Source organism: Canis lupus, chromosome 22 (genome assembly GCF_011100685.1).
Source record: "Canis lupus familiaris isolate Mischka breed German Shepherd chromosome 22, alternate assembly UU_Cfam_GSD_1.0, whole genome shotgun sequence".
NCBI classification, from domain to species: Eukaryota; Metazoa; Chordata; class Mammalia; order Carnivora; family Canidae; genus Canis; species Canis lupus.
Genome location: NC_049243.1, coordinates 59,210,850 through 59,280,778, shown reverse-complemented (window position 1 = coordinate 59,280,778; position 69,929 = coordinate 59,210,850). Strand labels below are relative to the sequence as shown.

Here is a 69,929-nt window from a genome sequence, read left to right as displayed (position 1 = left end):
ATTTGAAAATCAGCGTCGTCATTGGTTTACTGTTGGAACCCTAGAGCCTACAGACGCCGCTTGCATGCTCTGTGCAGCCTGCGCCGCGGCCCTGCCCGGGGTCCTGGCCCTGCCCTCTCCCCTCTGGTAGCCTAGGGGCTGGACCAGAGGCTGACCTCGACCTCGAGCGGAGGACACGGCCGGACCAGGACACCCTGTTCTGAGCCAGGAGAGCGGGAGGGAGCCCCCGGCTGGCGCTGCTGCGGGGAAACCCGCCCTCAGTAACCGCGCACCGCAGGGTCCCCGGCGAGGCTGTTCGGGGCAGGGAGGCCTGCAAGGCTGGAAGTCAGGTGTCCCGGGATCCCAGAGGTCTGTGGTCTGGCCCGGCCCGCTCACCCGTGGGACTCCACGTCTTACCTGTAGGCAGACCGCCCGGAATCGCTCTGCTTACAAAGGGGAGAGCTGGTGACCGTCTCTCTGGGATCCCCTCCAAGCAGGGAACCCCAACAGGAACAGCAGTCTGCAATCCCCGTTCCCCAAATCCTATCCCTAAGCTTCCGAGGCACTTGCTGTTGGAGCCGGTCAGAAAGGAGGCGGCAGTGTGGTTTTTACAAAAGGACCTGTGCGTCCCTGTGGGTTGGCTGTCCTCGTGCCCAAGAGCGCGATTCCGAGAAACCACCAAGGAGCCGACACCGAGGGCTCGACCTCGAGCGAGCACACGAGGGTTTATTTACAAGCTCGAGCTTGGGTCCAAGTATACTCCACACAGCAGAGCGGGGGCTTGGACCCCGAAGTGGGTTACAGCTGGGTTTTTTATGGGCTGTTCTAGGGCATTTTCAGAAGGGGTGGAGGAAAAAAATTTTTTTTTCTTTCCAATATGGGGAAAGGGTGGGGGAGTTTCTTAAGATCTGATGGGGGATCCTCTGCGGAGGGCATTCCGAGCTTTATTGTCTTTCTGATATGGGATTCCCTGCCTAGGGCATTCTGCAGTTTTTCCTGTAAAGTTCAGCTCTTATTCCCCGGGGCCTAAGATCGCTGTACTTGTGCTAATGCTAAACTTGAGATGGAATGGCCTTAATTTTTCTCGGCCTCCACATCCTCTGAACACTTGCAAGAGCGCCATCCCGTGAGCCAGGATGTTTGCTCCCTTCTGAGGGACAACGGTGCCCGTGACCACTGCCCAAGACGGCAGGAGTCCCAGCACAGGCACGTCAGTCCCTCCAAACACAGCCAAGCTTGCCGGCCACTCTCCAGATGAGAACCGGGGCCTGGAAACCCCCTCCCCAGCAGCAGGCTGGCGGGTGCCGCAAAGCTGAAACTATTTCGAGAAGTCAGTGCAAATCCAATGAATTGTTAAACTAATACGTATTTATTCCCCCCACAGGTCCAAGTACTGTACTGCCACCAAATTTAAGAATTTTGGACGACGATGTGGCTGGAGTATTTGGTAAGGAACCTCCTCACATCAGATATCTGGTCTGTATTTGGAGGAGTGGCTTGCGGTACAAAGTAGAGGGGTGTGTTTTGGTTTGAAGCTAGAATCACCTTCCTGTGGCCCTGCACAGGTGTGCGTTAGACACTCTTAAAAATGCTACATGCAGGTTAGGTAAACCTAACCCCATGCCGGACCTGGCCGGCAACCGCTAGGCAGGTGAACTGGCCCGGCAGGATGGGAGCACCACCAGGTCTAGGAGTGGTGCTGGCGAATACTCCCAAGTTCCTGGCGGGTCTGGCGGTCTCGGTACCTGCAAGATTATGGTCCAACACCAGCACCCACTCCATCCGCGGGCCGGCCACCCAAGGTCCCGACTGCCTGCGTGACAGAAAGGATAGAGTCAAGGAGATTTCTGATGACGTTGTGGGGATCAACTAAAGCCAGAAGGGGAACTGAGGCTCCTGCCCCCCCAACCCCTGTTCTCCTGGGTGGAGAGCAGGAAGCCGTGAAAGTGAGACATCGTGTCTCTGGAGACACGTGAGATCAGCAGAGGCTGTTGATTCAGAGCGTCTTGCAGCTGGGCGTGGGCCAGGCCACTGTCACATGCATGTGGCAGAGACTCAGGCGGGTGGGAGGGAGAGCTCAGGGTGGTGCAGGGACAGCTGGGGGGATGCTGGGGGTGGTGCTGGTGCAGGGACGGCTGGGGGTTCCTGGGGCAGGTGCTGGTGCTGGTGCAGGGATGGCTGAGGGTGTCCTGGGGCAGGTGCTGGGGCAGGGACGGCTGAGGGTGTCCTGGGGCAAGTGCTGGGGCAGGGACGGCTGAGGGTGGCCCTGAGGCAGGTACTGGTGCAGGAACAGCTGAGGGGGGCCCTGGGGCAGGTGCTGGGGCAGGGACGGCTGGGGGGGCACCGGGGGGTAGGGGCTGGCCAGGGAGGGCTCTCGGTGGGGGCTGACCCAGGCACTGGCTGGGACACAGGGACAGCTAACCAGAAGTGGGTTCTGTAGGATGGGAAGTGCAGTTACTGGTCACATCCCGGCCATGAGGGGCAGGTGGCCCTAGAGAGGGGGGCGTGTGGCCCCCAGGATTTGCTGCTGGAGACAGCAGTCACCTTCCTTCAGGGTGACTTCTGGATGGCTGCCTACATGGTGGATCAGTTATATTTTTATGTAGAACTGGTCACCGTCCATTTGTATATTCAATATCTCATTTCTCAGAAAAGAAAATGTAAACCGTCAGAAATTAGACATGGTTCGAAGACCGGGTTTTGCTACAATTAGATGCACAACGTTTCTGGAGGCCTGTTGGAACTTTTGGTTTTGGCCTGCTCACCCTCGAGCGTCCCCCAGCCCCCGGCTCTGAAAGTGCTGTGAAGTCAGTTGGCTTAGGGCTCCTCTTGGCCCTGAGGGCTGTCACCCCCTGCCTTGAGGATCTCTCAAGACATCTGCCACTAACAGTATTTTGTGTCCCCGGGAGGCCACCCTAGCTTCCTTCAGGAGGTGCCAGTCAACCGGGCTCCTGCCCCCTGCCTGTCCCTGCCTGCCTCGGGGGCAATCCTTGATCTCAGTTCCTGGTGGGCGCTCTGGAAGGTGCTGTGCATGACCACACAGGTACAGTCCTATCCCTCTCAAATGGCTGGTTGGCTCAGGGCAGACCAGGGACTGGGGCTGGGCTGTCCTTCACCCCTGGGCACCTGGACAGTTTCTGGTACATAGTAACTGCTCAATATTTGTTATTCACACAAATATCCACTCTTCCCTGTGACTCAAAATCTAACTAAACACCATAATTTTTAGGGACTTAAAATTGGTTCTTCTGCACAATAGCTGTCCCAGAAAAGTGGCCAAGGTCGTCTCAAGGTGGAAGCAGGTATAGCCAGAGCAGTGCACCAGCAAAGAATGCACTTGGCCATGTGAGCAGAGACAGAGTGGCAGCAGCTCAACCAAACAGGGGCTGTGCTCCTGTGTCACCAGCAGCTCCATGATATCCAACTATGTCCCTGAGGTCACCCTGGCCATCCCTTGAGCTCATATCCTGTGGTCAGGGATGGTGTCCACAGCTCCATAATTGTGGCCATTCCCAGGGCAGGAAGAAGGCAGGGTGCAGGCCCCTGCCTCACGGGGATGCACACATGGACGCTGGGTTCAGGTTCCGTGGGGGGAGGAATGCTGCAGAGTTGCCCAAGAGCGTTTCTCCATGCGTGTCGGCAAAATCTTTGTTTCCAGTGACACTTCAGATCTTCTCGCCCTGAACTCATGTACCTCATATGACCTGGAGCCACGGTGGACAGCCACATGCTTTGTCCAGGTCCCCAGGGCTCCTAGGATGTGGCATTTGCCTGCTGAACCAAGAAAGTCTGGGCAAACCAGGGCACCTGCTGGGTGGGCTCCAGTCCCAGCACATGGACCAACTGGTCAGGGTACCCACTGGGCTGCAGAGATGGGGTGACTTGCCACTGTCCTGTTTTCCTTTACATTCAGCCTCCGCCATGATCCCTGACTGTGCAAGTGCTTTCCATGCACACTGCTTTATGTGACCCTCCTAACAAGCCTGAGGAGATAAGCACAGGCCTATTTTACAGATGAGAAGACAGGTCCCAAGAGGAAGTTGCCCGGATCAAGGTCCAGTGAGACCAAACCAGACGTGGGTCCCGTCTGTCCAACACCAAGTCCGGTGCTCTTATGTGTTAAAAGCTTCCTGGGAGGGCAGCCCCCGTGGTGCAGTGGTTTAGTGCCGCCTGTGGCCCAGGGTGTGATCCTGGAGACCCCAGATCGAGTCCCACTTCAGACTCCTTGTATGGAGCCTGCTTCTCCCTCTGCCTGTGTCTCTGCCTCTCTCTCTCTCTCTCTCTCTCTCTCTCTCTGTGTGTGTGTGTGTGTCACTCACGAATAAATAAAATCTTAAAAAAAAAAAAAAAGCTTCCTAGGAGAGGTGGGAAAGATGCAAAGGGAGAAAGCAACACCATCTTATTCAGAAATCAGGAGAGAGGGTGCACTGACACGGGACAGCCTGGGGAAAGTCTCAGAGGGGACGGAACGATGGGGGTCTGCAGCGGGGGCCAGGCTTCTGGTATCGTGTCTTTGGGGACAGTGTTTACCCTGCCGGGGTACCTGGATGGTCTCAGGTTTTCAGAAATTGTGGAGGGGGCAGGCATCACCCACCCCAGACAAGGTTCTTTAGAAGCCAAACAGCATCTGCACAGGGCACCTGGGTCCCTGCTTCTAGTCGCTGCTTCATACGCTGCAGCAGGTCCCCGTGGGGCAAAAGGGTCGTGGTCCATCCTGTATCTCTGGCTTTAACACGTCCTTGTGTGCTTTTCCCAAGATGAAATTCTAGTCCAAGAGATCTTGGATCCAAGCAATTCATCACTGCTTGTAACACAAAGGCTACTATCAAAATCAAGAGCTTTGAAGAAAGAAAGCAAGTATACATTTTTTAAACCTACAACTGCGTGTGTCCCTGGGTCTATGGTGGTGGAGACACAATCCCATCATTCTGCCTTTAGGCAGAATCATTCTTTAGGGGCAACTACATCTGGGACAAAAGCAAATGAAGGGGAAAGAAACAGTTGTCCCAAACCATTTCTAGGACCTCCCCGAGACTGAGGAGTTTGAGCCTGGGCTGGCGGAGACGAGTTCCCTTTATTTTGGGGTGGTCTCTGGGGTGCACACACAAGCAAGGTCTTGTGCTCCAGCTGCAAGTCAGGCTCAGCCACCACAGGCACACGGGGCCCATGAAACAGGCACTTTCCACTGCCAGCACCCTGACGCGGGCCTAAGCCTCCTGAGACGGGCGCGGTGACCAGGACCCCGTTCCACGGGGATAGAACTAAGGTCAGAAGGACTCGCCCAAGGCCCCCCACCAGTAGTGAGCCAAGATAAAGAACGTGCTTTGCTGAAGTGCAGCTCCGTGGTGTTCAGCACCCACCGAGGCCAGTGAACAGCACGCAGAGAACCGAGGCAGAGGGTCTGGGTGACACCTGCTCAGGGGACACAGGGATCACCATCTACATGCGGTGCACACACTGCATCCAGGGCCAGGGAAGTTCAGCCTCGCCCCAGGACGGTGCTTCCGGAGGTCAACTCCAGTTCCTGGGATCAGCATCACCCACGGTCTGCCGCGGCCCACATGGCGGGGTTCGAGGGGGTCAGATGATGCCTGTGCACTTGCCAAAGCCCATTTCCAGTAGGACTCGAAAACTCCAGCAGCATTCCATAAAATACAGGGTGGACCCAAAGGTCCGTGTATGTGTAATCAAAAAATCATTTCCTTATTTTTTCCATGTTCTTCATCAAAGATACCCACACTGAAAAGGAGTTTAAGACGGGTATGAATAAGAAGTATCATGAAAAGGAATTATCTTCTGAGAATGAAGACGCGTCTTCCCTGAATGGTAAATGCACCCTGGTGATCGCCCTCCTGCGCTGAGAACCTAGTGGGGAGGATGGAGGCGCCAGGCAGATGCGGATGGGGACCCCGTTACGGAGGATGCAAGTGTGGCTGGGGAGGGAGGCTGCTTCACTGAACCCAGTTGGGCAGGTTTCCCGTCTCTGTCGAGGAACCGCCAGCCCCACCGCGCGGTGACTCTGACCCTGGAAAAGCAGGGCAAGGCCGGAAGGTCCGCAGGCAGGTGGCCACCTGGGGGGGGGGGGGCTGCCACACTGCCCGCCAGCCAAACTCCAGCTGGGTCAGAGCCCCTCCCGGGGGTGTGCAGGAAGAGCCAGCATCCCCTCAGGGAGGCCCCCAGGAGCGGGGCAGAGCGCCCCTCCAGCAGCAGGGGTTGCGACAGGAATTCCGGTGTGCAAGGCTCCGCGGCGGAGGAGCTAGCACCCCGCGGAAGACAGATATTTTCTTTAAAGATTGTGCGGAAGAAAGGCCGCCCGTGTAGCTCGTGGGATACCTGCCCTGTGAGGCGTCTCTGCGGGCCCTGAGGTGGGACGAGGTCCTGGGTACCAGGCACAGGGGAGGGGGGCCGGCTCACAAACTTATTCCCAGGTCCCATAGAGCATCTCTGCAGGGGGAGGACCCTGGGACCTGCATCTCAGCTCAGCCTTGGGCGCTAGCCTCTGCTGTTTAGAAGGATGGAGAGAGAGAGTAGGATGCTTATTCAAGGACGACATCTAAGCCCTTGGATTTGTCCCACCTCTTGAATTCCGCAAAGTGCCTAATGGTCATAAATTGAATCTAGCCAGACACCTTTTTAGCAGGGGGCCTGCATGAGGAGTCGATAAGGGCGGGTGTGTAGCAGAGGACAGACCATGAGCTTCTGTGGCCTCAGGAATACACTCTACCTGCATCACACCTGTGGCACTTACTGGAGAAGGAGGAGGAGATAGGAACAGGCAGGAAAATATGAAGTGGCCAAGAATGAGAGCCAGGGTGAAGGGATGGAGTCTGGGGCGTGGGATCAGAGAAGCCAGCAGCCTGCCGGGATCCTGGAGCCCAGCCCAGACCTCAGCGGGACCATGAAATCCCACACCTGCAGTGTGTGCGTGGGCAGCTGCAGATGGCACTGCAGACCACCACTGCGCTCCTCCCTGACCTCGGCTGCACCCTGAGGCCCACCCCTCTCTGCAGGCTCCTGAGCTGTGGGCACACATGCCACTCCCCTCTGGGCCCCAAGGCAAACGCCACCATTTAACCTAACAGCCTCCTGCTTACACTGGCAACAGCTTCAGGTGGCAGAAGTGGTCCGTGCCTTGCCTCGCTAGAGAGTACTGTTCAGATGGAGACACTGAGGCACAGCTCAGTTAAGGTACTGCCCATATCATGCGGCAGGCTGGAGGTAGGTTAGGAACCAGCACCCAGGCAGTTTGATCGGGGTGATGAGAGGAGGTAGCTGGAGTTTTTGAGAAGAGAAAAAGCCTTGGCCTTCCAGTCTGGTCTCAATCGAAGCCTGAGTGGGAACTCCTAGTAGGGTGGGGTGGCCCCGGAGGACAGCTGATGAGCCAGTCAGCCCAGGAGGGGCGTGCCACGGGGTACAGAGGCTGTCTCCGAGCTGGCCGTCCTGGGAAGAGCGCCATCCTGTCTTAGGGGTCCAGGCACCATAGCTGTCTCCCCCTCCCTGACCTGAGGCCTCCTGGCTACAGAGGGGCCAGGAGGCAAATCGCTGAGCAGATGAAGTGCCCCGTCCTCAGCAAAGTTGAACATGGTCCACCTCAATAAAGATATCTGTTTGCACACTGGTGCAGATAGGCAGATTGTGTCCGGCTGCTTACGTGTGGAGGTGGGTTGGGACTGCTGTGTATGCGTGTGTGTGTGCACGCTCACGTGCAGATCACACCAAGGGTGCAGGAGCCAGGGCCGGCATGTCTGGTAATTGGAAAGCAATGGGACGGGTAAAACATGGACAATTCGACATTTAAAACAATTCCATGGTGAAATCATTTTAGACTCACAACAAACCTGAGAAAGTAGTACAAAAAGTTTCCTGTGTTCCTTCTGCCCAGCTTTTCCCAGTGGTAACATCTTACGTAACTTGAGTACAGTTACTAAAACCAGGACGTTTACATTGATGCAGCCCTGCCCAGTAACCTACAGACCTGATCCAAATTTTGCCAATTATCTTACCAATGCCTTCTGGGGCGGAGGGGCTCCAGGTTCCATCCAGATGCCACACGGCAGTTACCCATCTGTCTGTATGTTCTCCAGCCTGGTCTGTCTTTGTCATTCATGACCTTGGAGAGTGCTGGCCAGCTACTTCGTTGAATCTCTTTCGATTTCAGATTGTCTGAATTCTCCCCATGACTAGATTCAGGTTACACATTTGGGGCAAGAATGTTAAAGGATCAAGACTATGCCTTCCTCCGTGTGTCCCATGAGGACGTGCATGATGTAGACATAGCTCATTCCTTGGAGTGTCTACTTTGGTCACTTATTCTAGGTACTTATTCCAGCTTTCTCCATAATCGTGTTGATTTTTTTCCACTTGTAAATAATTAGTATTTTGTGGGGAGGTATTTCAGACTGTAAAAATATCCTATTTTCACCACCATATTTTCACCCCTAATTTAGCATCCATTGCTTCTTACCTGCAAAAATTATGACTGTAGTATTTGCCAAAAGGTGATTTTTCTCATTCCTTCCGCATTTGTAAGGAAGAGCTGTACCTTCTTAGGTCTTTATTGACTTTATTCCATTATGTTTAGATCAGTGTAAACGTACAGGGCTATCTATTGGGTTCAATGGGTCATTCACTGTGTTACAAAGCACTAGTATTATGTATTTTGTCTCTCGGATTTTATTGTTTGGAGCTCAACATGTTGCCATTGCTTCTGAGAATGTCTTAACTTTTTACATTGCAAGATGTTCCAGGCCCCTCGCACACTCCTCCTGCCCCAGGCCTGGGAGCAGCCAGGTCTACACGGAGCCCTGGTCCCCCATAACACAGAGAGGGAGTTAGAAGTCAAGGTCAGGGCTAGACATGTTTGCTGTTCTGGTGTGGCATTTGTGTCCAGGCCCTCTCAGTGGACAGAGACGGGAAAGGTGTGTGTGGGCACAGATCTGCGTTTCTATAGCTGCTGGCTCAGATGTTGGGCACCATGAATTCCAACAGATTCCAGTGATCCCAGACCTCAAGGATCATGGTACCTCCTTCCTTTTCTTTATGAGAAACCTGGCTGTCATGTACCACCAGAGTCAACCCATTGGCTCAGTCCCAGGAAACATGGAAGTAGCTGAGGAATTGCTGACGCAGGCCCATCCCATGAAAACCAGATTTTACTAACTAGTAGCAGACCAGATTTGGGGACGACTTTCATCTTCAGCCTTAAAATATACAGTCAGACCCTTGTTTCCCAAGTTCCTTTCTTTGCACCCTCTCTGGTGTGGTTCTATTATTTACTTGTACTGTTGTTTTAGGTCCCTTTTCACCATGGTTGATTTTACTTAGGTATTTTGGAGTATATGAAACATGACTATGATTCTAATACAAAAAGTCACATACCCAAAAGTACTGCCTCCCCTTGTTCCTCTAACATGCTCCCCTCCCCCTACTGTCCTCCTATTGCCTCACCTCCTGCAGGTACTAGCCTCATCCTTTCCTGGCTTTTCCTTCCCATACTTCCTTGGGCATGAATAAGCAGGTCCATGTACATGTTTCTTTTTTTGTACAGGATTACTCTGTTTACTGTTTTGTATCATATGTCTTCCTCTTAAATGTTCTTAACCCACTTCACTGAGGTATGATAGAGTGTATTTTCTTATAACCTGTTTTCCATGCATGAAAGGCAGCCTACTGTAGATATTTTGCACTCTTCTTTCTTAGCCTAACGATATTGTAGTTCTTAGCCTCACAGTATTGTAGATCATTCCAGTTCATAGAAGACTTCCTCATGATTAGTTTTTACAGTTGTATGGTTCTGTCCCACTGTCCTACACGTGGGCATTCATGTCATCTCAAATACTTTGCCAACAGCGCCATAAATGGATGATTCTCACATATGTATTTTCATATTGTTGGATTTGTATCTTCAAGGTAGAAATCCACATGCAGAATGCTGAGTAAAGATGAGTGTGTATGTCATTGCTTTTGAGTTCCCCAATAACCCACAGGAGGTTGTGCCTGTTTTCGCTCCCACCACTGGTGTGTGTAAGAGCCTGCTTCCCTGACGCCTTGATGACAGAATAAGTCATCATACTTTTTCAGCTTTGACAACCCAATAGGTGAGAAATGATATTTCAGAGTTGTTCTCATTCATGTTTCTGTAAATATAAACGAGTTGGAGCATCTTCTCATGTCTACAGGTCATTTTAGTATTTTTTTGTGAATTATCTGTTATCTTTTCCTCGTTTCTCTATTCTTTAATGTTTAAGAGTGTTTTATGTATTAGGGATACTAGTCTCTTGTCTGTGTTATATGTTGCTAATATTTTCTTCCAGTGAGTCAATTGTCTATTGACGTTGCCTGAAAATTTAGAAACACGGGTTCATGGGCACTTAGTCCTTTATGCATGCTGGGCTGAGAAGGAAATTTTTAGGATTCTGGCATTGACACTGCTGAGACGCTTGGTAGAAGCAAATGCAAAAGTGTGATGAAGGAGCATGCCTTTACCCAGGCTCTGCATGGTGTTCTCAGCCAAAAGCCCTGCCAGAGGTGAGCCTATGATTCCCGTGCAGAATGTAAGGGGACAATACACTATGATGAGAGGAAAAGTAGCAAATAACAGAATAACCTCAGAAAAGACAGAATAAGTGTGTTTCAAAACTTTTGATTCTCCTTAGAAGAAAGCTGCTAAGAACATTGTTCCCACTCTAACAATGAAAAAAAGACAAATAACAAGACCATGGCTTCTCTTGAGCTCAGCAGAGAGCTGAAGTCAGAAGGCAACCAGGTAGGTTGAGTTCCCACAAGAGACAAGCATCTCCATGGAGGGATGGGGCACAGGTCCATGTCAGCTTTGACAGAGCCCAGGAAAGACAGGTGGCTACCATGCAAGTGGGTAAAAAGAAATCAGTTAAAGCTTGGCTAATTTTTAAAGGCCAAGTGTGGGCTGGACATCAGTTTGGAATAGCTGGGCCCCAGACTCAGGATCTTGGACCAGTTCTCTACCTCTTTTCCACAGGTGTCTGCTGAGATCAGGGGGCAGGGAAGGGCAGGAGACCAGAGCAAGACCCTTAGCCATGCACAAGATGACTGGCTGCTGCTGCTGGAGCCCACACAGGAAGTCTGCCCACCTCCCAGATTCTTCTAACCTAGCTGCTGGGAGAGGGTGGCATGTCCCTGAACCCTCGGGTACAGGCAAATACTCCCTGAATCTACACTCTGTCTCAGACAGAGGAGTTGCAAAGACTCACACCCTTAGGACTCAAGCAAAGATTCATTGATGTTGGAGGGTCCAAGAATTAAGACCCTCTGCCTTTCAGAAATGAACTAGAAAATGTCTTGGGCGTAACACAGCACATGATGCTATGGAAGTAAGATCTTGAGTAGAAGCAGAGGAAGTGTGCATCCATGGCTCCTTTCAGGCCTCTGTGGAAAGCAGTTGGCCCTTTGTCATTGAGTCTGACCTTGGCTGTAAGTTTCTCATAGACATGCTTCATCAGGCTGGAAGGTTCCTCACTAGTCTTATTCTGCTGGGAGTTTTTGTCAACTGCTTTTTCTGTATATATTGAAATGATTGGACAGTTCCTTTTCTTCATTATGTTAAAATGGTGAATTACATTGACTTTTAGATGCTAAACCAACCTTGCATTCCTGCGATAAGGCCTATCAGATCATGATGTGTCATCCTTGTTAGTTTTGGTTGCTCTATAGTTTTTGTTTTGTTCTACTGAACTTGCAAAGATTTGCTAAGTATTTTTCACCTGTATTCAAATATTGCTAAGGATCTTGCATCTGTATTCATAAGAAATATTGGTCTGTCATTCGTTCACATAATATCGTGGTCACATTTGGTAAGAGGCTTGCCTCACATAATGAGTTGGCCTGTGACGCCTCTTAGTTTCCTCTAAGTTTGAGTAAGGTATGCCTGGAGGGCTCAGTAGTTGAGTGTCTGCCTTTGGCTCAGGTCATGATTCCAAGGTTCTGGGATCAAGTCCCACGGGGAACCTGCTTCTCCTTCTCCTTATGTCTTTGCCTCTCTCTCTGTGTGTCTTTCATGAATAAATAAATAACATATTTAAAAAATAAAAAAATAAAAGTTTGAGTAAGGTTGGTATTATTTCTTCCTCAATAGAAATCGCCAGTAAAAGCATCTGAACCTGAAGCTTCATTTGTTGGAAAAATTCTGATAAGTTAAAATTTTTCAACATCTGTAGAACTATTTGGGTGTTTTTATTTAAATATGTTTTCTGCTCCAGTCTTTTTCTCTTATTCTTCCAGGACACCAATTCCACATATATTATACCTTTAGATACTGTCCCATGAGTCTCTGAGACTCTGCTTCTTCCCATATTTTCCTCTCCTGCTCCATTTGCATAATTTCTGCTGCTTGGTCCTCCATACATGGAGTCTCCACCTGCTGTTGAGCCCATCAGTAAAATTTTCATCTCTGACATTTTTTTCTTAGCTCTGTGATTTCCTTTCAGTTCTGTAGTATATTTATTCCCCTGCTGTTCCCAGAGAATTTTTTTTTTCATTCACTTTTCATGTCTTTCTTTACCTCATGGAGCATATTTGTAATGACTGCTTTCAAGTGTTTGGCAGATAATTCCACACCTGAGTCATGTTGAGGGTGATATTGTCAGCTACATTTCCCCCTGAAATCTGGTGCTATTTCCCTGGTTCTCTCCACGTGGAGGAATTGTGTGTTGAATCCCGGACATTGTAAGTATTAGGTTGTGTTGATTGAACCCTCTGGAGAACACTGATGTTCTGATATTAGCAGCCATTCCACCTGGTTAGGTTTACCCGGTATGTTTGATCTCGCTGGTTGTGAGTGCTGGTTTGAATCTATCACTTCTCGCAGTCTTTTCTCTGCTGGTCTGAGTGTCCTGTGTATACACCAGCTCCAGTGTGAGGCTGGTGGGGTTTCACACACAGAAGCAAGAACTTCATTTCTGCAGTGTCCTCCCCTCCCGAGCCCCACGGTGCACTCTTGGGCTTTCAGGGGCTCCTTTTCCTGTGGCCAGAAAGATGGAGTTTCTGTCAGTTTTGCTGCCCTTGCCACAGTGCTACAGCACAACTGGGCTGATCCTCAGAGCAAAGCCCGGAAGCAAACACACACAGGCACATGAAATCCTTCCCCTTGTGGGCAACGCCTCTGCACCTGCCTGTGTTTGTTCTCTTTCCAGGAGCCTTAGCTGCTTCCTTTGTGAATTCGGTGCAGAGGTTTTAGTCGGAATGGGTGGGAGAGTGGACTCAACCAGCAAGAGGACACCAGGATTCCCACTTGGGGTTTTTAAAAAAGTTCCATGAAATGCTGACTTTCCACCCATGGGAAAATACTAACAAAAACTCAGCCTGGACAAGGATAAAGTGACCTCTCCTCCCCCTGGTGACATTCTACCTGGTGCTTGCTGCTTGAACTCCTCCTCCTTCCTCCTCCGTCCTCATGCCTGAGCCATCTGCTCAATTCAGAAAAGCTGACTGGGAGTGTGAGGCAGCCCCCATCCCAGTCTGGGAGAGCTGAGGTGGAACAGGTGGAGTCAGCTGGTCTCCTGGGGGTGGCCTGTTCACACTCTTGCTAGATGGTCTCAGGGTGTGCCCACCTCCTGACATCTGTCATGGGCTCTGGGATCCATCAACAATGGCCTTAACGTCCATTTCTGTGTGGGTGCCATCCCTTCCTTGCGGCCCACCTTTATACTTTTTCCCAACAATGACCTCATTTGTACTGTTAGATACTTCAAGCCACCTCCTCCTGGGGAAGAAGGAACACTCAGCATGGTTTTGAGTCTGGTCATCAGGTCAGTGGTGTGTCCCAGTTCCTGGGCCTGGGATAGCTGCCATCAACCCCCTAAACTTCAGAGGGATATTCTGCTAGGGGTTATAAGCATTTGAGCAGGAGAAGCTTGACAAGGAAAATATTTCAAAGGAATGGATCTCTAATGGTGGAACTCAAGGCATTTGGGCAGATGGCTGGGGTGGGGCTAGGTTTGAGTGGGGGCTGACTGTCTCAGGTCCTCCAGCCACACTTTGTAGGTGGTTCACCATTCACAGCTACCCCACCTCACAGAAAACAAACCAACCTCTGGGGCCCCTCTACTGTGCCTTGAGACTAACCCGCACACCCAGAGTCCATCCCATGGCCTAGGAGCAGAGTACAGGCCAACTGCCAGCCAGGGAGCAAGTGTCCTCAGTCCCAGGCAAGGCTGTTGCTCTGGGTCCCCGTCTTAGTGGGGGACACCCACGCATCAAAATTCAGTTGATTTTTCTCTCCCACCTTGTAGGAAAGTTTCTTAAGGCATTGGCAGCCAGTGGGATGGAGGGAGGGAAGGAGAGGGACATAGAGTGGCCCCAGGACACTGGTAGGGAAAACTGAAAGTGGAGGTGATGGTAGGTGAGAGGGAAGCCCCCCAGAGAAAGGGGCTACCCAGAAAGCTGCCCCCAGATCCCCATAGCACCAGAGACCAGCTATGGAAGGTTGCTGGGTGCCCCCGCTTCTGCTCAGGGGTGTCACTGGGATGTGCCACAGTGGAAGGGCCAGGAAAGAGGGACCTACCCAGGTGGAGAAGGGGCCTGGGTCAGCCCGGGTGCTACCCTGTGGGGATTGGGCTGAGGATCCCACCCAGGAGGGTGGGGGCATCCCTTATAACTCCCACAGTACAGCATGTGGCAGGTGGCTTCCATGGGCCTGAGGCCCAGGCCCTGGCACACTGGGGAGGCCGGTCCAGGAGCACCTGTTACAGCCTCCTATCAGAACTCCTCCCTGAGGACTAACTTATTGGGCCGAGCCATTAGAAATGACAGCACAGGTCAGAAACGGTCCAATACCCGGTCCCTGGAACCCTCGCAGGGGCCCTCGCGGCTCAGCGTGGCTGGGGCGCCACTCAGGCTCCCTCCTCTCCGTGCTCCCTCTCAGCACCCCTGCTCTGCTGGGAGCAGAGGCGCATCCTGCTCCTGTTGCCTCAGGCAGGGCGTTTCCCCCGCTGGACAGGCTTCCCTGAGCTCCAGCGTCCGCCCCAAGTGGGCACACAGGCTGGCTCCCAGAGGGTCGTTCTTGTGCGCCTTTGTTTCCCAAACAGAGGGACCCAAGTGTCTTGGTCTCGTTGTTCAGGGCAACGCTGAGCTCCACCACTGACCTCCCCAAAGACATAGAAGTATAGTCAACATGACACTGTCCTGAGCCACACCTCGGGATTGTGAGGCAACGAGGGTTTAAAGTAGGGGCCAAGGAATGAATCTCTAATGCGAAATTCTGGCCACCACAGCAGGGCCCCTCTTGCAAACCCACTGGCTCCCTTCCTGCGCTGGAATAGTTCTCTTGGGCTGCTAAGTGGCAGGATGGAACTGACAGAGAAATCTCTCCTTTCCCCCATGGCTGACCACTTTTAGCATGTGTTTGGCTTCTAACTGATCCCTGTCCCATTCTAATGGATGTTGCTTGGCTTGGGGGTGGAAGATGAAGGAGCAGAGACACCCATGCAGCCCTGTTGCATACTTGCTGGTGAACACACAGAGTGTGTGTTGGCAAAGGAAATCCCACTGATGTTCCTGGTGCCTCTCTGAACTGATGGGGGGATGGAAGGTTCGTGGTGAGTCACTGGGCCGCGGGGCCTGGGAACAGTGCAGGGGAGAAGCCGAGAGCCTTGGCAGAGCACCAGACATCCTGGTTGGAAGGAGAGACACGAGTTTGGAATTAAACTACAATTGTATGTCAAAGCTTGATGCTTATGTTTAATTTTTCCCACAGAAGAGGAGGAAGAAACATTTTATCAGATTAAAAGCCTAGCAGCTCTGGAAAAAATCATTTACAGCCTCCGAAGAGCTTTAGGTAAACGGAACTTGGGACCATCTTGGTGACAATAAGTGTGGAGACGCCGGCTCATGCTGGGATGCCCCCCATCGTGAAGAGACAAACCGGCTGCTCCAGGGAACAGCTCTCTGGAGGGGCAGGTGACTCAGGCCCTGGGCAGACCGGCAGGGAGCCCCACACGGTTTCCTGTGTCATCAGACTCTGCCCCCCCCCATCCAAATTCAAGGAGTCCTGGGCATGTGGGGCCACTGTCATACACCCCGGGCCGGGGAGGTCCCCAAACCTCACCGTGGGCGCCTCCCACCCGGGACTGAGTCCCACACCTGCGGTCACCCCCAGCATCCAGCCCCCGGCCCCCTGCCCTTTCAGACAACTCCCTAGTTGCTGAGGTCAGCCCACGACTCCCCTGGAGGCTTCTGCCCAGGCCCCAGGCTTCTCCTTCTCCCTGGAACTTTCCAGAACACCTCTGAGCATCTTCTCCAGGCCGCTCCTCTCCTGTCTTCCCAGCCTCTCCCAGGTAGACTCTAGTCACAGAAATGGTTCAGATGAACACCTCCAGCCTTCTACCTGCCACATACCCATCCACGCACCCTAAGCCCGACTTGTTTTGGGGACGCGTCACACCCTAATTCCCAGCTAGTGTCAACGAAGACTTGCAAGGATCTGTAAATGTGACTGTTAAGCCACAGCAGGGGGCTCCTGGTAGAGCCCGCAGGACCAAACCCACCTGGCCAGCCCCCACCTTCGCCTGCCGTGTACCCAGCTCCTACCGGGGCCAGCACCGCTCAGGGCTCCCGGGACTCCGCCCGGTGGCGGAGCCCACGTTCCAGGGCACAGTTGGGCGGCCTCTCCGTTCCACCTGCTGGGACCCCTCTGGGTCTCCCCTCCCCCCGTCGGCTGCTCCTCCAAGCCCCCGACCAGCCTCCGTGCAGCCAGCCTGCCGTCTTGTACTTTGTGGAAATGCCGGCCAGGGTGGAGTCACAGACGCGTCACTAGAGACCTCCCGGGTGTGCGAGTTGTCACCACGCGCGGCCAGGGCCCCTCCGACTGTGCGGGGCCAGAGCCAGCCCTGGAGCCTCAAACTCCCAGGCCCCGGCCTGCACCTGGCGCCTGCAGGCCCCCCAGTGTAGTCAGAGGCAGAGAGGGACGTTAGGGTTTGCTGCACCTGCTGCGCATCCACCGACCGTTCAGGTCACAAGAGACGTCGCCAAACTCCCGGCCCCCGGGGCCTTGCGAGCTCTGTCGAGAGAACAGTAAAGCCTCCCACGACCCAACGCCTAAGGCAGGGCCTTTCCACCTGCTGGAGCTCCTGCAGGTCGGCTCCGCGTCTGGGGGTCCGGGGGTGGGCGGCGGACGCCCCTCGAGGGCCAGGGCGGGGGGCCAGCAGTGTGTGGGCAGGAGCCGTCCTTGGCGGGGACAAGGGGCCCTGACGTCACAGGAGCTGGTCCACGCGGCCGCCCCTGAGGGCAGGGGACACTGCCCAGCCAGCGGAGCTCAGAGGAGCCCCCGCAAGGTCTGGGGGCGGAAGGCGGCGGCACTAGGCCTCATAGGGTGCGGTCTGGCCCCCCACCCTGGCCTCCTCTCTGTGCCGGCCTCTGCGTGGCTCCTCCCCTCTCTGCGCTGCTCCTCCCTCGGGGTCACGGCCTTCTGCTCCCCAAGACCCTGCCAGTTCTCTCCCCCACCTGACTCACTGCCAACCTCACCCCAACCACACCTTCCCCTGCTCCCTCCTGCAAGGACGCTGCCACGTTAGCCCTGACTCTCCAGGTGCCGTCTTGTCCCCACCATCCTCTGCGCACCTGCAGGGTGGTGTCTGTTGTGCAAGCTCACCTCCCCCCCACCCCCCGACCCGGGACTCTCTCTTCTCGAGGCTCCTTTGGGAAACTGAGAGGTTGCCATTAGGTGAGCTGCTCACCCCTGCATAGCCCAACGGATCAGCTCACTGCCAAGGGGCTGGGTGGTGCCCTGACCTGTGTTCAGATCCCATCTGACTCCCGATGAGCTGTGTCACTTGGGGTGACCCTGGGCAGATGACAGCACATCTTAAGCCTCAGTTTTTCATCCTCAAAGTGGGATACTCAGAGCATGTGGCTCACGGGGGTGTAGGGGGCTGGAGGAGGTATCTGCACACATACCCACCCTCCTGGACCTGTGGGAAGGCCACACCCCAGCTGCCCCCAGAAAGGTGTTTGTCGACATGGTGCAGAGTCCTGCAGCCGTCCCCGTCACTCTCAGGCCAAGGCTGGGCCCGGTACATCCAGATGTAAGCAAACCACAGAAGGGTGTGAAACCAGCCTCCTAAGGAACACCTAGGATTTCTCAAGAAAATCTCCTCTTTCCAAACAGGCAAAACTCTCCAGCAAAAAATAAAGAAGCACAAACATTTGTTTAGAGGAGCCAAAAACCACAAGGGGAGACAGAGACTGAACTGAGAAGCCAAGACTGCCTGAGGGGACATCCACTCATTCCCACCAGTGGGAAGAATAAAATAGAACCACTATTTTGTATAAGGAAAAATCACTTTATTCAAGTAGTGCCAAATAAAATGAACATACTTAAATATTAGAGGCAGTGTGGTTTTTTCCCCGTAAACAACAACAACAACAAAATGAAAATCTAGTTGAGCTTCCTATTGTAGAAAGAACAGAACCTCAGAGCCTATTTAGCCATCAGGATTCCCCAGGGAAACAGCATCAACAGGACATATATACACTATGGAAAGAAATTCATTGTAAAGAATTGGCTCAAGCAGTTACACAGGCTGAGAAGCCTCAGGATCTACAGCCAGCGAGCGGGAGACCCAGGAGAGCTAACGATGCCATTCCCGTCTGAATCTCAATTCTGACAGGCTGGAGACCCAGGAAAAGCCAACGTTTCCCATTTGCAGGAAAACAAAGGCAGGAAAAGACAGAGGTTCCAATTGGAAGGACATCTGTGAGGAGGAATCCCCCTCAGTCAGGGGAGGGTCAGCTTTTTGGTCTAGTCAAGCCTTTGACTGATCGGACGTGGCCCACCCACCTCAGGGAGGGCAATCTGCTTTACTCAGTCTACTCATTTAAATGTTAATCTCATCCAAAACTAAGAAACACGCAGAATAATCTTTGACCACACAAATCATGTGACCATACAAAGATGTTTCTAATCTACACGACAGCATCCAAAACACTGGAGTCAACGTGCTGGGTCCCTGGCAGAGAGCTGAGCTTCCATTCCCTAGAGATGTGTCATACAACGTACATACTTTATGTCTCCCACTGACTCACAGAAGGCCAGGACTAACATCCCAACACAGCATGGCGAGGCTATTCACAGCCAGTGTCCAACCTCAACAGTGGTTAAATATTTTAAATATCACCCCTGACGGAAGCCAACATATCTACAGAGAAAAAAGTTTTCAATCCTCAGGAAATCACCCAGTTTCAAGATTTTCAATGTATTAAAATTTTGCTTTCTCAAAATGGAGTAGGTGTGGCTCAGAAGGCATGGCAGTACTTTGGGAGCTGCCTGGCCTTTGTGCAAGTATTTTAGGTGCAAAGGATTTGCCCTAGCAGCGTGTCCTGGGAGGTGAGCAGACCTCCCAGCAAAGGGAGTCTCTTCCAAGGTTTTATGTCTCAAAGTCTCTTCCAAGGTTTTATGTCCAAACTGGTTCTGGCTGCAGGCAAGCCCTCCCCCGTGCAGCACACTGCAGTGACAAGGCAGGAAACTGTTTCTTGGGTTACAGTGTCAGATTGCCCCTCTGCTCCAAAAAGGCAGGTTTGGCGGCATTTGTGATTCTGGAGAGAGAACTTTCACTTCCTTTGTCCAGTCTTAACGACGGATTGGGATGCCTCCTAAAGCAGCATTTTTAAAGGCAGCAGAGATAGAACCATTTTATTTGTAACTGCTGGCTGGGTCCTCTCTGTTCCTGACGTCCAGGGGGCCACAGCATGGAGGCCCAGGGGATTGGAGTCAGAGCATGTGTGTGCCAGAGAGGCTCTTTGAGAGCTTTTGTCCAACCCCACGACCCCAGGAACCTGGGGCAGAGAGAGGACATGCGACTCCCTAGCCGCCAAGTGAGTTGGTGGCAGAGCGGGATGCAGGTATGCCTGACTCCTGAGCATTTCCCTCCTCTGCACCAGCCACCTCTCTGCTGCCGTCCATCAGTACACGGGTATCTCAGTGCTGTTGCTTTCTAGGTTTGAGTCCTGCTCGACTCTTGCACTAGATTGCTTAGTCTACCTGCCATAGGGAGGCTTGAACCTCAGAAACTCCTTGTCTCACCATCTGGAGTCTGGAAGTCCAGGCTCCATGGCAGGGCTACTCTCTCCCAAGGCCCGTCCCCTGGGCGAGCTGATGGCCACCTTCTCCCTCTGTCCTCACGTCATCTCTCCTCTGCAGCGGCATCCCTATCTGCTCCTCTTAGAGGACACCCGTCAGAATGGATGAGGTTCACCCCCATGGCCTAATTTTAGCTTAATCACATCTTTAAGACTCTGCAAATACAGGGATGTCTGGGTAGCTCAGTGATTGAGCTTCTGCCTTTGGCTCAGGGCATGATCCCGAGGTCCTGGGATCGAGTCCTGCATCAGGCTCCCCATGGGGAGCCTGCTTATCCCTCTGCCTGTGTCTCTGCCTCTCTCCTTGTGTCTCTCATGAATACATAAAATATTTTTTTAAAAAGAGAATCTCTGCAAATACAGTCTTGTTCTAAGGACCTGGAGGTCGGTGCCTCAACTTAGAGATTTTGAGGAGACACAGTTCAGCCCAGCGTGCCTCTCAAGCATTCTTAGAGGTCTGTGTGGTGTGTACAGTGTCCACACACACTATGCCAGCGCACCATACCTTTTAAGGGGACGTCACCTCCTCTTGTCCCTCCTCAGAGTGTTGGATGGCTTTCCCAATGCACACGGTCATGTGGCCCTTGGTGGAGCCAGTTCTTGGCAGGCCTTCTAATCCAGAGCTAGATGCTTCCCACCACCACTAACTGCCAACTCGGATACAGTGATATGCTTGATCTACATAGCAGAACTGCCCCCAGACAGGACAAAATGTTTAAAAATCCCTTTCACTGCATTGCTGTAGGTTGAACAGATATGCTTGAACGTTACCTCCCCTGTTCCACCTCTAAACTCCATAACATCTCTCATTACAGCAGTCTTCAATACCTGAAAGTGTAATGATTTGCTATTGTGACCACACAAAAATGTTTTCAATCTAAGTAATGGCACCCAAAGCAGCAAAGTCAACGTGCTGGTCCCAGGTCATTCCCTAGAGATGTGTCATACAGCAAAGTAAATATGCTTAACACGGTTGAATCATACATTACAGATGGTTACGACAGTAAATTCAATGTTACAGTTTTTTTTTAACCATGATAAAGATAAAAAATACCTTTAAAAATATATCTACAGCTACATCATGAAAAATATGAAAAGAGAACCCACAAAATAAGAGAAATTCTTGGCAGTCTTGTGCCAGATAAGGAACTTGTATCCAGAATATAAGATCTATTACAATTCAATAATAGAAAGACAATCCAATAAAAATAGGCAGAGGATCTGAAGAGATGGTTCTTCAAGTAAGATATAGAAACAGCCAATAACCATGTGAAAAGATGCTGAACGTGAGGACCCATCAGAAAAATGCAAATCCAAATCACAAGATAGCACTTGCCACCCGCTAGGATGGCCATCGTTGAGAGACAGATACCAGGTGGTAGCAAGTATTGGCGAGCACAAGGGGAACCCAGGCCCTCAGGCGCCGCAGGTGGAATGTGAGACGGTGCCTCTGCTGGGAACACAGCCTGGCTGGTCATGCAACCGCCAAACACAGCCTTAGGGTAGGATCCAGCAATCCCACTGCCAGGTTTATAACCAGGAGCAGTGAGAACTATATCCACATAAACATTAACACTATTAACCCTTCTGCTAATAGTGGCCTTATTCTTAATAACCAAAAAGTAGAAAGAACCCCAATGTCCATCAGCTGAAGATGGATAAACAGATGTGCCACATGCACAGGATGGAATGTCAGTCAGCCAGGAGGGAAAGGGGGCACTGGTGCGCCACTGCATGGACGCCCCATGTAAAGTGAGCCAGACACAGAAGGCTCCATGTTATATGATTTCATTGATACAAAATGTGTAGAAGAGGCAAATCCACGGAGACTGTCAGAGGCTGCCTGGAGTTGGGGTGCTGGGGCTTTGAGGAGTAGCAGCCAAGCCACATGGTATTTCTCTTGGGGGGTCATTGAAATGTCCTAAAATTGTTTGTGGTGATGGTTGCACATCTCTGTGGATACAGTAAAAGTCACTGCACTGTGCACTTTACGTGGGTGATTGTATAGTGTGTGAATTATCTCAACAATGTGGTTTCTTAAAACCGAACACTATAGCTGATGTCGTAGTAGATGTTGAAAGACCAAATACGGTCCCCTGGGATTGGGAGGCTCCCACCACCTAGAGTGTGTGGTGTTCCTGGAGGGGTTGGTGTACACAGAAGTGGAACAGAAGAGGGAGCCCAGATACAGACTCACAGAAATCCCTTCCAACAACCACACAAGCAACCCAGCGCAGGAAGGAAGGCCTTTCAAACACACGGCACTGAGACAATGGCACTACCGTGCCCAACCGTGACCTGCATCGCCCGTGGGCCGACACATGGCTTCACAGTGAGGGATGGATTTCATTGTAGAATGGAAAACTATAAATCTTTCATAAGAGAACACTGAAGAAAACTCCCAAGCCGTAAAGGTGAGTGGAGGGCTCTGATGCACCACCAAAGCCAGGGAAGGGCTCAGGGGAGCTGCAGCAAGACATTCTCCACGAAATCCAGAACTTTGGGCTGTGATGCCCCCTGGGACAATGAGGGAGGGAAAAGCTATAGACCAGGATGAAACCTTTGCCAACCACATATTTGGAAAAAGCCATATCTTGCAGCTGTACATTCTCTTAATGTTCTTCAGTGGTTACTCAGTGCTCGTGGCTTGCCTCCCTGACAGGATCTCAGGATGCTCCTACATCCATCTCTACACTCTCCATCCTTCTTTCCCTGAGGGCTCTCATCTGGAGGTGGATGGGGTGGCGGACTTGAGAAAGGACTCCCTCCCCTCGCCCAGGTGCACAGGGCCACCAGCCACGTCCTAGGACAGGTCTCCCCCCAGACGTGTATCACCCAAGATCAAGAGCCCATTGAGGACTGGTTTGTCCTGGCCAGGAGGGCAAGACATGCCATCTTCTGAGGAACTGAGTAATCAGTGAAGGCAAACAGAAGGAAGATATAGGACTCCCGAGAAGGACAGTGCAGGTGCAATGTAGAATGCCAGGGACTGGGCCTCTGCTCCTCGCCCCTCCATGGGAGACGCCCCTATTGTTCCAAATCAGTCTTGGTGGATTTTATGGTTTGAAGCTGCATGTGTACATCAGTTCTGCAAATTAAAATACATGATTGTCCTGTATTGCTGGGTACGAGAGTCATGGTTTGGGAAGATGCACGGCCCTTCACAGGTTTTCTACAGCAGGCTCCCAGTGATAATCCCTATCTACAGCACAACTTCACTTACTCCTTTCTGCTTCTGGGAAAAGTTGGAATCCGCAGTTTCCAAGATGGCAGTCTTTTCTATCGCTGCTTTAAAATGTTATCATGGACATAGATCATCCAGTATTTGGAGGAAAGGGAGTTAGTGGTAGTGATCATTGAGATTTCCTCTTAGAACACAAACATGAAAGGGAGTCTGGCAAATGATATATTACGAAGCTGCAGGGCATGAGATAGTGTGGCTCAAGAGCACACAGAGCCTCTGGGAATGGAGTGAGGTACCCAGAAATCCAGAGAGTCATGGTGTTGAGCACGTGACACATGGTCTGTGCAGAGCTACAGAGGAGCTCTGGGAACTGTGCATGAACCTACTGGGAAAACACGAAGTCAGAGCCTCAACATAGAGCACACAGGAAAAAACAACAGACCTGAGTTAGAGACATAATTATCAGTGATGCCAGCATCATGATGCCTGAAATAAAAATATAAGGGAACTGGGCCAATCTGGGTCCAGTCAGTAATGTAAACCGAGGAAATACTGGCACTAAGGAGAGCACTTGATGGGATGAGTGCTGGGTGTTATACTATATGTTGGCAAATTGAATTTAAATTTTAAAAAATTAATTTAAAAAAAAGGAATCTGAACATAAAGAGCAAGTATGTGTGGTCGGGGAGTAAGGATGAGGATGGAGAAGGAACAGTAATGGGGCCCCAGGATTGAGGGAGGTGCCCAGGAACAAACTCAGCGGGGCCTGACCCTGAGACGAGGGCAGTCAGAGCTGGCCCCCAGGTGCAGGGTAACAGGAAACAGCCCCTGGAAAGATGGTCTCAGGTGGGGCTGTGAGGGGCTGTGAGGCCACCAGTTCTCCTGCCCCCATGTCCCCACCACCCTGCCACCACAGACCCCGCAGAGGGAGGAGGAAGGAGCAACACAGCACTGCCAGCCCAGGAAGGGAAGGTGTCCTCCTCCATGCCCTCCAGCATCCCCTACACTGACACTCAGGCCGTGTCTACTATAACAGAAACGTCAGAACATCCCGTCCATCGTAGCAGAGAGCGCGCCAGAGCAGCAGCTCAGACACAATAAATTGATGACCAGCACAGAAGTTTTATAATCTCAGCTGTTTCTGAGCATGACTCCCAAGGACAGAAGTTGTGAAGAAAAATATGATGTCAGACTTGACTACGTAAAACAAATCTGGAGGTATTAAAACAGCTAAGACAACCTGGAACGTAGCAGAGCCGGTATTGTTAAATATAAAAGGTTCTTATAAATTAGCAACACATTTACAAATAACCCAAGCATACCAACTGGCAACTCAGCAGGAATGCTAGCATATGGACTCCTAAAACACATAGACCCTCGGCAGCAATCTCACTAATAATTTCAGAATTGCAAGTTAACAAGAGCACATGGCAGGTGCTTGGTACATATTTGCTGAATGAGTCATTTATGCATATCAGATTTCCTAAATTTTAAAATATGATTAATTCTAATTAATAATATTGGCCAAAGTGTGAGGAAAAAGGTAGTCTCCAAACATCATTGGTGGGAGTGTAAATTAGCCCAGATTTTCTGAATGGTTACTTGGAAATGTATGTAAAGCCATTCAACTGTGCAGAAAATTGACCCAGAGATTCCATCTCAGGAAACTGGGTAAGTGTGCCAAGAACTGTACGTAAATATGTTCACTGCAACATTGCTTCTAATTACCAAAAAAGGCACAATCCTCTATAAAGGATGGGAAGACAAATCATGCCCCAGGCACACACTGGCAAACCAGAAGGGAGATGCCCACTGCCAGCCTGGAAGCTGCCTAAGATTTACCAACCTCTCAGGTGTGTCTGCGTGTCCCTGTGAGTAGTATACTTCCACTTTACCTGAAACATCATGGGGAGATTAATGTGTAACTGTACTTAGATCTGTGTGTGTGTGTGTGTGTGTGTGTGTGTGTGTGTGTGTGAGTGTAAACATCCCTGGGGCTTTCATCTCACTTTCCACATTACGTTTTTCTATAAGGTCTGGACTTTGTTATAAGAACCATTACTTTTATCCCCCACCCCTGAAAAAAAAATGCTCGTTTAAAAAGTCAAGGACTACAGAAATATTTTTTAAAAATACGTGTCTCATCCCCTAGAAACTCACAGAAAAACCATTTCCCAAACCTATGGGGGATAAAAACATAAACAAGTATAAGAATACATTATAGTTATTTTAAACTGAAAGTTGTCTTTGTGGAGACGTAGCCTATGCATATTTAACTTACTTGCCTTTAGTTTATATAATTCCAACTGGTCATACTCAGCGAAGAGAAAGGGAGGGAGGGCGGGAGGGAGGAAGAGAGAAAGAAAAGCAGAGTGAGCAGCCCGGGACGGGACGCTGCCCTGCCACCTCGGGGAGGGGAGCGTGTGCCTGCAGTGGACGACAGAACTCCCAGCTCGCCTGTTTGTTCAGGTGCTCTCGTCCTGAGTCTCTCAGAGCATTTCACTACCTGCCAGTGATTCCACTCTTCAGAGATACACTCATTCCTTTCTTCAAAATGGGCCTTAGGTCAAGCCCAGCACTCAACCAAAGAAACTACTGGTATTCCCCTAGGAGGGAGAAAAAAAAAACAACAACCAACTAACTACTTGTGTTGATGTATGGATAGATAATACATTAGTTTCCAACATGCCAGGCTGACCAATAGAAATAAAATTCAAGAATTACATATATAATTAATATTTTTCCACTAGCCTCACTAAAAAAAAATAATAATAAAAAATAAAAAATAAACAGGTGAAGTTAATTTGAATAATACATTTTATTTAACCTAACATATCTAAAATACTACAAATCCAATATGTGTTCCATATTAAAAATCATTCATGAGATACTCTGCGTTCTTTTATTCTTACAAAATCTTGGCAATCTGGGGTCCGTTTTACTCACAGGGCGCTTCGCAGTTGCAGCACTAGATTTTCCCTGGGAATATTTCAGCCGCATTTACATTCCACAGCAGTTTACAGCTGAAAGAGCAGCTGCCCACACCCAAGTTGTTTTTAAGTTGTTTATAGGCACTTAAGACTTTGCCAATAATTGAGTCAATTTTGTCTTTAAATCCAAATCTAAATAAGTTAAAATTAAACAAAGTGTGAAATTCAGTTCCGCAATCTTACCAACCACATTCAAATTCGTGCCACTTGGAATTTCTTTAACCGTCAGTGAAAAGGTATTGGCAGGTTCTAAGCCAGTGCTACTGTTGGATTCACATCTTAGAAGATCCTCTAGCTGCTGGACAGAAATCGCTGACAGGCAGTCACACTGGTTTGAGTAGGAGAACAAAGGAGCGCGAGCACCAGAAGCATATTTGTGGTAGAGCCACTGGGATCCTCCTGGGGAGCGAATACCGCGTTGGCCTCTGGGTGCTGGACCTGAGCCCCTGGGTAGGACACTCCTGGGTCCTTCGCAGAGACGGAGAGCAGGCAGTGGCAGTGAGCAGGAGTAACAGTTGCGGACAGTGACTCAGGAATTTTATTTGGAGTAAATGGAGCTGCCTAGCAGAGATCCTAACAGAGATGAGGACTAAGCCACTGGGCTTATGAGTCTGGACTGCAGGAGAGGTCAGGGGCAGAGACATGAATTCAGGAATCATCAGCATATAAATAGTATTTGAAGGCATGAGACTTGACACGATTGCCAAGGAGGAAAGTACAGAGAGCAGAGGGTCTAGGACCCAGGCCTGGGGCCTTCGAGCATTGGGAGGTGGCACTGGAGAGCTGCAGAACCACAGAAGCCAGAACAGTGTGTTCCAGAGAGAAGCCAGCAGCCCAACCACTGCACACCCGAAACACAAGACCAATGGAGACTGTGGGTTGGCAGATGTGTGACAAGTCCACAGGAGTGCTAGGGACTGATGACAACTACTACAGACCCTCGGACACCACCGCCAGGGTCACACCAGTGCGTGGGCATGTGGGTCTTTTATGACACAGCACTGTAAATGTATTTCCTCTTCCTTATGATCTTCTTAGTCACATTTTCTTCTCTCCAGCTTCCTTTATTGAAAGAATAAAGTACATAATACATAAAACATACAAAATCCCTGGTAATTGACTGTTCATGCTACTGGTTAAGCTCCCAATCAACAGTGATCTTTTGAGGGGAGCCAACGTTATACGTGGATTTCTGACCATGGTAGTCAGCATCCCAGACCCCCTGCATCATTCAAGGGTTGACCATACATACATTCTTTGATGTTAGGCCATGAAGGAATCAGGGAGATGTGCAGAAGCCAGAAAGACATGTAAAGTAAAGAGAGCTGTTGTCCTCAGACAGAGCATCCCTGCAAACTTTTGCCCATTGGCAGGATTAATCCATTCAGTAGAACAGGAGAAATCACTGGTTACTGAGCATCTTGCTTGTTGGATATTTACTTTTCCTGCCAGTGAATTGCCTGTTCATATCTTGGCCCATTTTTTGTTGTCAGCTCTTTCTGGTTGATTTGTAGAAGTTCTTTGTATGTGCTGAATATGAATCTTTCATTTGTGAAATGACTGACAGACTATTTCCTTTGGTCTGTAGCTTATCCTTCACTTTATTTCTGGTGCTTTTTTTTTTTTTTTTTGGTCCAAATGAAGATATTAGTTATATCAAACCTGTCCTATTGTTTTCTTTTACAGTTGGGCTTCCTGCGTCTTGTTCAGAAATCTTTCACTGCTCTAAGGTCATAAAGATGGTCTATGGTCCCTTCTAAATCTTTTTCACTTTTGTTTTCATGTTTATGTCCAATCCACACAGAACAGATTTTTGAGTGTGGTATGAGCTAAAGCTCTGACTTAACCTCTTTCTCACCCTTGCTCCAGGAAGTGGGCAGGAAGTGGAGTGACCACAACAGCCCTTGGTCTCAGCGCCCTATGCTGGCTTCTGTATCCTCTGCAGGGTAACAAGTCCTTGCCCATATACCCAAACCTTTGGTAAAGTGACAGCCTGCTCTGAGCCGCGCCGTGAGGAATTAACAGGGAGGGGCCATCCTACTTTTGGGATGAAGGGGCCGACAACAGTGTCTCCCGGCCACAGGTCAGCATTCCATCAGTCCAACAACTGTGTGGCCTGCAGGGCCAGGGAGGGGTGATTTCCTGAGGGTCCAGGGGCCCCAGCACAGGACTAGCTCCTGGGGATACTCATAGCTGCTGGCGTGTAACCTGAGTGGCCACTTTTCAACAAGCCTGGAGGCTCTCACCGCTGTAATTAAGACTTTGAGAGAAATAAAACACCTCGCAGCCATACCTCATTCCAGGAAGAATTGGCAACTGAAATTTTTACGAATTGCTGGGGGTGGGGGATAAATAATAAAAGTACTTTGGAGAACACTTAATAACCTCCATCTTCAAAATCTACATTGCAAATCTCCTCTGACCTCAATGATGACCCTTTTGCTGAGCCAAGGTAACGTTGTCTTCCTTTAATGAATGAGGAGCTGAGGCCAGAGACGGAGAAACGGCCCCGCCAGCAAGGGAGACCCTAATACCTCGTCCAGTCCCCAGAGATGGAGTAGGGGAAACGTGGTACAGTGCCACAGCACCTGGGCCTCCAGCACAGGGGCTGCACTGTGTGCCTCAGCTTCTGTCCCCTTCCCCGAAGGCCCCACTGCCACCAGACATGTTGCTCCCACATTAGAGAGGACTGGCATCAGGACGCAGAGTTCCAGCAAGAGGAACCAAAGAAGGCGCTCACGCACCTATCTCCCAAGCAGAGACATTGGGCCCCAAGCCAAGGGATCTTTGTGCCCCAGCTCACCTCCTGGTAGGCCTGCCCGTTCCCGGCCCACGGCTTGGCCTTTCCAGAAGGTTCCGGCGCTCTGAGAGTACCTCACCCAGGGTCTTGTCTGTTAGACAGTGATGGACAACAGGAGTTTTAATTTGACAACGAATTCCTGTCATTCCATCCGATGGTTAGGATTATATTACCCTGTCAGAAAAAAAGCACTTGCTTCTGGAACATTCTTAAGGAATAAGCTGGACAGCAAGAATTTCAGGAAGGGTGAGGAAGACGTGATAGATCCCAATCGCATGCACCAGGCACCTGGGTCTGGGCTGGTGAGCAGAGGCAAGCTGCCCTAGAGGGCAGTTGGCTTCAGGGTGACAGTGGGGGTGTCCTGCCTGCTCCTTGGGAGGGGGATCACCAACCCCACCGGGGGGGCCCCAGAAGCACAGTTAGTAATAATCATGGCTCTCTAGGGACTTTTCTCTCTGATAATAACATTGGGAGATTAAGGAGTGGGCTAAAACATTTTAAAGGACTGCACAGTTCCTAAGTTACAGGTAGAGGGTGAGGAAGCCACCTGGGGTCATCGTTCAGGGGTTGGCAGGACCCTCCTGAGGAGCAGCTCAGCCCTGGGTCATCCTGAGGGTGGCCGCCACCGGACCAGCCTGCGAATTCCTTCTCCTTCTTCGGACCTCCGGGCTCCATCCCCAGTGAGCTGCTCTTACATGTCTGTTTCTGAGCACAACTCGAGATTTGCCTGTATTTTATTCTAAAGGTAGCAGTGGTTGTGAAATGATAAGGATATATATATGTATATTGGTCTCTGCCCCCAGTTCCCAGCACAGAGCTCCTAAAGCCTTGTCATTTCCTAGGTGCTAAGAGCTGGAGGAGCACCTCTTGATCTAATGGGGTGACTCTGAGCGGGCTCCTGCCTGGGCTGGTCACCAGGAAGACCCTCCACAGCGCGAGGCCTGCACCTCCTGGACACCCCCACCCTCCAGAGACGGTGTGAAGCATGGCTCAGGCCCATAAGGCCCCTGCAGGAGCTTCCAGGCTGCACCACACGACATCCCGGGAGGGTGACGCACCCCAGCCCCACGGGGACAGGAGCTCCTGCACTTGGGACCCTCCTGGACCTTGTCCTGTCACCTCTTCATTGATGAGATGGTCTTTGTCAAGTCCTTTGAGAAACTGGTTAAGTGCTTCCTTGAGTTCTGCGAGCCGCTCTAGCAGATTAACACAACGAGGGCATCGTGGGAGCCCCCGTCTGCAGCCGGCCAGTCCGGAGCTCGGGGACAGCAGGGCATGTGCCTGGTGTCTGAAGGGGAAGTGGGACAGTCTTGTGGGACCGAGTCCTTAACCTGTGGGGCCTGGTTTGGTCCCCGAGGGGGCTGCGTCAGAGTCAAGGTGAACCATAGGACCCCAGCTGGTGTCGCAGAGATTTGCGAGGGCAGAAACCTTCACACGTTTGGTGGCCACACGCATCAGAGGTGATGTGTTCTGTGAAGGCAAAGAAGACATCCAGGGAAGAAACACAGTGGAGGAAGAACTGGGGTTCTTTCTACGAAAAAACTGATTTTTTCACCGTTTTTTTCAAGGCATAAGTAAGATACAGGACAATTGGTAAGATTCCAGAATCTTGGTGCTCTTTGTAGCTGAGATCCTTGGTCCAGAGCAGGTCTCCCCTTTTTTCTTTTTTTTCTTTCTTTCTTTATTTATTCATGAAAGACACAGAGAGAGGCAGAGACACAGGTAGAGGTAGAAGCAGGCTCCCTGCAGGGAGCCCGATGTGGGACCCTGGGATCATGCCCTGAGCCAAAGGCAGACGCTCAACCACTGAGCCACCCAGGGGTCCCAGGTCTCCCCTTTCTGAAAAGGGGCTGTCAACTCATGAGTCTCAGCCTCCAGTCTCGGGTGGCTCAACAAATTATTGTAGGCTCAGAATGGGTAGGGCATGTCCTCCTGCGAGAGATACAGGGGCAATGAGACTGAGAGGAATAGAGGTGGAGATATGGAGACACAGGCATAGAGACAGGGACAGAGGTGGAGATGGGAGAGAAGGGCTCCTGTGCAGTACTTTATCCAAGAGATCACCTGTTTGCAGAGCAAGCTGTGGGTCCCACCTGGAGGCTCCTTTCAGATCAGAGATAGCCGCCTCTGAAGACAGAGGTCTGCTTTCCCCCTGGGGCCCCCAGAAGCCTGTGTGGGGCATGTTGCTGCTGGTCATGAGGTCTGCTGGACGTGGAGAGGCCACCTCAGGGCAAGCCGCTTCACAATCCAGGTTTTATGATTAAAAATGCGTAACACTGACTTGCTGGGCTCTTTAAATGTTTCATCTAAGAGTGAAAAAGAGACTCAAAAGCTACAAAGGCAGGACCTCATGGAGTAGAGGGAAGGAAGCTCCTGCTGCCCCAGGGCGGTGGCTCTGGGAAGGAGAAACACAGAGTCGGGGACATGTCCAGCGGCTGGGGCTGGGGAGCCTTGGAGCCCAGGGGGGCGCTTGTCCTGGGATGGCTATAACCAAGCGCAGCAAACAGGGCTTGGGGAACTGGAATCTATGGTCTCTTGCTCTGTGGGGCCAGGCAGAGGCAGGGCTGGACCTCCTAAAGCCTCAAGTGAGGACCTGCTCCAGCCTCCGCCCCGCCCGGCCTCTGCTGTTGCCGGCTGTCCTCCCTGCGCCAGCCCTGCGCCAGCCCAGCTCTGCCTTCATGCTCCCGGGGGGTTGTCCCCATGTACACACCTGCCTCCACATGTCCCTTTTTAGAAGGACAGCAGTCACATTGGGTTAGGGCCTGTCTACCTAGTCACCATGACCTCATCTTAAATAGTTACATCCCCTAATTCCTAATGACTCCATATCCAAATAAGGTCACATTCTGAAGTGGGGGGAGGGGTGGTAAGTGCTGGGGACAGGGTGGGAGAAGCCTCCAGCAGAAGCACCCATGGTTTCAAGGGCTAACTGTAGGGAGGCCCTGGCTGAAGGGGGCGGTCAACATACGGATTTGGGACTTTGCTCCCGGGCAGGAATTTCCAGAGTGCTCGCTGTGTAACTACCAGCTCTAGGAACTGATTTGGGAAGCACTTGGTTGTTTTGCTGTGGACTTGTTTAAATGGGTAGGGAGAAGATGTAATTGGCACCATAAACTCATTGATGCTTTATTAATGAAAAGAACATCAATAAAGTCAGTAATTTAAAAAGTAAACTTATTTTAAGAGAATTATGAATAGCACAGATTCTCTGCGGATATGAAAGCGCATGTCAATGTGGTGACAATCCACGCTGGGGTCATATCTCAATGACAGAAGTCTGGGAAGTTGTCTGCTATGGACTGAATGTCTGTGTCTCCCCGAAAGTCACGCCAATGTGATGCTATCTGGAGGTCGGGCCTTTGGGAGGACATCAGGGTTGGATGAGGTCATGGGGGTGGAGCCCCCATGATGGGACTGGTGACCATGAGAGAAGAGACACCAGACACATGGCTCCCTCCACACCAGGTCGTGGCAAGAAGTTGCTGTGTGAGCCAGGAAGAGGGTCCCGCAGAACCAACCACACTGGCTCCCCAATCTCAGACTTCCCATTTCCGGAACTGTGAGAAATTTATTCTTGTTGTCTAAATATCCCCCCCCCCCACCCTGTAGCCTGTAGCACTTTATTATGGAGACCGGAACAGACCAAGACACTGCTCCTATGTCCAATTTAGATGATCTGGCCACATGGAGGGAGGTGGATGGTGGGGAGAGGTGCAGGTAAGAGAACAGTCAGGCTAAGGACCCCATTGGTATGGGCTGCCCAGGCAGAGCCAGCTGCAGGTGCGATGTGGGTGTTCCTCAGTGCCCTCACCCCTCACCTGGCATCACAGCAAAGCCTCTCATCTGTCTCACATGGTTCCTTAGCGTGGCGCTATAGCCTGGGTCCTACCTTCTTCTCCAACCTCATCTCTGGTGACACAGCGTTGACTGTGTCCTGTTTCAAGTGTAAAAACAGGCCTACTGATGTCTACACAATGTGTGGGCACTTCTGTTCATCCCCGACTGGGATGTGCCTACATCTGAGCCCTGCCCCATTTGATGCAATCCTAAATGCAGAGGGGTTTTGTTTTATTTTGTTTTGATATATTGAGTTTTGAGTCTTCCTGCTTTCTTCCATTATCTGAATCATATCTTCTAACACCAAAGTTTGCTTATGTTACAGAAAAAGGTTATTATTCAAAAACATTGTTCATTGTGGCTCATTAAAGCCTAATAAGGTGGACTGTACCCAGAAACTCTGGCAGTGGGACCGGGAACCTCACTTTTCCTTGCAGGGAGGAGAGAGGTCAGACTCGGTTTGGGGCACCTCCTTACCCTGGGTAGGTGACCCAGGCTGTAATATAACTAAGACAAAATACCAGGGCCAGCTCACAAGCTGGTTCTGGCTAACCCAACCCAGCAGGATTCTTGCTGAAGGCAGGCCAGAGTGAGCTGACATTACCTGGGGGAGCCAGGCGGTGACGAACCTGATCAGATATGGGGGATGGGAACTGTAGCTAAACCAACTTAGCAGGAGTCTTGCTAAAACTGGACAACGCAAAGACAAACACCCAAGTCCAAAAGTCTAAGCCTAGTTGAAATTCGGGGGAGCCTGAGTAGACTTTGGTCAAGGAGAGAATGTTTTGTCACATATTTATGGTTGTTTTGTCAAATACATCAAAGCATGTGAGTGATGAATGGTTTTTTTTCCCCTTGCCCCCCGAGCTCTTTAGAAACAAGAATCCCAAAGAAAATCTATAATTGGTAATAATAATGAGTTGGGAAGAACTTGGGACTAACCAACTAGAGCAGTGGCATTTGGAAGCACTCATAGACAGCCCTTGTAATCCTCATATCCACAGTCATCATGCAGGCTATCTTAGGGACTCATCATCGTATCTGTGTTGACCTATTTCAGCTACTTAAAAATGTATATCAATATAAATCAATAAACAGATATGTGCATTGTCTTAATAACTCTGAAAACCAGAAAGTCGTCTTAATGGAGGAAGGATGGCATTCTACCTATGGTGCCACTATAACCTACTTTCTTTTCCTAGGCCTTACAGCTCTTAACACAAAATAAATTCCAAGGTTAAAAAAATCTAACTGGATTGGAAACTAGGTCTGGCAATTATTCTCAGCTCTGCCCCAGGCACACTGATTGTCCTTGTGCAAGTTCTGAGCTTATCTGTGTCTCAGCCTCCTCAACTGCAGGGGGCACAGTAAAGAGGAGTAAGCCCTCCCTCCAATATTACAGACGATGAGGCATGCTCACATCCTTTTGTAAAACGGAATGCCTCTTTCCCAGGAAGGATGGAAGTCATTATCAGGGTACCACCTTACAGAGCTCATTAGGTTAAAGTCAGCAGGGCCTGTGCACAGAAAAACAGCTGGCTTCTGGAGTGGACCAGGCTGGCAATGAGTTTACAAGCAGCATTCTACCTTTCTGGTCCAAATAAAAGCAGGATTGCTCCAACCATGGAAACATCCTTTCTTGCCTCCTCTGATATAAATCCCGGAGAGAAGACGGTCTCATTCACGTTTCCCATGCAATGGTAATGGCTCCCTGATTGAAGGACCTACTGCTTCTCCTCACTTACTGTACCTGGAGCACCTCCCCAAGCGCTGCAGCAGCGGCATCAACCCCTGGTATGAACAGAGGACGGTGCTGCACGCTGCACCAGACATTAACAATTTCTTTTTGCTCCGCATTGGGCGCCCACTCTCTCTTGCCAGCTAGTGCTGCCAGCTGGTATCCAAAGCACCATTGTCTCCCCAGACACCTGCTTACCTACTTAAAGTTGAATTACTGTGGTTCCTGATTCCAAATTTTGTGAAAAGAAAAAGGATACCTACAAATGAAACTATATGGTAAGAAAAGTACTATAAGGAAACCCCCATAAACGTTGATGATGGTTATTTCTCGATGGTAAATTATTGGTTTTCACATACTACTCATAATCAGAAGAAAATCTGTTAAGACTCTGTCGGTCATTGACGGGGAATTTTCCAGCGTTTTGCCAACTCCTCCCGCAGCTCGCCCGACAGCAGGGACCTTGAGAGGTCAGAGCCGGGCCGGTGGGGACACTGCGGGGTTGCGGTCTGCGCGGACACGCGGCCGACAGCCGACCCCACCCGCTGGGCTAGGGGTCTCGGGGCCCCCGGGCTCCGCCCCACCTCCAGCCCCGGCCCCGGCCCCAGCCCCAGCCCCAGCCCCCAAGTCCCGCCCCCAGCGCATGGCCCCACCTCCCGGCCCTGGCGTCCTTCGATCCCCGCCGCGCTAGTCCCCACCCCGGGCCCGCCAGGCCCCGCCCCCGACGCTTCAGGCCCCGCCCCCAGCCCCGCCAGGCCCCGCCCCCGACGCCCCGGCCCCGCCCCCAGCCCCGCCAGGCCCCGCCCCCTGCTCGCCGCCTCCTCGCCGACGCCCCAGGCCCAGGCTCCGCCCCCGACGCTCCAGGCCCCGCCCCCAGCCCCGCCAGGCCCCGCCCCCGACGGCCCGGCCCCGCCCCCAGCCCCGCCAGGCCCCGCCCCCTGCTCGCCGCCTCCTCGCCGACGCCCCAGGCCCAGGCTCCGCCCCCGACGCTCTAGGCCCCGCCCAGCGCCGGCGTCCGCCCGCCTCAGCCCGGCCCGCGCCAGGCCCCGCCCCGCCCCGCCCCCTCTGCGCGCTCAGCTCGGCACGGCTCCGCAGCCGGCGGGACGCGGCGGCGGCGGCGGCGCTCGCGCTCCTTTGTGCTCGGTCGGCGGCCTCTCGGGTCCTCTCCGCGCGTCCTCTCGGCAGGCTATCCCTAGCTCTCCGGTGACGGACCATGTCGACGGCAGGAACGGGCGCAGGCGTGGAGGCGGGCTTCTCCAGCGAGGAGCTGCTGTCGCTCCGCTTCCCGCTGCACCGCGCCTGCCGCGACGGGGACCTGGCCGCGCTCTGCTCGCTGTTGCAGCAGACGCCGCGCGCCCACCTGGCCGCCGAAGACTCCTTCTACGGCTGGACGCCGGTGCACTGGGCCGCGCACTTCGGCAAGGTGGGCGCGGGCGCTTTAAGGCGCCATCTTCCGCGGCTTCCCTGTGGGGCCCGAGGCGCTGGGCGCGGGGCGTGCCGGGAGCGCGGGGCGGAAGCCGGGTGGGCGGCCTGGGCGGCGGGGTCCTGGCGGGGGCCGCGGGGCGTGCCGGGAGCTCGGGGCGGAAGCGGGGTGGGCGGCCTGGGCGCCCCGAGCGAGGGGCCTGGGGCGCATGTGCGGCGGCACGGGCGGCGGGGTCCTGGCGGGGGCCGCGGGGCGTGCCGGGAGCGGAGCGCGGGGCGGAAGCGGGGTGGGCGCCCCGAGCGAGGAGAGGCCTGGGGCGCATGTGCGGCGGCACGGGCGGCGGGGTCCTGGCGGGGTCCTGGCGGGGGCCGCGGCGACGGCCCACGAGGGGCCCCGGGCGCGTGTGCGGCGGCGCAAGTTTCAAACGGGCTGGCTTCGCGGGCGCGCCGCCCCTAGCGGAGGCCGCTGGCGACTGCCCGCCGCGGGCCGGGCTCCCGGGTGGAGGCCAGGGCGCGGGCGGGGGTGGGGCGAGCGGTGGGGGCGCGTGTCCGCGGCGGACCTCCGGGGTTAGGGTAGGGCGCGTCCTCGGGAGCTCCGCTCACTCCCCAGGGATTCGGTCCCAGGACGAGGGCCCAGCTGCATCTCCCAGCGGACACTGGTTCTCGTTTACGGACGTTGAGCAGCGCTCTCCCCGTGAAACGGTGCGGCCGGGGCGGAGGAAAGAAGGGGCCTCGCAGAGCCGGATGCCCTTGCTGCTGTGCATCTAGCTCAGTCGGTGCTGTCGTCTCGGGAAGCCGCGCGCGGCGCCGCCTCTAGTGGGAGAGTCCGGTTCGTGCCTGCGGGGCTGCGAGCGCCCCCACCTCCCGCCCCGCCCCCAGGACTGGGTCTGGCTCCGCGGCTCCCCGGCTCCCCGGCCCTGCGCGCCTGGCCCCCGGGTGCTGGCACGGTCATGTGGGTAACTCAGAGCGTGAGTCCTCCACATGTTGGCTCTCGTGTGCTTTGGGGACGGGCAGCCCCGCCACAGGTGAGGACAGCTGGTCTTGAAAAGGCTCCCCTGTTGACCTATCGTCCAGTTGAGCATAACAGTATCGTGGGACAGTCTGGCACGTGCTGTCGAACGCTTAAGACCTCATTACAGTGCTCATTCAGAGTATTTAGCGGACCCGGCTGCCTCCAGGTGCCTCCAGGTACCCAGGTACCTCTAGGGATTAGAGCCATAACCGGCTTCAGCACGCTTACCATGGGAGGTTTCAGGTTGTTTGATTTTACCTACAGTGAGGTGTAAAGCCCCTGAATTCACTTTTTGGAAGCCTCTTGTTTCTGTGGCACCGAGATGGTAGGTCAGCCTTGGACACCAGATGTACCTGGAGGAAGCCTGCCCTGTGCAAGGGCCAACTGGGCAGTTAGCGTGTTACCAACCATTCCCACCTTTCAAGCTAGTGTTCTTCGAAATGTGCCAACTGTGCACGTTTCCTGACCTTCCGTGAGGTTCATTTTTCCTTGAGAGCTAAACATTATTTAAAATTTTCATTACGCTTTGCTTTTTACAAGCTGTGTATGGAGCAGTACTTTTCCCAGTTTCCTAAAGCAAACCCATAGGTAACAGATTTATTAAGTCTACATAGCTCATACTTGGTCTTAATAAGTAACAGGTTTTGGTATGCCCACTGATATTTATCCTTGTTTTTCTTTTTTCTTTTGATTCAAAACCTGTTTGACTTATCACTAGTATTGGCACTTTCAGTTTTCATCCAGTCTGTTAATAACGGCGTATGTAAATGCGCACCAAAGGTGTGTCTCTCTCTTTTTATTTTTTTTTATTTTTATTTTTTTTGTGTGTCTCTTTATCAGCTGTCACTCCCAGATTGTAGTTCCTGGAAGACCTGACACCGTGTGAAATCTGTGTATTCCCAAGTGTGAGAGCTCATTTCCCACAAATGTGGATTGCATGACCTCCTATGCAAGGAAGGCTTAAATTGCTGACCAGAGGCTAAGAGACCTAGGGTGAGACTAGGGTGTGGCCATTTGTTCATCATTTGAGCTCTGTCCTCTGGAAGAGAATTGTTGGCACTTGGAGCTTTTCCACTAACAGCTGTGAGCCTCGAGAGGGGAAACGAGGCCAAGTGAGGTCTGTGGACAGCGCCTGGCTCTGTGGGCACTTGGAGAATGTAAGTGGAGTGTGCCGAGCTCCTCCAGCCAGGTTAGGATAATTGCAGTGCCTGGCTGCAGAGTGTAGTCTTGCTGCCCCACCTATGTGCCCCAGGAGTCCAGAGCTTAGATGCCCTGTAGGCCTCCCCCGGTGGTGGTGGGGGTGGGGGGGAGCACGCAGAGTGTCAACACTTGAGTGCTGCCACTCACTCTGCATATGTGGTCCCTAAAACCAGGATCTGGAGAATGGGCCTCGACTAAGTTTTCTTGGAACGCTGTGTGTGTAAAGGTGCGCAGAGCACAGTTGTGTAGACTGCACAAAATAGTCTCTGAAGAGCGTACTATAGCTACACAGACTTTTTAAACTACCAATCACTTAGGTTTTGTTCTGTAGAGGTGCTTGAAAGTGGCAAGACGCAGTTTTGAGAGAAGTCTTTGAATATTGCAGTCTTTACTGATTCTGATTTTTCAGTTGTAGGAAAACAATATTTAAATTTGTGTGGTGTCAGTTTTTTTGACTTGCTGTGTACCAACTTTTTTTTTTTTACCAGGGCAAGGAAAGTACTCCTTTGAATACCTATTTAAAATTTGTACCACGAAGGAATGACTTCTAACTGTTCCCTTAGAAAAAAGCTTGGTCACAAAAAATGCTACTTACCTGCATCATAGCATTGGAATTGTTTATGTAGTGTATAAAAGTATATGACATTTACACGTGTCATTCCCTCCTGCCGTTTTCAAAGCTGGAGTGCCTAATCCAGTTGGTGAGAGCTGGGGCCACTTTGGACGTCTCCACTACACGCTATGCACAGACCCCGGCCCACATCGCGGCATTTGGGGGACACCCCCAGTGTCTCATCTGGTTGATTCAAGCAGGAGCCAGCATTAACAAACCGGTAAGGGAGTGCTGATGATTAACTTGGTCTTTATTTTCTTTTTTCCGTTATAATTACATGGTGTTGTTTTAAATTGAGGCCTTAATTAGAGTTTGATACTTTCACCTTTCGGCTGACTGAGGTTTACGTTTATTTAGTTGTGGATAATGGGCCCTTCACAGAGCCGTGCTTTCACCTGTTCCATGACTTCCCAAGCTCCTCGGCCATCCAAGGTGATGTGCCCGCAGTCACAGCTGGTAGCTGAAGGAGGCTGGCCTGGAGCCCAGGTTTCTTGGCTCCCCTGCCCACAGTGGCCTCCGCGTCATCTCCACACATAACCGTGGAGCACGTCCATGCTAGCGAGAGATTGGCTGTTCAATCATCTGCATGGTTCGGTTAGCATTAGGCTGACCAGTATGAGTTAGTGACGCTCCAGAGATGACCTGGGCCTGTTGGCCAGACACAGATAAAGAGCAGGGGTTCTGTGTGGAAGGGGATAGGAGTGCGAGTGTGGGCGTGCCAGTTTCTCAGTGTGTTTTCTGTATGCCTTTCACTTCCTCAAAAAAAAAAAAAAAAAACCTCCAGGAGAAAGTTTCGCTTACTGAGGACTCCTGTGTGGGTGTAGATGACTCTGGACAGTCTGACCCTGGGGTCCGGGGCGGAGACCCTGCCCTGAGGGTGGATCTGTCTAGGGGCTTGTGCCTAGGGCTTTGTAGGGATGCCTTTATGCTTTCTCCGTTCTGTTCTTTCTCTCTATTCTGTTTTTATATGCTTTTTCTTGCAATAATCTTCAAGGGCATACCATGTGCAAAACAATTCTGATTTCCTCTCTGCTTTGCTGTCTTTCCCAAGACTCCTCCGTTGCTGATAAGTAGGTATAACAACTTGTGAGCCCCTCTCACAGGTAGCTCAACTTTGCACGCACAAGGCTGGAATTGGCGGACAGGTGTTTGTAGCAGCAGTTTAGAACAGAGCTCAGGGGAACAGTGAATGACAGTGCGTGTTGCTTTTATCTGTGTGTTCAGAGGTTTCAGCCCCATACCATTGTTGCATCAGGCATGCCTGTCTCCACCTGTCCGTTCCTGGTGCTGCCTTCTCTGCTCCAGGTCTCCTAGCAGGACACCTGGGGGTGATGGGGGGGGGCCATGCTCTACCTCCTTTCCCTGGCCTGGGGCTTGTGCTTTCAGTCAATCTCCTTATTAATGAAAAATGGATAATCCTTGAGTGGGAGTGATTAATAATTAATATGGAACTTCAGGGACATCTGGGTGGCCCAGCAGTTGAGCATCTGCCTTTGGCTCAGGTCGTGACCTGAGGGGTCCTGGGATGGAGTCCTGCATCAGGCTCCCTGTGGGAAGCCTGCATCTCCTCTGCCTGTCTCTGCATCTTTCGTGAATAAATAAATAAAATCTTCAAAAAAATATACGAAACTTTAGAATATTGATTTTCTTTTTTAAGGTTTGATTTATTTGAGAGAGAGCAGATGAGCACAAGTGGGAGGAGGGGCAGAGGGAGAAGCAGACTCCCCACTGAGCAGGGAGCTGGATGGGATGATCCCGGGACCCTGAGATCATGCCCTGAATCGAAGGCAGACATTCACTGACTGAGCTCCCCAGGCACCCCTCTGTTGGTTTTCATTCAGCTTTTATGTAGCCCCTAATTTGTAGAGGTCCAAAGAAATCCTGTAGCACTGCCTCTCAGACCGTTTAATTCTAGGAGCTCTTTTTCATTGTAGCAGTCCTGTCTGGCCTGGATGAGGGGCTGCTGCTCTAGAGAGTACTGTGTGGGGACCCTCTGCACTCTGCTCCCAGGGCAGGAGTCCCCCAGGCCCCCACCTTCTCATGCCCGAGACTGTCACCTGAGGTCACTGGGTGTCCCAGCATGGTTCCTGAAAGGGTCTCTGCTATGCTATCATGGGTGGGGCTATGGTCTGAGTATCAGCTGTCACCATGTAGGGGACAGGCACCAGTGGCCTCAGAGGTCATAGCAGCCTCCCAACTGTTGACTCATCCTGAGCTGGAGCGTGTCTCGTCTCCCACATAAACTGTTAGAGACCCAGAACCAGGATTTCCTAAGTCCGGCCATGCTCCCAGAGCTGCCATGACATTTCTTCTTTCTCCTGTCTTGTTCATGTCCATTTTCTGGCACCTTAGTTATCGGCTGTCGGGATCCTCCTCAAACCTCACGGAGACTGTGTTTGCGCCTACAGACCGGCGCCAGGGGGTGATTCATGTGTGGTGCAGAGGCTCCATGTCCCTAGGGACAGGGGCATTCCGACTCCAGGGGATTTCTTCTAGATCCACCTATGACGACGACATGGGCATCACGTTGTGTAAGGATCTGTAGGCTATCTATTCACTGCTGTTCTAGAATTTCATTAGCATTCAGTACCATCCTTGATGTCTCGTAACTGGATCAGAACTGGACTTTTCTTTATTTGCAATTCAAGGTGACTCGTAGTCTCCGGCTCCCACTTCCCCTCATTACTCACTTTGCCCACAATAGTTCTGGAATCATACTCCAGAATATTTGATATTTTTGGAATGTGACTTGTCTGAGCCTGAGGCCTAAGGAACTTATGATGGTTGCTCCTCGAACTGTCTGGGCTGAGTGTTTTTGTTTTTTGTTTTTTAAGATTTATTTATTCATGAGAGACAGAGAAGCAGAGACACAGGCAGAGAGAGAAGCAGCCTCCATGCAGGGAGCCCGATGTGGGCCTCAACCCCAGGACTCCAGGATCACGCCCTGGGCTGAAGGCAGGCACTAAACCACTGAGCCACCCAGGGATCCCAGGGGCTGAGTGTTTTTGACTGTTCTTCCCTTCCTGGCTTGGGGGTATCCTGGGGGAAGCAGTTCTGGAGCTAGTTTGCTTCATCCTCTGTCCCACCATCTTCTTGGAGTAATAGAGCAAACTTTACTTGTCCTTGCTCCAAAAACCTCTTTTGTTTTCCTAGTGGGGGGGGGGGGAGTTCAGAGCGGGACCACCTCCCCTAAGTCTTCATGCCATCCTCCTGGAAGTACTTACCTGCAGTTGTACCTACTTCCTGTCTCCCTCTCCCCATCTTTTTGGGAGTTTGGGGGTAGGTTTTGTTAAGAATCTGAGGGGCACCTGGGTGGCTCCGTGGGTGAAGTGTCTAACTTCAGCTCGGGTCATGATCCACAGTCCTGGGATCGAGTCCCAGATCCCAGTCCCAGGATCCAGTTTTGGTTCAGGCTCCCTGCTCAGCGGGGAGCCTGCTTCTCCCTCTGGCCTCCACCCTCCTCATGCTTGCGCCCCCTCTCCCCAAATAAAATACCCTTTTAAAAAAAAATCTGACTTCACTTAATGGCTCCCTGGGTAGCCACATGGAATTCTGTGTTTCTTTCTTTGGAAATAGGCTTATTCTGTGTAGAACTTTCCATCACCTTTGAGCTCACTTTAAATCAGTGTTTATACTTTTCTCTCCGTGACACACTGGAGTCTCTCAGGTTACATTTGGTTGTAGAAGCTAGCACTCTTCACTTTGGGCTGCACCCCAGGATTCCTGTGGAAGTACAGGCCAGGAGCAGTGGGGAGGGAGCTCGGCTGTGTCCCAGTTTCTGAATGAGCTTGTCTCTGGGTGCCACGCCCAGAACACAGCCACTCCTCCCTCAGTTACGGGTAGTGGTCTGCTGCCAGGTTTGGCTTCCAGGGATGGTAAAGTGTGAGGACTCCGTAGCTGTGCTGCTTGGTCAGGCAGGAGGCCCTGCATCATTGTTTCTAGCAGAAACCGCATCCTTCTCTTGATTACTGTATCTGTCTTTCCGTCTTGCGAACCAGAGAGCCTGTGAATGAAATCATATTTCAGGTTCTTCCCCATTCATACAGTGCAAACTCATTCATCTCCTTCACTGTCACTCCCAGAGTTGGCTCACTTTCTCTGCTTTCTCAGCATTATTCTGAAGCACAAGCCCCACTCAGACGGAGGCAGCCTTTCTCGGGGTCTTTGGACGAAGTAGGCTGTGTGTGGTCCCGGGTCCTCTTCCTCATCATTCCTGACCCTTTTACCATAACCCTCCTTGTCTAAAGTATAGTTGTAATTGGGGCGCAGGGGGCCACTGGTGCTGTCCCAGCTCAGGCTAGCCCTGTGGCGGATGTGGACACATGTAGGTAGACCAGACCAGGTGTGTGATGGTGTGTGCTGTTCCTTGGCCTTGCTTGCTTTTTTCTTTTTATCCTGTTAGAGGATAATTGTTTTGGGTTTTAAGTACAACACATTTGTGCTGAGATCAGCATAAAGTGATTTCTTGACTTCCATGTGGAGTGTGCATGCTATCCCTGCTGGAGAGGCCCCACAACTCTTTGTTCTTGACCTAGGAATTCAGGAAAACATGCCCTTTTTGTGGCCTGCTTTTATTTTCCCTCCAGCATCTCTCTAGCTATATTTCTGTGTGGTGTTCTTTAAATTTGACTTGCTGTGTTGTTTTGTCTCAAGGAAGAACGAGGTGCATGGTCCGTGTCAATTGTTTACCTTGAAAATGTCAGTCTTGTTAGATCTGATATGCTGTGTGTGCCTTCTGTTGTTGCAGGACTGTGAGGGCGAGACCCCCATTCACAAGGCGGCTCGCTCTGGGAGCCTGGACTGCGTCAGTGCCCTGGTGGCCAATGGGGCTCACATCGAGTAAGTGCCTTCACTTATTCCTCCACCAGAGAGCTAGTCAGGGCACTGTGCTTATTATAGACAGCATGTACTGAGAGCAAGTAGCAGTCCTCAAGTTTGTGTTTCTAGTAGCAGTGTAACTTTGCTTTTTATAGATCAGTTGGCATTAGTGGGCAAGGTTTTGCTAGCGGAGGGAGCTTCATCCTGGCAGCAACAGGATTGTTGCCATGACAGCAGGTGAGGATAGAAAGAGCAGTTAAACTAATTGAGCTTGGAACCTGGCATTTGTTGACTTTGCCACTAACTAGTTGTGTCACCATGGGCAAGTCCTCAGACTTATTTTGCCAGTGTTAACTTTAAAATGAGGCCCTTGGATTGGGTTAGAACATCTTTTCAGGCCTCTCTGGTCCCCAAATTCTTGCAAACACTTAGCTTTTCTAAGTGGTGATTTTCTCATTTTCCAGCAGATGTGAGAACAGTGTGCAGTAAAGCCTATTTTACTTTTAATTTATAACTTCTTGTAAAGTGGAACCATATACATTAAAGACTTCAGACTCAGAGCTCTTCATACTGGTGACATTTTTGTAATCTTATCTAGTTTATTGGTGGTTTGATAGAACAGTATTAGTATCTAAGTGTATTAATTTAAAGATGTGGTCTTAATGCAAAAGTCATTAGCTAGCCTTGGCAGTAAACGTTTATTTTAGGTGTTAAATTCATTTGTATTAACTTTCTCTTAAAGATTTATATTATAAACATTTTTCTTCTGCAGTTCACAGCATTAACAAAATGGATGCGGTTTTCACCCTTAAATGTTGAGTGTAAGCTATAGAGCTGTAATAACCAAAATAACTACAATGTCAGCTTTTTTGTTTTAAGTGTCGTGACTATTTCATAAAAATTAATTACAAAGCACTTTATTCTAATTGGAATTGTGAAAATCTAGACTTTGGGAGAAATAAACCCACAAAACTAACTTAGTTTAACCCTTTGGTTTCCACTTCATTGTTTTGACTCTGTGTTATAATAAGTCTATTGAAAATAGATCCTGGATAGCAAAACCATATAGGTTAATTAATGCAAGGCCTAATACCAGGGGCTGTCATTTGGCTCCTAGGATCTTAGCTTCTGTTTCATTAAGTGTTATATTGTTAAGTCATTGGTTTGGGCTTGGATCTTTTACTTCCATAGAAATTTAGTATTGTAAGTATGCCCTGTATTAACTGTTACATTGCAGGGCACTTTGTGACTTCATATGTAGTTATGACTTCAGGTAATGTAAAAACAATGGATAATGCAAATATATGTTACACAATTTGAGTTGATTCTCAATGGATTGCTTCAAACTGAAGTTCTATATGCAGTTTTCTTAGCTGTGTTTAGATTAAAAACTCCAATCTTTGATTTTCATAACAGAAGCTTTGATTATGAAATACAGAGTCATATTAAAATCAATGATCAAATTGCTTGTCATTTATTGAAATAATAATTAGAAGTTGACCTTTTTAATGACTTTTCTAAGCAATAGTCTAATTGGTCCTGAACATTTTATTACTAAGATGTTAGTTCTCTTCATTTCAATGAATAGCTTAATCCTTTGAGCCAATAAATATTGACCTCTATGTCCTTTTTTTAATAGGTGTCTTTCTAAAATGAGAACCTTTTATTTACAATTCTGTCCTTGGTTACAGGGCCCTCAAGTGTCTTTTTCCCACCAAGTGTGACTGAGCTAGGCCTCGAGTGCCAGTCTGTTTTTCCTCAGTATAAGAGCCACCCCCTCGAGACCCTGCATTATGGTGATTTCCCTGGCCTGAACCTTCAGATGTTTTTTTAGAAGAAGTGTTCACCCTGAGCCACCTACCCAAAAGTGGTTCTTAAAATTCTAGGTCTTTGGCCTGGAGACAGAGCATTGAGAATCAATTGTATATGTGGTTATTTAGTTTTCGCATCTGGAGAAATTGCCAGTTTTGCTGAGAAGCTAATTTATAAATTACTTTTTGATATCTATTTGTTCTGCACATTTTTATAGTTTAACACTTTTAGCCTACAAACAGATAATAGTTTGAGTCCCCCAAATTAATGGTACATAGATCTCCCTTGTTTGCTGTAACACTGCTCATATGGTAAAGGGTAGTCCTAGCAAGTAACCTGCCTTCCTGTTGTTTTGTTTTTTTAAGAGGTTCAAGGGTCACGGTATAAATTTACTTACCCAAAGTGATTTATGTTTTTTCCAGTTCAGAATGGGCCAGATTACTGATTCTTCATATTACATGCAATAATATAAACTTTTCCTTTTCCTGTGAAGAGATTGCAAGCTGTCTTGTATCAGTATTTTGTCACACTTGGTGGTGGTGATTAATTTTGTTATTAATTCCTACCTTTTTTTTTTTTTTGTATCAGCTGCATAAAATGACCAAAATCTTAAGTTGCTGCTTTTTTGGTCACTGGGTAGATAATGATGAGGGCAAGTGTACCCCGCATCTGTGGCTAGAATGGTTTGTTGTGTAACTCACTTGTCAATATAGGCCGCGTCTGTACGATAACGCATGTCAGCCGCTGGGCACCGTGTATAACATTTTCTAGCACCACACGTGAGTATGTTGATGGAGTTTTTTTTTTTTTTTTTTTTTTTCCTTCCCTTTTACATCTTGAGTCTTGGTGCCAAGTTTTCTTTTTCTCATGAGGTTTTTGTTTCTGGCTTATAACAGTGGTCATCATTTGCCATTGTTTACATCCAAAAGTAAAAATACATAGGATTAAGTACTAATTCTGTGACCAAGTTAAATGTTTGCATACTTTAAATTCCCTGAACTTCTGCAGACTCTTCTCAAGTATGGCAGGTGTGGAGTTCTCTTAAGTGAGGTATTGCTTGTATGACAATTCTTCCGTTGTAGCCACTCCCTGAGTACTGCTCGCCCTGAAGGGTTTTCATCCGAGAGGCACGTACTAACATGTAAACCACCACTGCCTCTTTTCTTTCTGATAATGGAATCAGTAGCAATGTAAGATCAAGTCTTCCTGTGATTTTGAAGAAAGACTTGAGCACTGAACTACCTGCTGATAATTAAGACCCTTTGATTACTGAAGTTGTAAACCAGGTTTTGAGCCTTTAATTACTACTCTCTTCACTTTCAGTATTTTGGCACCAGTTAACCTTGGTTACTTTGTTTTCTTGAGAGGCAAAGTGGGGGACGTTACTGTGTCAACCAGATATTGAAATATAGCCTTTTTTTCTGCCTCTGAGTAGAAAGGAACGGATTTGGCGGGATTGAGAGTGAAACTAGAATTGCTTGGACTTTGGGCAGATTTGCTGGCCCATTCTGTGCCACGTCACACGGGTGCTAGCATTTAATTAGGTCACGACAGAGTGTCCTCGCTTCCGAGAGCAGAGCATTTCTGTAGAAGCCCCTAATTCCGTGGTGACCAGATCTTCACATGGGCAACATATTCTAGCTTCATCATTCTGATCCCAAGAACTGTGGTCATCAGATACCCAGAGAAGCATCACTAGCCTTATGTAAGCAAGTTCGGTGAGTCACTCAAGAAAAATCCTTCTTGCCTAATTTAGAAAATAGGCATAGTTGGCTGAAGTCACAAAAGTCTAAAATGTTATCTTAATAGATTTTGTTTTAATGCTGCAAAACCATATAGACTACTGAACTTTTAGACATTCTTAATTGAAATTGAGTTCATTTTAGTTTGATTTGTAATGGGGGATCACATTTATGTCCCAGCCTCGTGTGCTCGCCCAGAGAGCCCTGTCTGGAAGCGGAATTCCTGTTAGGGCACATACGTGCCATGAGCATATTTCATGTTTGTGTCAGAGGTTTGATTGTAACTGCTGCCTGGGGCAAAATCTAGCCCAGGCTTACATAGTTGGCTGTTCATTCATATTTGAAATTTGTGGTTTCTTTTCATTGGTTCACCTGTTTGCCCTGAATAGTAGGAGTCTATGAATTTATTAGAATCATAACTCTGAATTAGTTTCTGATTTGGGGTCCTCTGCCTCCTGCCCTCCTCCCTGCCTAGTCTCCCTCCCTTACCACATTGTCACTCTGGCTGACTTGTCTGATCCTGCTGTTGGCTGACTCTTTCTCCCTTTCATTGAAGAGCTGCCGGCCTGGTGGAGGAACTACTTACTTTCTGAGATGGCTCTGAAGGTCCTTCTGCCTGCCAGACAAGGAGCAGGGGTGGAGTGACGGTCCTCTAAAGTTGTTGACATACTTCGTTTAGAATTTTTATTTGTTTCACAACACCTTGAATAACCTAGATTCTGATAATTGTTTAATGACTGCTTTCAAATAGCCAATGATTTCCAGATCCAAATATCTTTTTCCTTTGCTAAATTATAGTGGGAACACATGAAGCATTTTACTGGACTCTATGAATGATGCTCTTATATTTTAATGTATGCAAACATAATTGAGGTTCAGTTACAGTGTAAAACTATCCTCAGTAATGTTGACCTTGAAATGAAAACTTGGCACCAAATTTATTCAGGTAAATACTTGAAAAAATAGTTTCTTCCTCTTGTTACCTGAAGACTGTATTTAAGAAAGTCTTCATAATTAAAGAGTTTGGATACCAAAGGGTTAAAAATACACGTTTTTCTTTTACTGAAGAAATTTTAGATGTTTGCTAATGTTGTCTGTACAAATGGACATTTAGTGATTTTTTTTTATCTTTTTTTTTTTTTTTAACGATTCCATGTATTTGCTTATTTCCATCTAGGAATAGTTACTAATGTATTTGAGATACAGCATACCAAATTTTAAAGTAACCAGAATCGTGAGTGAATGGTTTTTAGTCCATACTGTTAAAGTTTTGATGAAAAATTGGCATATTTCGATTGGCTTCATGCTGAAAGTGGCTGGAGGTGATTGGAAAAGGCAGTGTTGTGGAGCTTCAGCTCCCGGTCAGGGCAGTCATGTGACAGTCGCTCACACTCAGTGACTGTGCCTTGCAGCCCACGTGTGTATATGTATTTGTAATCCAAATGTTGCCTGCGAATATGTGATCCCTTATTATTTCAGTGTCCTGTGTTCTGAACCATTGCCCGTTTTAAATCACAGAGAAGATTCTGAATCTGTAAAACCTACACGTGTCAATGTCTTACAGCTACGTAATTCGAATTGACTTGATTTTTTCAAGTAATCCTAGAAAGGGGGAGCATTCCATATAGAAACTGCTGAGACTGCCACAGGTGCTTCTCCGAAAACCTTACGGTTGTGGCATTGAATGCTCAGTATGGCTTCCTTTCTTCACACGAGGCATACTGTTGAGGTATTTGTTGCGGTGATTGGTTTTAATGCTAATCTAGGAATTCAGATATAGATTCTTTAGATTTGCATGCTTTGCTTACCCTAATTTAAGATATCTACCTTTTATTGTAACTAACAATAGTTAAGTTGAGATCAGAATTTTAACAGAACTATTATTTATATAAAAATTGTGGTTATCTCTTTATTGTCACATGGCATTAACAAAAAAGAAAACATCTGAAGGTGATGTGACAACTCAGATTCTAAACATTGTCTCAGTTATTTCCTGATCCGTGGTTTTTCAAATTAAAGAAAAAACTGTTCCTACTAGAACGGCTTCTCATCTGTTGCAGGGACGTGACACTGTAAGTGGAAAAATAGATGGAGGACTAGGTGGCCACAGAGTAGGCTTTTGTCTTCAAGTGCTTTTCAGTACAAGACACTTTAATACCTTCTTCAGAACTTTATGACAGATAATACGGTAACCCGGTGTTTACACTTTAGCTTCAGTGAAGCTTAAAAACAAAGTTTCTTTGCCATTTATTGAGCAGAAAAAATAATTCACAGTGAGATTATTAGAAGTCTTCTGTATTTCCATATTCCTCTTTGGAAAGAATATTGGGGTCCCCCAGGAAGACATGGGTGGCCTGCTCGAGATCACTTTCACAGTCACCCTGAGTGTTATAGAAACTAGAATCCACAGGTGCCAGCACCAGCAGCAGTCTCAGCAGCCTAAAAATCTGATCCTGTCAGCTTTTTTTTTTTGAAGACTGTTTTTTTTTTTTTGAAAGTTCAACAAACTAGACCCAATTTTGAACATCCTGTTGATTGATGTCTAATTTTTAAGTCCTGCCCAGTTTCAAAGATTATTTTCAGCTGGATATCAGAGCCAGTGAACGGAGAGCTTTTAGAAATGACCTCATAGCACATCCACAGGGTTCTCATCTTCCGAAATGGACAGAGGTGAATTTTGGGTCATGCATAGTCTGCATTCACCAATGTACATCACACTGAAGATGCTAAGTTTAAAAGTATACTTTTTTTTTAATTAGGCTAAACATATATGCTGTCATTACTGCCCCAGTTTTCATGCAAAATACGTTTTCAGAGTACTTTTGAATAATTTCTTTCAGATACTTTAAAACTTGGACTTTGGCCTAGTGTGTGGAGACTGCAGCTAAGATCGACATTTGTGCTGACACTATACCTAAGCTTGATGGGAGCACTGAGCATAGTGATCAAGGCCACGGACCAAAGGGTGAAACCTTGGCTCTTTAGAAAGTACTGTGCCAGGGGCGCCTGGGTGGTGTAGCCCGCTGAGTGACCCAACTCTTGCTTTCAGCTCAGGTTGTGACTCATGGGTCCTGAGATCAAGCCCCACATTGGGCTCTGCTCAGCAGGGGTTCTCTCCTTCTGCCCCTTCCTGCACACTCTAAGATAAGTAAATCTTTACAAATAAATAAATAAACAGAAAAAGTGCCATGGCAGACCCAGAGCACCACTGGAATGGGGAGCTGCCCTGCCCCCTGCCAGCCTGCGGTCACACCCCTGAGCTACTGCCACTGACAGGAAGGTAAGGGGGAGCTTAGTGTTAATATCTATTTCAACTTGGAACACAAAACTTTAAGGCTTAATAAGTTGATGGTATATTTTCACCAGGATTACTGTGTCAGCTCTTCAAACATCAAAATTGAAGCACACTCGAACAAGTAGGAAAAGCATGTGTGAAAAAAGGATTAAAAGACCTCAACCCCCTTTTGTCAGAAGTTCAGGTTTTAAACCGAGTCCACGTAATGATTCTTTATTCTAGTCTTTGACTTGGAAACCCACATGAGTTTGAGCTGCTCTGATACGCTTGCAAGTCTCCTCTGCTTATTAAACTATAAGGGGCTTGAGGAATCCAGACTTCTACAGGTCATATTCACCTTGATCTCAGTAAACATTCCCTGCTTGTGGGACCCAGGACATTCAGCAGAAAACACCCAAGTGGAGCGGAGACCACCACCATCTGTCTCACTCATTTCCACGTGCTTTCGGGGCTAAAGTTCACTATAGATGGTTGTCTTGGTATGTAATATTCTATGACGTAGTGGGTTTGGTGACTTGTTAAAAGTTGTTTTTTTGAATTAAGTAGTAAGTAAAGTTTCTGGAAAAACAGCTTTGAGGAACCTATGGACAGATAAGTTTCATAAAAATTGAGGACGAGGGACGCCTGGGTGTCTCAGTGGTTGAGCATGTGCTTTTTGGCTCAGGTCATGATCCCGGAGTTCTGGGATCGAATCCTGCATCAGGCTCCCTTCACCTATGTCTCTGCCTCTCTCTATGTGTCTCTCTCATGAATAAATAAAATCTTTTTAAAAATAAAATAAATAAAAAATAAAAATTGAGTTAGTACCATCTACTGGTTACGTGTTATTCAGCAGACCCAATCTGCTGCTTGGTTTTTTATGACCCGTAAACTAAGAATGATGGTTACCCCCTTAAAGGGGTTGAACAAAAATCAAAAGAATAATTATTTTGTGACAAGCTAAAATTATATAAAATTCTCATTTTAGTGTCCACGAATGAAATTTCACCGTAACGTAGCCATGCTGTAGTGTTTACATGTTGTCCGAGATTGCTCTCAGGCTGAGAGGACTGACCTGAGTAGTTGTGAGCGGAAGTGTGACCTGGAGAGTCTGCAGTCCTTAGCGTCCAGCCATTCATAGGGAAAGTGCCTGCTCTGGGATAAGTACGCCCCATTGCACCCTTCCAGCCAGTTTCTGCATTGAACAGTTTTTGCATTGAGCATTCTGCTCCAGAGCAGCCACTTAGCCATTCTCTAGTGTATGCAGAGGAGAATTAGGGAGTGGATGTTTGGCAGGGTAGACGATGAAGGTACATAAGTGGGGGGTCTTGTTGGTGAGTGCCAGAATCAGGTATTAAGAGATCTTCTGCTTGAGAGGAGGATAAATGCTGTTAAACTATGTTGTGTACATTCAGTCTTTAGTGACAAGAGAAGGAATGTATGGTTGACCCTTTAACAATGGGGGTCTGAACTGTGTACCTCTATCCATACGTGGATTTTTTTATATATGTATATAAATATAGTACATACTATAGATGTGATTTTTCTTTTCTCTAGCTGACTTTATTGTAAGCATAGAGTATATAATACACATAGCACACAGAATGTATGTTACTCTTTGTATTACCAGTAAAGCTGCTTCTGGATGATAGTAGGCTCTCAGTACTTAAGTTTTGGGGAGTGAGCAGTTACATGTGGGTTTGTGACTGCACAGGGGTTTGTACCCCCAGCCCATCATTGTTCAAGGGTCTGCTCAAGTCAAAATCTCCCATAGCTTCCTGGGGGCAGAGATAGTGTGTGTCCCCATTTCTGGTAACACCGTAGGAACAATGCCACAGTTATTAGCTCCCAGTTAATTCTTCCACAGCCACCATGTGTCCCAGATTCTGCCCCTACACCTTCTAGAATGTTTTGATCTCCCTTTTTGATCACTCTCACTTCTTGGCTTGTCCCGTCCTGCAAATGTATGTGCAGAACCAGCACCTATTCAGCCTGGCCCGTGACCGTCCATCCTTGCTTGGGCTGTACTGGGGAGCAAGGGGTATGAGTTGAGGTCCTTCTCTTGTTTAGGTTCGAAGATGATACTTGATGCTCTATGGAAACATATCGTGCAGTTGTGTGTGTACATGGGTGGGGGAGCCCTCACTTGGCCTGTCTCTGGTTTCAGCACGCAGCCCAGGTCAGCCCTGTAGTCTCCACAGAGTCTCCAGATGTTGGCACTGGTTTGTTGCTTATTTTTCTTTAAGATCTCTTTCCTTGGGAAAACAGTAAACTTGTTAGTCTAATCCGAGTCCAGGGGATCCCTGGGTGGCGCAGCGGTTTAGCGCCTGCCTTTGGCCCAGGGCATGATCCTGGAGACCCGGGATCGAATCCCACGTCGGGCTACCTGTGCATGGAGCCTGCTTCTCCCTCTGCCTGTGTCTCTGCCTCTCTCTCTCTCTCTCTCTCTCTGTGTGCCTATCATAAATAAATTTTAAAAAAAATTAAAAAAAATAATCCGAGTCCAGTCTGGCATGCTGTTTCTGGATGGAAAGTGAAGCATTGAGGGTGTTTTGGAAATTCTCATCTTCCACGACTTGAGAATATTGGCTGCTCCTTAAACTTCTCTGTTGTCCTCGGTGACCTTTATGACCGCGGATGCCGTTTAAACCGTGTGTGCTGCTCATCATCCTTCTCTGATCTACCAAAGACTTCTGTTCCCTGTCAGCTTAGTTCTGTGTCCTCTGCTTTTGGAGACCAACTCTGTATTTCTGTATGAAGTGATCATTTTATAAACTGTGTGTGTGTTCCAGGTCTTCATGTTTCCAAATTTTGAAGAATTAGATTTTTTTTTTTTTCATGTGGCTACCTATTATCCCGTCCACATTCTTGATAGAGTAGATCATTCTGGACAACTACCCTTGCGGTAGCCCCTGAAGATGAAATACACCATTTAAAAAGCTCATCCAGTCAAAAACTTAGTTTAGTGTTGGCATATCAATAGCATGATGATTTCAGAAACTGTAAGTGTATGATCATTTTAAATGTATGTAATTAATATAATTCACTCTGCCCAAACGTTGACATTTCCTTTCCATTTGATGTATACAGCACAATAAAAATAAGGCCCAGTTGTAGAAGAATACTCCGAATTCATAGCCGTGAAATCAGAATGTCCTCATTAGTTCTGCACACAATTGCCTTATATTTTTTTAAAAAAATATTGTTGATTTCTGGGATTCTCAAGTCTGGTTTCTTTTATATCTGCTCAAACTGAGTTTGGGCTTTCACCTTTCTTTCTTTGGAATATATAATATTTATTTGTCTCACGCTTTAAAGAGAAGAGACAAGTTTAGCAATTATCCACAAATAACACAGATTTTTCATTTCTGAGGATAGAGCTTTATGAGTGTGTGGGCTAGAGATGGGAGTATAGGGCTTACTGTTGTCTTCACAGGAAATCCCTGTGTCCCCCTAATGTGTGGTTTTTACTCTGAAGTGGCTTTTGCATTAACATCAGCCTGGGAAGCAAGCGTCACACGTTGTGCATTGGTTATCGGTGACGCTGTAAGGCCTGTGTTGGTTGTGCCTGTGGCCTCGTGGCAGCGCAGGCACAAGAGCCAGCCCCTGTCTGGTGCTTGCGTTCTCAGTGTATCAGCCTGTCTGTCTCTTTCACTGGTTTGCAGACTGACTTCAGGGCAGGCTATTTTTTCTTGTCTTTCAGGGGAATTTCAACAGGGAGTCACTTGTGTTCCTTTATTATTTCCTAATTGAGTTGTACGATGGTTCTTTCATATTCGTGTGGTCGGAATACTTCACGTTCTGCTGGCACTTCCTGCCGTAGGAGACCCCAACCATCACCTGTTAGAGTGGCCGGCCATCATGGGGTACTGGGCCCCCAGGGCCCTGTCAGGAGGCTCTGCTCAAGTAACATCTGTGCAGATGCTCTAAAAAGCCAGGGTGTCCGACCACTGCAGGCTTTCCTGAGGGCCAGCACACAACATAACATAGACACACACACACACACACACACACACACACACACACACACACAGACTGAGTTGCTCAGCCTTCCAGTCCGATGATCCAGTTATCTTCATGTCAGGGCATCCTAAACTTCCACTTACAGTGTCACGTGTTAGCACAAATCTGGCTTATCGGTGCGCTGCTTCTAGGAAGCCGATTGTCATGAATGCCATGGACAATTTCAGTACATGTTTGTTTGTTATGATTTTACTCAAGCTAAAGGAATGGATTATTACAATTATGCAGATAATATAGACCTCAGTTTCGGGTTAAGTCTGAAGTTGGCGTAAACTTAAGTTCTTCAGACTCACCTAAAAAATGATTTTGAGAAGTTAAACAGGAAGATTCCTTTTTTAAAGTTTAGTGTGTTGATTTTAAATGCCTATCTCCCGAATCTTGCTTAGTAATGAGATGTGCGTAAGAGCACAGTTAGTTATGCAGCCAGGATGAGGAGCTCCCCTGTAAGGGAGACCTGCTGTAAATCTGTATTCTCTTGCCATCCCCTTGAGATAGTCAGTCAGGTCTGCAGGAGCAGAGAGCAGGCGAGGATGCCGGCGGGGTGTAATTCTGTGTTTTTGTGTCACACAGCCTGAGAAATGCCAGTGGCCTGACGGCAGCAGACATTGCTCAAACCCAGGGTTTCCAAGAGTGCACCCAGTTTCTCTTGAACCTGCAGAATTGTCACCTGAGCCGTTTCTATGATAATGGCACCATAAATGGGGGCCATCAGAATATATTCCCTAATCACACTAGTGTTGGCGCAAATCGCAAGAGATGCTTGGAAGATCCAGAGCCCTTTGGAGTAAAGAAGGCTAGAACTGAAGGTGAGACACCTTTGTGGGCAGGAGGGGGGCGGACTCTGCTCCTTTCTGTAACGTGTGCTCTCTTTTACGGCTGGAGGCGCCTTCGAGATGAGACCGTCATTTGGGTACTGTGCCGGAGGATCCTGGTGCAGTGGTGGTGGCACTTTCCCCGTATGGCCACTTGGAAGATGGGCCCTTTAACAAAAGGGGAGCGGCCAGGAGGGCCGTGTTGACAGCTCAGATGGAAATGTGTGTATATAACTGCACACCCAGGTTTTTCTGCCATGAAGTAGGAAGATTTTTCTCATTTTCTTGTACCTGCTTGAAATATAACTATTAAAAAATTCTGCCACTGTGCCTGATTTTTGTTTGTTTCCTGTGAATGTTCCTGAGCTTATGAATAATAACATTGCTGGTCTGGTAGCAAAACACAGTTTCACGTCTGGGCAGGGAGAGGTTGGCCAACGCTGCTCCACATGCACTGTGCTCTGGCCTCAGCTGGTCTCCACACCCCCAGTATAGCGTGTGTGTCACAGCGAGACCTGGGGTGTCCGTGTGACGTGAGGATAAGTCTCGAAGGTAAGTTATTGATAAGTATTTTCCCACCTTATCTTCAGATAACTTCGGAGTTTGCAAACAGGGTCACCTAGTCACTCTCAGATGAAAACACACGTCCCCTTTGTGTAGAGAAAAAATACACCTGCATGTAAGATACCTCCTGAGACGAAGTAATCCCTTCATGAGAACACGGAGCAAACGTAGACTGGGGCACTGAGAGGTGGGAGTGAGATCACAAGCGCAGACAGGATTTGCTGAGCATAAGTACAAAGTTGTGCCCTCGGCTACACAAGGATAGTATGAGGAAAAGCTGAGCAGCTGGAGGTTTTAGGTGACCACACTTCATGGGGGTTGGTACATACTTCATGGGGGTCAGCATTATCCTCTTTCCAGTGCTGTACCTTTTCAGTTTAACATTTGCATCCGGATGAAAATGGGTTCTTGTTACTATAAAGGTGATAGAATTGTGTTACCTACTTTTTAAAATACTTTGTCACTATAAAAACTCGTGACTTTTTTGTAGGAATGAATGTATGAAGTCCAATATAGTATAGTTTACCAAATTTATACCTTTATAAATCGTATAATGGTGTGTGCTAGAATGATCATAAGCACAAACAGCGTGAAGGTATGTCTGTCCTTCAGAAGGGGTGTCCTTGATGGTGAAGTACTGTTCAGCATCGTCAGTTATTCATACCATGTTCCAATATATTTCTTTCTAATGTGTTTTAAAAGCCCTTTAAGAGCATCTACTTTTTAAAAATAGTGTCTTTTCGTCCATTTGGCACCTGGTTTAATCTGGAATCTTCCCTGTGCCTTCGTGTAGGAATCCTGCATGTGACCATGTCCACATGTGTTATAGCATAGATCTTAAATTCTTACCTGGTAGTGTAGGAAGGACTCAGAAGTGTACCAAAGAAGTTTTAAAACCAGTCTCTAAGGTTTCAGTTCAGTGGGGTTGACCATATCTCAGTGTTGAAGTGTCCAAAAAAGACTTTCCAAGGATTCCTCAAACTTGAATTTAAGTTTCTCAACCTTATTACTACACAGATTGGGCTTGAAGAATCCTACAGGTAGGTAGGGGTTGAGGGGATTTTACTCCCTCCAGACAAGGACTCCTTTTGGTTGACCAGCATATGAGAGATGGATGTTTTGCCCATGAAACTTCTGTGCAGCTTTCCCAAATGGCCTGTTCCCACTGCTCAGCCTGGTGCCAGGTCAGAAGAGGAGGCAGCCAGAGCCTGGTGTTAAAGTCCTGCAGTCCCAAGGCTCACTCGCTCTGTCCACATGCAGAGCCTGTGAGAAATCCGGGCTCCTCACTGGAGGTGGTGACCGCACGGTCCCTGGAGCATGCGTGCGTGTGTGTCAGTTAATATTTGTGAGCACAGACAGGTGCCCACCGCTGCCCGCTCCTTCCCTCTGGTGGAAAGCAAGTGTTTTCCATTTTACCATTACATACTTAGGCCATGAGTGGGGGTTGGGGCAGTCACCTCTTACTCAGGATTTTCCCCAGCTGCCTTGAGTTTTCTGAAGGAAGCTGTGTTTGCCTGTTACTTGCATTCTTGGATAGGGTTCTAGTATGCATTTCAAGACCTACTGCTGTAGTGCACCTTCACTTAATTTCTGGCATCTCATTTTGATTTGCTATTTAAATGTGTGAGTCCAAGATTTTGCTAATTCTGAATTACTCATTTTGTAGGTAAGTTTTTGGTTCTCATGCCAGAGTATTTTTTTTCCTGATAACATGCATATAAAATACTTTTGAATAACTTCACACATGAAAGTACTTAAAAGAGTTTAAAATTGTCTCTCCCTTCCTCCCCAGTACAAGGGGTCAGGAATCCTGTCTGGGCTGTATCAATGCATGGCTTGGACCTTAATAATGAAAATGTAGCCTGTCTCTGTACAACTTAAAATGTCACACTAGTGTTTTTAGTGTGCAATTTATGTTCACAAAAGCAGTTCTTTCCAGAAGTTTTTCTGGCTAAGCCAACTTTTTAAAGTGTGTCTTGTGAAATTTATTTTTTAACTTTTTTTACATTGGAATCCCGAGTCTGAAAGTTTTCTGCTCTTCACAGAAAGTAGCCTCTGTCTCTGCTTTCAGTAAACTATTTTCAAATATTTTAAGATAATTGGCATGATTTTCCCTTGGAAAAGAGCTCAGCTTCACTCTGTACTGCTGGGCTGGAGGCTGCCCTGTGGGAGAAGGCTGTACCACAAGTGTGGTCCTGCTTGAAAGGCCCTTGTGCCACCATTCACAACAGTGTCCTATCCGCTCCTGCCAGAGCAGACTAGTCTGTGTGGCCGTGAACTCAAGCATCAAGTAAAATCCAGATGTTACTTAAGCGGTTGATTTTGATTAAAGATGATTTGGCATAAGATGGGGTTTTGTTCATCTGGCCCCCTCTCCACCCCACATATCAACCGTTTGCTCGAATCGGAATGACTTGTCTCTGGGTGATGGCTGTCCTGTGACGGTTCAGGTGTGAGTCACAGTGCAGTTACTGTATGTCTGTGGTCCTTGGAAACTCGTCCAAATTACCAGGGAGGATGAGGGAGGAACGCCGGTCCCATCCGTGAGATAGAGCTCACTCGTGTAATCAGGAATTGTCTCGGGGGCAGCCCCTGAGTCTTGAGTGGGGAGAGGTAGTGTGAGCTACAGGCTGAGCCAGAAACCTAGTTTGTCATTGGAAACAGTTGCTGTAGGGAAGCAGGCTGTGTCGACACCAGGGCTCTTGTTAGATTGATGTCACGGTTTTCTTATTCAAGTAGGTGTATTAGTGATATTAGAGACTCATACATATTGCATAGGTATTTAATTCCTAAAAACACCTTTTAGGAAAGCTGTCTGCAGCATGACTCAGTTTGAAATTAGCAGTGAGGCGTTTCTCAGCACACTTTTCCCTAGAATGAACTTCTTGTTAAAGAATCTCCACTTTCTGTATGTATTGCACTATCGGTCCTGACCACCCTTGACCTAGGAGGAGGGAGACTCCTGTTAACTGATACATCGAAGTAGAGAATGAGATTCAGGAAATCCAGGGCCTCCCAGCAGTAAGTGTCTAATTTAGTTCCTTCTAGTTTAATTCCGTGTGTTACACACACGTGACTTTGACTTTGGGTACAGTAAATGGTTTTAACTATTTGTCCGGATTAAGAGGACACTGCATGGGAATAACATTGCTTTGTCTCAGTCCCTGAAGATTTAGCACCATGTCACTCTGAATCTGAATGAATCACACTTAAGAACCAAGCACTTTCTTCAATTTCCACTGTTGGCTTGGTTTCAAACTTGAGTCCTCAGCAGTGTCACAGCTGTGGTGGGAGTCAGCCATCGTATGCCCCTCCCCTCTTGTGTCTCCAGAACAGAACAGCTGCTGCTCTGTGCCCTTGGCATCCCCAGTGCCCCACCCACAGGCCTGCTGCACTTGGGCCGTGGCCTGAGTTCAAGTCCTATGAAAGGTCACCTCATGGTAGAAACCGCCTTCACTCTGGCCTTAGGTACTGCTTTGATTTTAATAGAATCTTTAAAAAGTGATTTGGGTAAAATGTGCTTTATAAGTGGAGTAAAGAATAGTTCTGACTAATTAAGTCCAGTGGGAAGCCACCAGGAGGCATTTCCTTCCCGGCTCTTCTGGAGGGGAACTGAGGACTTCTTCAGTGGTCAGCATACTTGGGGCCCCTGGCCACCTCCCTCCAGGGTTGTGGTCAGCACTTGCGACCCTCCCCCTCCCCCCCACCACACTGGCACACTAAAGATGAACAAAGGAAGGGGATGACTAATCCATGTCAGGAGCCCAGCCCCGCTGAAGTCCATCATGTGAACCTGCTGGCAGTGTGTGCGCATCAGATGGCTTCTGTGCACAATGTGTGGGGGTTAGCACCGTGCTAGCCAGCTGGCCCACTTACATCTTACACGTATGTGACCGGATAGATTGATTTTTGCCTTTTAAGAGAGTTCTCTGCCTTTAAAGTTAAGCCCGATGAAGCATTTTTCATAGGCACTAGGTAAAATTTTAGGTGTCCTTGGCAATTTGAAATCTTGTTTTGGGAGCACCTGGCTGGCTCAGTCGGCAGAGCCTACAACCCTTCATCACCAGTTCGTGAGTTCAAGCCCCACGTTGGGTGTAAGATTCACTTTTAAAAAGTAAATGTTTTTGTATACATGTTCTGTATGTCAGCACAAGTGGCATGCCCATTGTACAGTAAGTGTGTACCTTCCTGATGGCACAGCCTCTGTAATGTGTCATCTGGTTTCCAGAAGTGAAGTCCTACCTCTCCCATGTCTTTGGACTACTTGGTCTTAAAATAAAATATGCAGTTTTAGAATCTTTCTAAAAATTGGTTTTAAGGATCTTAGATGAAAGTACAAATGCAGATTTCTGTGTTCAGACAGTGGTCACACTTGGTTGCAACATTGCCTCTGTAGGAAGGAAGCTGGGAGGGTTTATTTTGAGCCAGTCCCAGGCAGTTTTCTGTCATACATATTCAGCATCTAATGTGTTCTAGAATCTCATCTCCTCAACAAATGCCTGCTTTGGCCAAGTAAAAGGTAAGCACATTTTTTAACAAAATGTTCTGTGATTTTTCGTTTTAGCTAAAATAAGTTTTCGTTTTAACAATAGGAAGATGGGAAGGGAAGGTGCTTCTTTTCCAAAGTGTAAATGGTATCAAAATTGGTAACTTGGAAAGAAGACATTTTGTTTTTCTGGACTGTGAGATCACCTTTCTCAGATGCAGTGTGGAATATTTCAGTGGTTCCTATGGCAAAGATGTATGGGTATGTGTGGGAGAAAGGTTGGATCCAATGTTCTTAAAATTCTCAGAGGCCAATATTAATCTCATGGTTTATAAAATACAGTTTTAAAAAGTAAATTGGCACCTTTAATACCTCCATCTGGATAATTAAGCACTCCCTATATACAGGTGCTGAAATTACACAAGGTTCTGGGGCTGCCAGATTATGGCCAAGGAGTCAAAAACTTCTACAGATATCTTTTTTTTTTTTTTTAAGATTTTTATTTTATTTTATTCATGAGAGACACAGAGAGAAGCAGAGACACAGAGGGAGAAACAGGCTCCTCACAGGGAGCCCGATGCAGGACTCCATCCCTAGAACCTGGGATCAAACAACGCTGAGCCACCCAGGTGTCCCCCTTTGCAGATCTTTTAGGGCAACAATGCACTACAAAAATGGCCTATCTCTAGAGAAAGAAAATGCTGGGCTGACCACGTTGGCATATGCTTCCCACGTTAAAGAGATTCCTGACTACTAATATAAAGGCTTCAGTCTCTTTCTTCTTTATCCTGTTCTGTTAACGAGGAACTACCAGCATTAACGACCATCTATGAGATGGAGAGGTCTGGGTTAGTTCCTGGTACGCTGCATGGGTCTCTTGAAGGGAGTCCTTCACGCTGTAAGACAACAGCCTTGTGCCCTGGCTCCTCCAGTGGCTCCAAAGTCCTTGGTCACCAGCTCTTCTGGCCCCCTAGTGGCAGGTCTGCCCTCGTTTCCAGTCCACTTTGTAGGCAGACTTAGCTGGAGGTGATCCTCCTGATTTTATTGCTGATTATTCTAGTTACTCAGCTTTTGTCTGCTTTCTGTGTTTGTACCTTTTCAGGCTAGAGAGAGGGCTTCATCTGTGGACACGGGCACACTTCTAGGCACTGGGCTTAGGGGATGAGAATATAAATTCCTCTGCTCTCATGAAGCACTTTTTTATTTGTCCTCTTTTTGGTGTTTTTTAACCTTTACTTTTCAGAGATGTGAAGTTGCACATTAGCCTAGTTGTCACCTTCTCCGAGGAACACTGGCATCTTACAAGTATGAAATCTGAAAGCTGTGTTGTATCCCACTGGAGTGAGTCTCCCTTTCTGTTCACAGAGGCACCCGTGGCTTTGCCATGCTAGTGTGCCACTTCTCCGCAAACTACCCGATTACCTGCCTGGCTTACCAGGCAGAGGAGAAAAAGGAGGAGAACCTGACCCCATGCTGACTGAGGCACCTCATCTCTGAAATGACTGGACTTTCTCTGAAGGTGATGAGTGAGGACTTTGTCAGCTGGCACCCAGAGTGCTCCCTCCCACCCCTCCTTACAGCAGCTTATTTGCCACGACTCATTGAAAGTACATGGTTCACAGTGAAGCTAGCGCCTTGCCCGTCACTGATGTGGGGCCTGTGGAGGAATCAGGAGAGCTCTGAGAGGGAAAGACTGAAACCCATGGCTTAATGCCTCTGGCTTAAAAGCACCTGTCTTGTAGAGTGCTTTTGGCCTGGTACCTGTGCAGACCAGCTACACGAATCACACCGTCCTGTTTCTCCCACATCCTAATCCAGAATTTGTGCTTCTCTTTCATTAAGACCATACATTATTAGCTTTGGTCTCCATAGTTTGGGGTGAGGCTTAGTAATAGTCTGGAACTGGCACACTCATTCCTCTTACGTATATCGAAAATAACTCGTGCCTCTAAAATTAGAAGTAATTAAAGCTGCAGAGTTCATGTCTGTTTTTAAATGTTTATTGGAAAGATATAGCACCGAAAGTTATTTGTGTTCTATATATCCCTTGACCCAGAAATAATTCTCAGTATTTATCTGAGCTGAGTAAAGAACCGGAAATGTACAGAAAGGTGTGTTTATAAGGATGTTGATTATGATATTCACGACGGGAAAGAAAAGCCAGACAGTGGTGGGGAGTTTTGTGGGGGTAAGTTATAATGCAGCCATACAGTGGATTATTAGTAAACTTAAAAGATTTCTTTTGATGGGATCCCTGGGTGGCGCAGCGGTTTGGCGCCTGCCTTTGGCCTAGGGCGCGATCCTGGAGACCCAGGATCGATTCCCACGTCGGGCTCCCGGTGCATGGAGCCTGCTTCTCTCTGCCTGTGTCTCTGCCTCTCTTTCTCTCTCTGTGACTATCATAAATAAATTTTAAAAAAAAATTTAAAAAAAAAAGATTTCTTTTGAACTTAGCTGACACGCTGCATTCATGCCATGGTAGATGAAGAAAAGCAAGACATGGACATGATGTGGGAGTCCATTTTTGTGATAGCGTATGCTTATTAAAACTAGAAAGCTCTGTGTCAAGTGGGAGTGGCTGCTCGGAGAAGGGGAGATTCCTAAGAAAAGTGCACAGGGTCATGTTTCCACACAGCAAATGTGATTCTTGCAGGAAGGATTAAATGTGCATGTTTGTTTTTCTGTAACAGTCATAAAAAATGAATGATCGTATTTTGAGGAATGTGAAAATACAACCTCAACTCCAAAGACCTCAGAACGAAGACTTTAATGCTTGTTTCCAGAGTTATCATCCCTTGGTACACGGGCCTGCACCTCTCCAGGACAGCATTGAGTCTTGGCTTTTACCTTATTTTCTGCTACTGAAGTTAGTGTTTTTTTTTTTTTAATTTGAGGATAGTTTTAATGGTATTCATGTTATTCAAGAATTGTATTATTATTTCTTTACGAGAAGCAACTGAAGGAACATTTGGGTGCATAACAGAGTACTCTGAACCTAAAGTCATATTTAGAGACCTCTCTGGGTTGTCTGTTATTTTGTCCAAGGAACAACCATAAAGGAGAATTTGTGCCATCAAGTATAAGTGTCCAAAATCCCATGACTTCTCATTGAAACTGCACGCTTCAGGAAATATGTTTTATTGTGGAAAGTATGTTTTCTGGGAGTGTACTTAATGTGTTAGTAATCTGATTATTAAGTTGTCTTGATGGTTCAGGAGCATTAGTTGTTCCTGAGGAGAAAGGAGTGACAATCGGCTGTCTTAAAAGCTTGTGGGTGCTGGGGTCTAAACTTGCCTTTGTGTTCTATGCAGCTCAGAGTCTGGGTCCCTGCATGCCGCTGGGGAACAGCGATGTGGAAGATGAAGCTGACAAAATGCTGGTCGACAGAGAGTTTGCTGCTGTCACAGGTGGGAGTGGACAGTTCTCTGTTAGCCACGGCAGCCCCATGGTCGAAGACGCCAAACGGCAGGAGGGGGGTTCTGTTGGACCCAAAGAAATAGAAATATATACTGTTTCGGCAATGCAGACCCCTTGTCGTTGCAAGAACCAGTATGCGTATTATTTCTAACATAAGTTCTCCCGACGTTTGCACTGCTGTCGGCGTTTTAAAGAATGTCATACTACGGTTTGCATATCGTGGGCAAGTTTGTAGATACAGTGATACGTGTTTTGGGTGTATTCTATAAATATGAAAAGTTGAAGTGCAATCTTCCTATTTTGGTTTGAAGCTTCTGCTTAACGTGCCTTGTTTAATTTCAATGAGGTTTCGCATGCTTACTTTTCTGACATGTGACCTTTGGGTGAATACACCAGAGAGACCTCTCCTGCTGGGAGTTCCAGCGTGGCGCGCAGCAAGAAGGATGACTTGCTGCAGGCGTGGAGGACTGGGGAGTGCTGTAGCCCTGACACGTGGCCAGTCTCGTCTGCGTGGAGCCTCTCGCACGCGCTCCCGGTCTCTGTGGTTTCTGAGGCATCGGCTCCGAGTCTGGCCGAACGCGGAGCACCGCGTCTCACGAGACACGTTTTACATGCTCGAAGTGTTCATATACTCAAACAGCTGGTAGTCATCTTCAGTGTTGAAAGTCAAAGGCTCTGTTTCTCTTAGCATTTAGAATCTCTGAAGACTTTTCCTTTGAGTTAACGCTTTTCTCTGTCATTCTTTTCTTTAGGTGACCGCGAAAACATCTTAGCCACTTTCTTACTGTGTTAATATATATAGAAATAGGTACTGGGTTTTTTTAAGGTTTTATTATAATGTCTCTATGCTAAATTCTTCACTGGGATAAGAGATTATGCGTCATGTTTCCCTGACATACATGAAAAAATCATTCTATTTACTAAAATGAAAGGAAAATGTGTACATCTTTCTAGAAGCTCCAGGGTTGTTACAGGTGGAGTTGTCTTTTTGCCAAATAATTCAATGGTAGGTTTTCTAAGGGAAATTCTGATTAGATAGTACATTTAAAGATTTTGGCTAAAGACCAATGATAAAACTCAAAGCTTTTCAAAAATACATGACATTGCTACCTGCTTTTAAAAAGGCAGAAGTAATCATTCTTTAATCTTCAAGCATTCCCTGTGTTTTCAGGCTAAATTTAATAGCGAGCTTGGACATCACATTGAAAAGGCCACACTTTTATTTCAAGCCCAGCTCATCCTGTATAAGAGGTACCACATTTCCTGTCGCCTCATGTACAACACTGTCCGCCTGTGTGCACAAAATGTGCTAAACTCCTGGGGGCAGGTGGTGCACGGGAGCATGGGCCCTGCCGGCACCTGGGGCCAGGAATGAGGATGGTGCTGGAGGCAGCCGGCAGGTCGCAGTCTCAGCCAGGTGGGGTCATGGCATAGCCAGTCTCTAGGATGCCCGCCATTCTCATGCTCAGTCTTATTAAATTTTTCCATAACAACATGAGGTTATCAAATAGCCTTGATTTTGAGATTATGTAACAACACTAGCTCACACCCCTGAGCACTAATGAGCACTAATGAGAAACCACACTCACACAAACACACACGGTGAAAGCGAAATGGAAACGGAGTCTAGGTAACTCCGGTTCCTGAGGCCATGCTCCTGGACCTTTCCAGGTCCAATCCTCTGGGAATGTCATTTCCATGTCTATTAATAGTATACGATTATTTGTCTTAATAACTGTCAAAGTTACCATCACAGTTATGAATTTTACCACCCAGGAAACATTGTTGATGCTTTATTTTTGAGAAAAAATTGATATAATTGTTTCTTTTCTATTCTGCTTCATGTTTGGTTCTTGAACTACTTGTTCTCGAGCCTTGAATTTTAACTCAATAGAAGAGATGTCCTTTAATTTGGAAAAAAAAAATAATCCCTTATCCTCTGAAGAATTTATAGCAGCTATTAAACTATGATTATCACTTAAGTTGACAGAAAAATGGATGATTAATGGAATGTGTAGAAGGTGTTTTTGTTCATTGAACAAGCCGTGATTTTTTGTTGGCAGGAAGATTTGCGGGACACACAGAAACCTATGTCCAAGTGCAAATCAGAGGCACATAGATGGTGACGCGGAAAGTAAGCCCTTCCGGGGGAGGGCCACACTGTGTGTCAGGGTGATTGGGGTGCAGAAACATGTCCTCATTTCATCGGTCGTGGGACTCCCTCTTCCGTATTTAATATCATACCTTGCTTTAACAGCGCAGAACATGAGATAAAATTCCGTATTACCAAGCAAGACATAATTCTCAATCATCCTTTGTACTGTTGTGTGAATTCCTGTGAACATGAATAGTGAACCCCAAGTTTCCTTATACAGAAAGATACCTTGTGATCGCTGTCTCCATGGGCCCAGGTGTGTTGTGATCACCCCTTTCTTCCCCCCATAAGACATCCTCCTCTTGACGGATGTCCACATACACAGATTAAACAAGCAACATTTTTCCAACATAAGTGATTTTTAATGTAGCCTAATCAGGTGCGCCTCGGACATCGTAGTCCCTGTCCTTGCAAACTCAGAAGACTGTCCCAGAGCTGGTGCCATTGTGCTGCTGGCCCCAGGCGGCCCGCGTGAGAAGGCATAGGGCTCCCAGCCGGGCCGCACGAATGCCGCTAAAAGCTGAACTTCGGCGTCCACGTGCCTCCCCGGACCCCGCGTCAGGGGCTACCTATCCTTCTCCCTTTTCTTAAGAGCTGGAGAGGTGTGGGGTTTTTATCTTAACTCTATGGAAGACCTCACACTTTGTTCTGCTGGACTTTTTCATGGGTGATTTTTAAAACTTCTTCCTGAACATAGTCTTAAGAGGAGAGCACTTTTTTGCTCTTCGGGTTTTTCTGACAGCTGTCTGGGACTGTTGGTATTTTTCACGCCGCATAGTTGTCAGCTTAGGTGCTCCTGAAAGTCATAAATGTTTCCTGTCTTACGGGGCAAATGCTGCTGTTGGGTTCTATTTTTAAATCTGCCTATGCACAGTTTTTTACTTCCAGAAAAGGAACTGGTTTGCTTAAAAAAACAAAAAACAAAAAACAAGAGAAGCTAAATAAATCCTTTAAAATTGTAGCAGCGATGAAACATTAGTCTCTCTTCCCCCTCTGGTTCTGAATTTTGGTGACAGGTGTATTTCTTAATGCAGATATGAAAAACAGTAGCTCCATGTCGGATACACTGACAAATGGATGTGTCATCAATGGACATTTGGACTTCCCCTCTGCGACACAGCTCAATGCAACGGAGAGCCCGAATGACCAGTGCTTATCAGAATCTAATGGAATTAGCAATGGATTAGTTCCAGGACGGCCTTTTCCAAGTAGCCAGGGTTCTGTTTGTGTTAACGGTACCGAGGAACCAGAAAAGACCATGAGTGCTAACGCCGAGATGTGCGGCTCTCTGCACCTGAATGGGAGCCCCAGTAGCTGCGTAGCTAGTAGACCTTCCTGGGTGGAGGACATTGAGGAGAATCTGCACTACGGGCATTACCATGGGTTTGGGGACACTGCTGAAAGCATCCCTGAGCTTCATAGTGTGGTGGAGCAGCCCAGCTCCGTCAAGGGCGTAGAGAGACACGGCAGTGCCATCCTGGGGGCCATGCACCTCTACCACGGCTCGTAGAGACGGATGGCCTGGCTGGGTCTGGACACACTCCTCCCTCCTGTAGCCAACTCAGAATACTCATGTAGCATCAATTTGAGGGAATGCCACAACTTGTACTACTTTTTTTATACTTAAGCTTTCTGGAAAAGTAAGCTTTTATTTGAAAAGTTCCTTGAGAGTCCTGTGGTATGCACAAGTAGGGCTGATTTCCTGCACAGGTGTTTCTTCTATGAGATGGCGAGCCTCTTTCCAAATTCTTTTGGCTGCCAGCTTCGGTGTTCTCTTTTGAATACCATCACCACAAAATGCCGTTTCTCCTTTTGTCAAGTAAAATTGCATCAGATCAAGATAAATTAGAGGCAGTAAGAGAGGTGCCTGCAGATTCAACTCCTTGCACGTAGTCATTTTGAAAAGCTTGCTTTTACTTTGTCCTGTAGGCTTTATGAAAGAAGACAGCTATCTCCCTATGCAAAGTATAGCCTTACAAAGATTTCTTGACAAAAAGAACATTTGTCTTTTTCGAAATCTTTTCATTGACACTTTGCAACTTGCTGTGCAGTGAAGTCTTATCTCCCGGCCCACATGATGGTGTGGGGGTACAAGTGGCCCCTGGAATGATGTAGCTCCCCGCCCTGGGTTTCATTGAAAACATATGCCACCTGGGACTGACTTCCAGCTTGTCGTGATTTTATTCCACATTTCCTGCTTTGTCTCTACGGTTTTTACCACAGATAATGGTTTCCCTTATACGTAGTGGAAATTACTATTTGTAGGAACTGTTGGGTCAGAATATTTAACTGACTATTTTGACTTATATTTTCTTCTTTTCCTTGTTTTTGTTTTTTGGGGTTTTCTGCTTTAAAATGTATACCACTATGTATATCCAGTCCACTGAGAGAATTTTGGATCTCTCTTAATAAAACTGCACTAAGTTTATGATTTTATAGAAATTAGCTTTTGTTTAGGCAACTAGTGGTTACACTGTGCAAATATTGTAATGAATTTTTACTTTTCTGATTTTTGTAATAAAAATTGGTGAAGATAGAGAAAATGTCAAATGAACAAGCCAATGTTCTGAGTGCTACTAACATGTGTTTTTAAACTGTACTTTACAAATTGAATTAAAAAAGTCTCACACTCGATTTGTGCCCAGGCTGTGCTTTCTTTCCAGGATAGGAGGTAGGAGTGTCCATGCAGGGGCAGGAAGGGAGGTACAAGTGGAGTATTCCTGTTATTTTACTTGTAAGATTTTACTTTACTCCTCTGATCCTGCCCCTGTTATTTATTTATTTATTTATTTATTTATTTATTTATTTATTTATTTATTTATTTATTTATTTATTTGAGACACAGAGAGGCAGAGACACAGGCACTGCCCCTGTAATTTCTGGTCACTTTTGATTTATTAATATACATACTCTAGTCCTATGGATACTTTTCTCTTGGGGGGTATAAACTGCTCTAAGCTAGCAGCATTGTCCCTGCATGCTTATTTTCATAAATGTTAACAGCCATAATTTACTAAACTTTGGGCCAGCAGACACTGCTGAACGTAAGACTTTTAAAACTGTAAGTTATGGTTAGTAAATGGCAACAAACGACTCATTCTGGCATGCCTTCGTACGTTATTTAAAGCACTAGATTCTTTAGGCAAAACTTATTATAAAGCTTAACAGACCAAAATGAGGGAATATTAGGCTTTGGAAGTGTCACAGAAAGTGCTAGAGACTGAAAACAGAAGCCTGAATACACTTGTTGCCGCGTCACTGCCGCCTAATCCGTGCCCATAAGAGGCATCAGTAATCGAGCTCTGAACCCAGATGGCCTCGGCCACCTTTCTGAGAAACTGCTCTGAGAAGCCACACAAGTTGCTCTAGTGTGCAAGAGAGATGAGACTCAGTGCCATCTCCTGCTTGGACTAGTCTTGAATGTATTTCAGAGACTGCATAGTGAGTTAATATTTGCCAAGAAACGTTACAGGAATCTCTTAAGATGCACTAAGGATCAGACATTCATTTAGTCTTGGGAGTTGTTGGATAGAATATGACTGCTACTCAGGATAAACCTGCCATATAGAACCTAGATTAGCAACAGCCACACTTGATGGTGATGAATGCACAGTTTGCTAGTCTTGTTCAGAGGCCTTTGATGTGAGCACATTACATTCCCATTTAGAGATCCTAAGGAAATTGTTAAAGTAGAATTCTATTGTGCAGTGATAAATTAAGGGCATCCTAAACTATTTTAATAGTTTCCTGGTTCTTAACTTTTTTGGTCTTAACCTTTTAGGTGCTTGTATACTTAAAGAGTAGTGGCAAACAATTGGAAAATTAAACTTTAAAAAGTCCATTCATTGACAGTAACACCAAAACCATAATATGCCTAGGAATATACCTTAAAAGATGTTCCAAACCTCTACACTGAAAACTGCAAAACAGTTAAGAGAGAAAGTT

General features: G+C 48.1%; 2 protein-coding genes and 2 long non-coding RNA genes across 7 annotated transcripts in view; 3 read left to right on the top strand and 1 right to left on the bottom strand.

The window, feature by feature from the left end:
- Nucleotides 1-12, top strand: part of LOC119877410 — an 848-nt gene extending 836 nt beyond the window's left edge. Inside the window, exon 2 of the long non-coding RNA XR_005376607.1 lies at nucleotides 1-12. This exon is cut by the window's left edge and continues 128 nt beyond it. This is a non-coding gene — a long non-coding RNA (uncharacterized LOC119877410).
- LOC106557588 (sperm acrosome-associated protein 7-like) overlaps nucleotides 1-18,334 on the top strand; it is a 20,795-nt gene extending 2,461 nt beyond the window's left edge. For 2 of the 3 annotated variants that reach the window (XM_038570057.1, XM_038570059.1), the window contains exons 2-6: nucleotides 1,364-1,426; nucleotides 4,737-4,832; nucleotides 5,710-5,805; nucleotides 15,707-15,787; nucleotides 18,116-18,334. In XM_038570057.1, coding sequence (XP_038425985.1) covers nucleotides 1,364-1,426; nucleotides 4,737-4,832; nucleotides 5,710-5,805; nucleotides 15,707-15,787; nucleotides 18,116-18,201 — 422 coding nt within the window. In that variant the 3' untranslated portion in view covers nucleotides 18,202-18,334. The remainder of the gene's footprint in view (nucleotides 1-1,363; nucleotides 1,427-4,736; nucleotides 4,833-5,709; nucleotides 5,806-15,706; nucleotides 15,788-18,115) is intronic. The other variant, XM_038570058.1, reaches the window with a different exon arrangement.
- On the bottom strand, nucleotides 15,664-17,116 carry LOC119865239. The gene is made up of 2 exons (XR_005376608.1): nucleotides 16,935-17,116; nucleotides 15,664-16,293 (listed from the first exon to the last, which is right to left on the bottom strand). It is a non-coding gene; the product is annotated as an uncharacterized LOC119865239 (long non-coding RNA).
- A 17,369-nt stretch (nucleotides 18,335-35,703) lies between the features above and the next one.
- ANKRD10 (ankyrin repeat domain 10) lies at nucleotides 35,704-68,618 on the top strand. 2 transcript variants are annotated; one of them, XM_038570055.1, is made up of 6 exons: nucleotides 35,704-36,057; nucleotides 38,949-39,101; nucleotides 43,629-43,720; nucleotides 55,121-55,356; nucleotides 63,724-63,819; nucleotides 67,019-68,618. In XM_038570055.1, the coding sequence occupies exons 1-6, from the start codon at nucleotides 35,848-35,850 to the stop codon at nucleotides 67,492-67,494; spliced, it is 1,263 nt and encodes a 420-aa protein (XP_038425983.1). In that variant the 5' UTR covers nucleotides 35,704-35,847; the 3' UTR covers nucleotides 67,495-68,618. The 2 variants fall into 2 exon arrangements, with proteins under 2 accessions (XP_038425983.1, XP_038425984.1); XM_038570056.1 differs by lacking the exon at nucleotides 35,704-36,057 and adding an exon at nucleotides 36,605-37,081.
- The last annotated feature ends 1,311 nt before the right edge of the window (nucleotides 68,619-69,929 follow it).

Coding starts and splice junctions, on each gene's coding strand:
- ANKRD10 (XM_038570055.1), top strand. CDS start 35,848: ATGTCGACGGCAGGAACGGGCGCAGGCGTGGAGGCGGGCTTCTCCAGC. Junction 36,058..38,948: donor GGGCCGCGCACTTCGGCAAG/GTGGGCGCGGGC, acceptor CCGTTTTCAAAG/CTGGAGTGCCTAATCCAGTT. Junction 43,721..55,120: donor GCCAATGGGGCTCACATCGA/GTAAGTGCCTTC, acceptor TGTGTCACACAG/CCTGAGAAATGCCAGTGGCC.